General features: G+C 48.5%; 3 protein-coding genes across 3 annotated transcripts in view; all 3 read right to left on the minus strand.

The window, feature by feature from the left end:
- Window positions 1-11,602: 11,602 nt before the first annotated feature.
- On the minus strand, window positions 11,603-26,221 carry cd82b (CD82 molecule b). The gene is given in 10 exon segments (XM_084672601.1): window positions 11,603-11,762; window positions 12,053-12,136; window positions 13,463-13,493; window positions 13,495-13,634; window positions 14,632-14,730; window positions 16,393-16,467; window positions 17,287-17,411; window positions 21,231-21,303; window positions 22,469-22,541; window positions 26,012-26,221. Coding segments are annotated over 9 exon segments (768 nt in total). The 5' UTR covers window positions 22,532-22,541; window positions 26,012-26,221; the 3' UTR covers window positions 11,603-11,684.
- Window positions 26,222-28,269: 2,048 nt separating this feature from the next.
- LOC146259075 (tumor protein p53-inducible protein 11-like) lies at window positions 28,270-55,073 on the minus strand. The gene is made up of 7 exons (XM_084672602.1): window positions 54,923-55,073; window positions 38,693-38,832; window positions 33,255-33,313; window positions 32,993-33,041; window positions 32,411-32,507; window positions 31,131-31,232; window positions 28,270-30,716 (listed from the first exon to the last, which is right to left on the minus strand). Exons 2-7 carry the CDS (start codon window positions 38,819-38,821, stop codon window positions 30,583-30,585), a joined length of 570 nt encoding a protein of 189 aa, XP_084528728.1. The 5' UTR covers window positions 38,822-38,832; window positions 54,923-55,073; the 3' UTR covers window positions 28,270-30,582.
- Window positions 55,074-67,568: 12,495 nt separating this feature from the next.
- Window positions 67,569-71,779, minus strand: part of LOC146259076 (tripartite motif-containing protein 14) — a 4,549-nt gene continuing 338 nt past the window's right edge. Inside the window, exons 1-7 of the mRNA XM_084672585.1 lie at window positions 71,730-71,779; window positions 70,675-71,543; window positions 70,283-70,378; window positions 69,823-70,071; window positions 69,571-69,593; window positions 68,854-69,002; window positions 67,569-68,599 (exon numbers count right to left, since the gene is read on the minus strand). The exon at window positions 71,730-71,779 is cut by the window's right edge and continues 338 nt beyond it. Of these exons, the coding sequence (XP_084528711.1) occupies window positions 68,043-68,599; window positions 68,854-69,002; window positions 69,571-69,593; window positions 69,823-70,071; window positions 70,283-70,378; window positions 70,675-71,543; window positions 71,730-71,779 (1,993 nt within the window). The 3' untranslated portion in view covers window positions 67,569-68,042. The remainder of the gene's footprint in view (window positions 68,600-68,853; window positions 69,003-69,570; window positions 69,594-69,822; window positions 70,072-70,282; window positions 70,379-70,674; window positions 71,544-71,729) is intronic.

Below are 71,779 nucleotides of genomic sequence, written 5' to 3' on the forward strand. Positions count from 1 at the left end.
GACTCCATGCCTGTGGACTCCATGCCTGTAGACTCCATGCCTGTGGACTCCATGCCTGTAGACTCCATGCCTGTGGACTCCATGCCTGTGGACTCCATGCCTGTGGACTCCATGCCTGTAGACTCCATGCCTGTGGACTCCATGCCTGTAGACTCCATGCCTGTAGACTCCATGCCTGTGGACTCCATGCCTGTAGACTCCATGCCTGTGGACTCCATGCCTGTGGACTCCATGCCTGTAGACTCCATGCCTGTAGACTCCATGCCTGTAGACTCCATGCCTGTAGACTCCATGCCTGTAGACTCCATGCCTGTGGACTCCATGCCTGTAGACTCCATGCCTGTGGACTCCATGCCTGTAGACTCCATGCCTGTGGACTCCATGCCTGTAGACTCCATGCCTGTGGACTCCATGCCTGTAGACTCCATGCCTGTAGACTCCATGCCTGTGGACTCCATGCCTGTAGACTCCATGCCTGTGGACTCCATGCCTGTAGACTCCATGCCTGTGGACTCCATGCCTGTAGACTCCATGCCTGTAGACTCCATGCCTGTGGACTCCATGCCTGTGGACTCCATGCCTGTAGACTCCATGCCTGTGGACTCCATGCCTGTAGACTCCATGCCTGTAGACTCCATGCCTGTGGACTCCATGCCTGTAGACTCCATGCCTGTGGACTCCATGCCTGTGGACTCCATGCCTGTAGACTCCATGCCTGTGGACTCCATGCCTGTAGACTCCATGCCTGTAGACTCCATGCCTGTAGACTCCATGCCTGTAGACTCCATGCCTGTGGACTCCATGCCTGTAGACTCCATGCCTGTAGACTCCATGCCTGTAGACTCCATGCCTGTGGACTCCATGCCTGTGGACTCCATGCCTGTAGACTCCATGCCTGTGGACTCCATGCCTGTGGACTCCATGCCTGTGGACTCCATGCCTGTGGACTCCATGCCTGTAGACTCCATGCCTGTAGACTCCATGCCTGTGGACTCCATGCCTGTAGACTCCATGCCTGTGGACTCCATGCCTGTGGACTCCATGCCTGTGGACTCCATGCCTGTGGACTCCATGCCTGTAGACTCCATGCCTGTGGACTCCATGCCTGTAGACTCCATGCCTGTGGACTCCATGCCTGTAGACTCCATGCCTGTGGACTCCATGCCTGTAGACTCCATGCCTGTGGACTCCATGCCTGTGGACTCCATGCCTGTAGACTCCATGCCTGTGGACTCCATGCCTGTGGACTCCATGCCTGTAGACTCCATGCCTGTGGACTCCATGCCTGTGGACTCCATGCCTGTGGACTCCATGCCTGTGGACTCCATGCCTGTGGACTCCATGCCTGTAGACTCCATGCCTGTAGACTCCATGCCTGTGGACTCCATGCCTGTGGACTCCATGCCTGTGGACTCCATGCCTGTAGACTCCATGCCTGTAGACTCCATGCCTGTAGACTCCATGCCTGTAGACTCCATGCCTGTAGACTCCATGCCTGTGGACTCCATGCCTGTAGACTCCATGCCTGTAGACTCCATGCCTGTGGACTCCATGCCTGTGGACTCCATGCCTGTAGACTCCATGCCTGTGGACTCCATGCCTGTGGACTCCATGCCTGTAGACTCCATGCCTGTGGACTCCATGCCTGTAGACTCCATGCCTGTTATTCCCCACTGTCCACTGTCCGGGGAGGAAACGGACAGAAGAAAGACAGATTAGGGGGCAGAGGGTGGAAGGGGTTAAAGGTTCCTCCCCAGCCAGACAGCCCAGGTGCAGCGAGGCCCAGGCCAGGCCCACAGGGGGGCTTCAGAGGGAGGGGGGCTTTAACAAGGCTGGGATGGAACGTTGCTATCAGCAGCACAGATCCATAAAAGGTGGTCTGCCAGGCCCTGTCCTCCCTGCATCCCTCCCCCCCCCCCCCTCCCTCTCCCTCTCTCTCTCCCCCCAGCCTCATAAAAAAAGACTTAACAGGTCTCACGTGATCTCCTGTGCCCCTCCCCCCCCACCCCCCCCCACCCCCCCCCACCCCAAACTTTGATTGGACGGTTTGGGACGACACCCGCGTGTGACTGGCTGGTCCCCGATGGCCCCGGTGGACTGTGGAGGACGGGGTTAGAGGCGGCGAGTGTTTGATGATCTCAGAGATGAGCTCATCGGTCCTGTCCAGTCCATCAGTGGAGGCCCTTCGCTCCTCCTAACTCACATCAGCTGGCCCCCGGAGCCACCTGAGTCCTGGGCCGCGCTGTGTCATCTGTAAAGTACTGTCCGGCACGGAATGTACGCAGTATCCTTTGAGGGATGTGCTACAGAGTGTAAGCTCCAGTACTGCATAAGCGATATGGTGGTGTTATGTGGTACAGGACATGGTGCGTGGCCCTTAGCGTAGGGTCGGAAGTCGGAAGGCTCTGGTTGCAAGGTTTGGACCTGTCCTAAGCACTCTGTGGGGAGTAGTATGTCTTGACGGCTCCCTGGATGTTTTGTCTGTGGTTGGGCGGTTTTGTTTTTCTTTCCCGGGGGGGGGGGGGGGGGGGTTGAGCCTTCTGCTCTGTGAAAACACAGCCCACCCTTACCCACCACCATCCTCCCCCTCCCAGGGCCCCCCTCCTCTGACCTCTCCTGACCTCCCCCCCTCAGCTTCCACTTCATTTCTGTGGCTGGAGTCTCTGAACTAACAACACCGGGGGAGAGCGGCCCGGAGGAACCCATTAGCACTGGAGGTCTCTCTCCCTTTTCGGAAACAGGATCGCCTCCGCACACACACGCAAACAAATGCACATCCACTCAATGAGAAAGCCCACTTAGGAGAGTCAGGATATACCTCGTTCCCTCTGCAAAAATCCCTTTCCTGTTCTCTCTTCATAAACCTCCACCTCCCTTTTTCAATTGTTCTGACTTTCATTCCTTTTTGTGACAGTCTCCATGCCAAGTCAAATTAATTAGCTCATTCTTCCCTCATTAAACTGTTGCTATCACTTTCTAGGAATTGTTTTTCCAGGAGAAAGTCTTCTTCTATGAAGAGACAGTACATCAGTGTGTGTTTGAACTAGCAGGATTAAGAGGGTTCTTTCTGGGCTCAATAAAGCTGAAAGCTTGAGATGTTCTCCCAGTGAACTCATAGTTAAGCTTGATGAGCTGAAACATCTGGGTGCCTCTCTCTCTTTGTCTCTCTCTGCCTCTCTCTCTCTGTCTCTGTCTCTCTCTCTCTCTTTCTCCCTCTGCCTCTCTCTCTCTCTCTCTCTCTCTCCTGCTCTCATTTTCTCTCTCTTCTAAAAGCTCTTTGCTCACGCTAGATAGGGAGCCTGCAGGATCCTACCCAGAGTTCCACACTGCAGACCTCAGAGGATACTGCACCACTTTGACTGACAGAACACAAGTGCCCCCAAAATGCACTGCAGCGGCAGAAAAACCAAACTCCAGTGACAGGTTAGTCATCATTCCACTTAATGTAGCCCAGCTGCCCGCCTGTCACATGGCACCGCTCCCAGTCCCAGGGTGCCGAGCGAGGGCCTGTTCAGCCCGCTGTGAGGGTAGCAGCAAGGAGACGGGGGGCAGCGTGTACGCGTGTGATGCTAAAGGTAACAACGCCACTGCTGTGATCTTCTGAGAGCGCTGTGACGAGGGGCAGATCTCCCCTGGTGCCTGCTCTACTGTAAACACGACTGCTGTGAGGGACTAGAGGGAGAGAGAGAGGGGGAGAGAGAGATAAGGGAGATAGAGGAAGGGGAGGAAAGAGGAAGGGGGGCGAGAGAAGGGGGGAGGAGAGAGGGGGGGAGGTAAGAGGAAAAGGGGGGAGAGAAAGAGGGAGGAGGAGAGAAAGGGGAGAGAGAAAGAAAGAGGGAGGAAAAGAGAGAGAGAAAAACAGAAAGACAGTGAGAACACTGTCCACAGGGGATTAAGAGAAAGAATATGGGGAGAGAAGAGAGGAGGGGGTGGAACAGACAGACCCAGCAGGGGGGCATTCTGTTCTCCACATTAGATTGTGCCAATGAATCTCATTAACATGACTTCTCTAATCAGTCTCCAGGAATATTCCGCTGTGCTGTCCCATCCCCAGATCCCTTCTCCTTCCTCTCATTTCCATTTAGATGACACTAAAGTAGTAAAAATGTGAGGATAATTTTTCCTTTTTATTAAGAAGCTTGATTAAACCTCCCCTGGAAAGCCGTGTGAATGACATTTGTTGCCTGCGGTGTATACATTGTGTACAATAACCTGTCCTTTTCTTAAACAAACAGAGTCGAACACCAGGGCTCTGATGTCACCATGGAAGACATACCAGTCCCATTAGGAGGAGAGGGCGCTGTTTTCCTAGCATTTCAGCGCTTCCAAAATGAACATTTGAAATAATTGGGCACTCAGAGCAGTTCTTCCCAGATGACAGCTACTCAGATAAACACATCTCTGTGTGTCTGTACTCCAAACACGACTCACTGACACTTACATTCAGGGTTGTGGAAATAGCTGCTTATCGAGGATGGGCTGTTAAGCTCTTTGACATCAAAATATTTGTAATCCGTGTTCTCTTGCAAAGACCCATATTAGGCCACAGACACAATATCCAGAGCAAAGGCCTTGGACAGACACTCAGGACTGTCAGCAGTTGTGCATGATAGGCCCTCACCGACAGGAAGGTGGAGTGGATGCAGGAAGACCTGAGGAGGAAGGGAGGCCTTCCTCCTCTTCAGACTTCCTGTGTTCCTTTATGAGCTCTGCACAACCCCATGCAAACACAAAACAAAGCTCAATTCACCGTCCACAGGCTTGAGAGAGATAGCATGGTGTTTCTCACTAGTCTCAGACACAGTGTTGAGGTATGAGGCGATGCCTGAGCCGAGAACATGTGCCAAGATGTCCAACATTGCATTCTCTTTCAGGCCTCGCCAAAGGGGAAACTTAAGGGGTTGATTTCTGCGGCTCCCTCAACTTCAATCTCAGTGGAAACTAACCTGTCTGTCACAGTCCATGTCAGGTCTTCATTGAGTCCAGATGAGAGACAGTAGGTAAGCGGAGGTAGACTCCCACTACATCCCTTTCACCATCTTTCTCTCTCCCTCTATGTCTCTCTCCCTCCCTCTCTATGTCTCTCCCTCTATTTCTCTCTGTCTCCCTCTATGTCTCTCTCCCTCTCTCTCTATCTCTCTCTGTCTCCCTCTATGTCTCTCTGTCTCCTTCTGGTTGGTTCTGACACACGGCTTTGTCCTTCTCTGATGTAGAGGCTCTCTGAAGGCCTCTCTCCACTCCCCGGCGCGGCGGGCAGCATTCCCATGGTCCCCTCCTGCTCTCAGGGTGTGGTCCTGGCACCGCGCGTCCGGACGGGATTAATAAATCACACAGGCCCTCTGGAGACCAGGGGATCAGGCGGGAGAAACCGGGGGGAAATAGAAGACATCTGGTGGTGAGGCAGGAGCTTCCTCTCAGCGTGGGGAAATGGGCCGATGATCAGACGCTTATTGGTAAGGATGCTGAGAACCCTAATGCAGTCTGGGAAAAGGAGTCCATTAAAACACAAGACATCAGGCAACAACGTTGCTAAGTTGCGAAGAAAACGCAAGTCTGCTCATGTGAGATAACATAGCTAAAACGATGCATACTTTCCTCTCTGAACACACACACACACATTCACACATACACACTTCTGGGAAACCACTGTACTGTAGCAGTGTGATGGCACGCAAGCCAGCTTGTTAGGACCCTTCTGTTGCAGTAGTTCATATTCAAACAGGGCCATGTGGACAGCAACAGGAACCAGTTGGTCTGGCATCTCATTGGGTTACTGAACAAATATATTAGAATCTGTAGCTGCTACTGCCCTGAGGAGAACAGGGTACTCACACACACACTCTCTCTCTCTCTTACACACACACACACACACACACACTAACTCTCTCTCTTACACACACACACACACACTCACTCTCTCTCTTACACACACACACACACACACTCTCTCTTACACACACACATCTGTTACAGTCAGGTTTGGCAGAGAGTCACTGAGCTTCTTTTATTTGTGTGGGACAGACAGAAGCAAAAGAAGACAGAGAGAGACAGAGAGAGAGAGTTTAGCTAGAGCACAGTAAGAACTCAAGCGTAGCTAGCCAGATGAGGATAGCCATCCGCAACAAATGGGCTGGAAGACTCAACACATCAGTGTGACAGGTGCATTATCGTAGGTTAATGAGAATCCTGGAGCTGCCATCAGGGAATAGCTCTCGTCACTCCCACATTGATCAGATCAGACAGAGGGTGCTCAGGAACAAAGGCCTCAGGTTCTACCCCAACACAAAGCTCATCACAGCTTCAACTGCTATGTATAAGCCTTCTTTGCATAAAGACAATAACGTTTTAGCTAATACATGTCATCACACCATGTTGCATTTGGGCAAACGGGCAGATGATTGAGTATTACTGACATAGAAGAGCTTCTTCTATCTCAATAAGTCAATAAGTCTTTTTCTACCGCATTAGCACAGCTTCTTATGCTGCAGTGGTTGAGGCCTGCAGTGCCATGTGGTCAGTCCGCTCTTTGTGTGGCTTTATGGAATCCACAGTATGCGACTCTCTCTCTTTCCTTGCTTGGCGCCGCTTGTCTCTCGCCCCCCCCCCCCCCCTCCCTCCCCGCCTCCCAGGACCGGAAGCAGCGTGTTTTCCTAGACTCGTATTCCTGATGCTACCTGATCTCTGGCAGCTCTGCAGAGCCCAGCCAGAGTGATGTCAGCAGGGCTGTGCTCTGGTGCATGACAACGGAGGAGGAGAGAGCTCCTATCAACCCTGAGGAAGAGGAGGAGAGAGGGAGAGGGGGGGAGGGAGCTCCTATCAACCCTGAGGAAGAGGAGGAGAGAGGGAGAGGGGGGAGAGAGCTCCTATCAACCCTGAGGAAGAGGAGGAGAGAGGGAGAGGGGGAGAGAGCTCCTATCAACCCTGAGGAAGAGGAGGAGAGAGGGAGAGGGGGGAGAGAGCTCCTATCAACCCTGAGGAAGAGGAGGAGAGAGGGAGAGGGGGGGAGAGAGCTCCTATCAACCCTGAGGAAGAGGAGGAGAGAGGGAGAGGGGGGAGAGAGCTCCTATCAACCCTGAGGAAGAGGACGAGAGAGGGTTAGGGGGGGAGAGAGAGAAGGAGAGAGAGAGAGTGAGAGAGCAGAGTGAGAGAGAAAGAGAGAGTGAGAGTGCAGAGGGAGACAGAAAAAGAGAGAGTGCAGAGGGAGAGAGAAAGAGAGAGTGCGAGTGCAGAGGGAGAGAGAAAGAAAGAGTGAGAGAGCAGAGGGAGACAGAAGAAGAGAGAGAGAGAGTAGAGGGAGGTGTGATGTCTTCTCTTGGCTCGGCGGGCCACTGGGCAGGAAATGAGGCGCTGGGTGCCCGCTGACCTTAGTCGCTGGCTGCCTATCAGAGAAACAATTTAAACAGCTAATGGAACGAGACTGATCTTCCATACAGGAACGCAGCGACGCACACTTCACCCCGTTCTCTTATCAAGTCCTCAGGCTCAGGGCGATCTACAGCAGGCGGGAGACACTCTCCCACAGGCTGACTCACAGATGAATGTGGGTGAGTGTATGCAAACTGCACTGACCTCATCCTGGCAAGGTGTGTGTGTGTGTGTGTCAGTGTTTGTAAGGGGGAGGGGGCACCTACTCCACCAGCCCCCAATAAACACAGGATGCACAAGGAAAGGGGGTGCAGGAGCGAGGGGGGGTGGGGGTGGATGGGGGGGTGGGGGTAAGGTCAGCAGGTGGAGGTGGGTTCCATTGTGCCGTGAGTGAGGGTCGGAGGGGGGAGGTGCCTGTAAGAGGATGCCTGAGTAGTGAGAACAGGAAGCTGCTATGAGAAGAGGAAGAGGGCGCTGGGCACGCTGGCCTGCCCTGGGAAGCCCAGTCCAGCCTCCGGCTTGGATCTGCACCGACGGTCCTGGAAGCTCAGAGGGAAATAACACACACCGTGATCCGCAGCCAATCGGTCGCTGAACCACATCCTGTAGAGCAGAAACAACACACACCTACACTCCTTCCTCTGTTAGTAATGCCGAACTACCAACAGAGGAAGCTGTGTGACATCTGACCGGTACAGATGTCATACAACTCTATAATTTCGACCAAAAGGCTGTAGAAATTGAAAAAAGAGCTACTGGGGATGTTCTAATGGGTTGGTTTTCTCACTGCTTCCTCGTGGAGCCCTGGCCTTCACCCTTCCAAACAAGCCCAGCCTCTCTGATGACCCTTCGGACCACTTCCTGGTCTTCAAAGACAGCGGTGTGGAAACACACTAGGCCTTCCTTCCTTCCTCACTACCTCAGGTCTGTGTGTGTGTGTGTGTGTGTTGAACTTATATTCTGAAAGGAACTCTGAATGGATCCAACAGCACTGCCCTGGCCATGAGCCCACTCTCTCTCCACGACACACACACACCGTTTCCTCCCAGTGGATCCACGCTAGAGGAACAGAGAGCGGGTGAAACCAGAGGTCCAATCTTCCACCAGAACGTTCTTGAACTCGGAACAGATAGAAAACACAACAGTCAAAGGGACATTCCCCCTAATCCTGTTTTCTCCCTTATAAGGCTCTTGATCTCTAAACCCCCCAGCTCCACAGGGGTCTCCTGTTGGAGATGATATGCAGATTGAATTCTGGGAGATTTCCAGCTTGGTTGGATTTAGCAGGTAGAGGCCCCCTGCTGGCCCATGTCCTATTTGAAATAGTCAACACAGTCCCCTGAGATAGAGCTAAGCACCTCTCATTATAGCTAGCCGTGTGTTAAGGTTCGTTGTCATGGAAAATAGAGCATCAGCAGATTAGAAGAAGGTTGTTATACACACTTTGTTTGGCTACAGCTTTCTGCCACTGACTGAGGCTGTCACCGGCTCTACAGATGGTCATGGCCTCAAAACCTTGCTCGTTCTGTATTATTTGTCTGGCCCATCGAATCATTTTTCAATGTAGGTGTAAACATTGTGATTGTTTGAAGTTATCCCTCTGGATGGAGGTTAGAGTTATGTCAACAGTGAAATGTCAAAACAATTGTTAGAAAACATCTTACATTCATAACAGAATACACTTCTCCAATGTATAGCTCTATTATTTGGTGGCAACCTATTGGACTTAATATCATGTCACACCAATTTTTCAATCAACTCGTTAACATCCAGGGCTCTCAAGTCTCACGCATTCGCCGTGAGACGCCTTTCAAACATTTCTCACGCAACACTTGTGTTTCTCACGCTGTAAAGGGATAACTTGTCCAGCTATAAACAATTAATAGTCGCAGGCACACGGAGGTAAGATTCTGCCGAGTTGAGCGCTGTCTCGACTTGTACAGCGTTAAATGCCACCTACCAGCCAATCCGAATAACCAGTAGTGTCCCGTTATCCAGGATTTTAGTACCCAAACATTGACAGTCATGGTAATATCACGCCAAACTTTTGATACCATTTGAGAGCCCTGCATGAATCAATAGACATAACACATTACTCTTCTTCTCACCTTTTCTTATTTTATTGACGCGTTGAATAGCAAGATTTAAGTGTACATACACCGCCATCTGGTGGCCATCTTCAGTATTGTGCAGATTGATGTGAAGTGGAGTAATTTGGGGAACTTAATGACGAACAAAATATACACTTAGAGGAGGTGGGTTTAGTTTAATAACTATTCTTGATACTGAATATTTTGAACATGGTGTCTCCAGGTTCGGGTAGTGTTTAATATTTATTATCCTGCACAACAAAATACATCGGATTTTTTATTTATATAAGTAAAACATTCTTACAATACAATAAAACGCCTTAATCTACACTTAAATATAACAACATAAATTTGGCAGATGTTCAACGATTGTCTAAATGATCCAACTTCACAGATTAAAATCGGACTCATTAAGGGAGTCAACTTCGCAAGACATTGCCAGCTTTGCTAACTCATATTTAAACTACAAATCAAAATTTCAAATAAACAAAACTACTGTAAAATACATTAAGAATAAACAAAAAAACATAACCTTTTTTTTTCCTTCCCCCAGATTTTCAGTCCCTCAGGTTTGCTACGGTATAGTGTGTTTGGAAGGGGGGGTGTAGAGCTGAAACCACCAGACCAGAACAGAGGGGGACCGAACCAACACAAACGTCATCTCCAAACTATCAAGTATCGACAGTCACATTCTGCCCAAAACAGTGCTGACACGGCGCTCCACTGGGCCAAAGCCTGAACCTCATTAACTATAGAGTGGAAACAAAGAACAATAACATGCTCCAAACAAGAGCAAACAGGCGGCCGCGTTCCTCTGCCGGGTACTGGATAAAACGCTGCCCAAGGGAGCTCAGACTACTATTAATCCCTCTAAGACTAAAGTTATATATTTATATGTATATACAGATGTAAAAAATGTTTTTATTTATATTTGGATTGAAGAAAATGAAACACACACATTTATGCAGGGCTATTCTAGTTCAGCTCCTAGTGCACAGAGACTAGTCAAACCCGCCCAGGGTAGGGGGAGGGGGGTGAGGGGTGGGGTTGAGTTGGGGTTGGTGGAGGTGGAGGAAGGTTATTATTAGGGCTAGGGCGGTGGAGGAGAGAACCAACCTGGGCCTCTCCACCCTCCACCCCCCTTCCAGGACCAAAAATACCAGCTGTGGGGATTAGAGGGTGGCCTTAATTCACGATAGCATCCACCACCCACACCGCCCTCCAGCTCCACCCTCCCCCCTCTCCCTTCTCCACATCCGGCCTCTACAGGCCTAAAATCTCTGCCACACCGATCAACAGTTTACAAGATGTTTCTAAAGTGCTCTCACAACAGAGTCTACCCACTATCACCAGAAGCTCTTAGGAGAGGAGAGAAACAGGACACGGGGAGGACAGAGACACAGGGGGAGGACAGTGACACAGGGGGGAGGACAGTGACACAGGGGGAGGACAGTGACACAGGGGGGAGGACAGTGACACAGGGTGAGGACAGTGACACAGGGTGAGGACAGTGACACAGGGGGGAGGACAGTGACACAGGGGGAGGACAGTGACACAGGGGGGAGGACAGTGACACAGGGGGGAGGACAGAGACACAGGGTGAGGACAGTGACACAGGGGGAGGACAGTGACACAGGGGGGAGGACAGAGACACAGGGGGAGGACAGTGACACAGGGGGAGGACAGTGACACAGGGGGGAGGACAGAGACACAGGGTGAGGACAGTGACACAGGGGGAGGACAGTGACACAGGGGGGAGGACAGTGACACAGGGGTGAGGACAGTGACACAGGGGGGAGGACAGTGACACAGGGGTGAGGACAGAGACACAGGGGGGAGGACAGTGACACAGGGGGGAGGACAGGGACACAGTTCATTCGTTCGCGCCAACGACAAGGACGTCATTATGCCTGAACTTCTGGCTTCATTCAAAACAGAATCCAAAACTGGTGCTAAATAAATGCAGTTTTGTCTGATAAAAATATGAAATATTGGCGAACCATTGTAAAACAGCAAGTGCATGTCCAAAAGGAACAAGGTCCTTTGTTCATATTGAATGAGATGTGTGCGTGTGTAAGAATGGGACTGAGAAGAGACAAGAGTTCAAGACCTACACAGTTGTCTTGACATAGGATGGTTAATGGCTTGAGACAGCTGCCTCTCCTTGTGTGTGTGTGTGTGTGTGTGTCCAGGCATGTGTGGGCTGCATGGCTCCAGTGGTCATCCGTCTCAGTACTTGGGAACCTTGGTGTAATCTTCCTGGACAACACTCTTGCAGAGGCACATGGACAGGATCATGCCCAAAAGCTAGGAGGAAGATAACACTGGGTTAGACACACAACATCAGGGCTTACACACACACACACGCACACACACACTTCCAGAACTGGCACAGGAGCAAAGAAATGTGTTTGAGTGTGTGTGTGTGAATGATTGGACTGAACCAGTGCACCCCACCCCCCTGAAACACACCCAACACACACACAGGGCAAAAGGGGAGCTCCTATAATTAGGCTTCCAGGGGCATCCACCCACTTGCTACACCCCTGCTACCACACATGAAAGCTTGTGTGTGGGAAGGAGAGAGAGAGAGATACCTCCACAACTGCCACTCCGACGCAGATTCCAAGAATAACTCCACAGTTCTCCAGGAGCCAGCCTTCCACATTGTGTATGCAGCCCTGGAACGGGGGATGAGAGTGAAGAAAGGAGAGAAAGAAAATGAGGGATAGACAGTGAGGGAGAGGAGAGTAGGAGGGAGGGAGGGAGGGAGGGAGGGAGGGAGGGAGGGAGGGAGGGAGGGAGGGAGGGAGGGAGGGAGGGAGGGAGGGAGGGAGGGAGGGAGGGAGGGGGGGAGAGAGGGAGGGAGGGAGGGAAGGAAGGAAGGAAGGAGAGAGGGATGGAGGGAGGGAGAGAGGGAGGGAGAGAAGTGGAGAGAGGGAGATTAATGGGGGAGCAATTCCAGCCGGACAGAGCAGTGTCTTCTCTAAACACCAACTGTTGTCTTTGGACAGGGCTGCACAGAGGAAGAATAATACAGCCTCGGCCAGGGGGATCCTGAGAGGGGCTCGCCTGAAAACAAACCGAGCAGCGAGCAGGGAGCCATCCGAATATAGGCCTTTGCTCAACACAAACAAGGACTCTGAAGTCTGAAGACAGCAGCTGTCAACAGACACTCGCAGCACATGAGGTGCCCGTCTTTTCACATCCTTACACTGTAGGTGTACCTGGGCCAAATCCCAATGTCTTACCCCTACCTCTTACCCCTAGCCCTTACCCCTAGCCCTTACCCCTAGCCCTTACCCCTAGCCTTTACCCCTAGCCTTTACCCCTACCCTACCTCTTACCCCTAGCCCTTACCCCTAGCCTTTACCCCTAGCCCTTACCCCTAGCCCTTACCCCTAGCCTTTACCCCTAGCCCTTACCCCTAGCCCTTACCCCTAGCCCTTACCCCTAGCCCTTACCCCTAGCCCTTACCCCTAGCCTTTACCCCTAGCCTTTACCCCTAGCCTACCTCTTACCCCTAGCCCTTACCCCTACCCTACCTCTTACCCCTAACCTTTACCCCTACCTCTTAGTCCTACCCTTTACCCCTACCTCTTACCTCTTACACAAATTTAAAACAAATGTAGTTTAATATCAGTACTTGCTTTGGAGAGGGCTAGGGGTAGGGGTAAGGGCTATGGGTAAGGGGTAAGGGGTAGGGGTAAGGGCTAGGGTAAGGGCTGAGGGTAAGGGCTAGGGGTAAGGGCTAGGGGTAAGGGCTAGGGGTAGGGGGTAAGGGCTAGGGGTAAGGGCTAGGGGTAAGGGCTCGATCAGACCCTAACCCTGACAGTACCGTTTGGTAGGTTTGGGGGATGGCGGGGTCTACGATCTAGGTTCTATGTGCGTCTAGGTGTGGTACTGTGAGGTTCTGTACTGCACGTTCTACATTTTGGTGTGAGGTCTAGGGATTGTACTACATGGTCATGGTTTTGTAGGGTCTAGGTTTTGTGGCGCAGGGATACCGTTTGGTAGATGGGCATGTCCTGGGACATGCTCGCACAGCCCTGACTCCTTGATGTCGGTGCCGGGCATGGAGGCGTTCCGGCAGGAGCAAGGGTACAGGATCTGAGAGCTGTTCTTGATCCACACGTTCTCCAACCAGTTAGAAGACTGTGTCCATCCACAGCACTTCATCTGGAGAGGGAAAGAGAGAGAGAGAGGTGGGAGATAGAGAGACAGGAGGGGGAGAGACAGAGAGATGATGAGAGAGAGACAGAAAAAGAGAGAAGGGGTGAGACGGAGAAAGACACAGCGTGAGAAAGAGAAAAGGGGTGTGGAAAATCGTGAAAAAATAGGAAGACAGAGCAAAGGCAATTTTCGACTGTTCAGTTAAATTACAATCATCATTCCTTCGATGCTCTCTGCTGAAAATTGACCATTTTCAAATAGCAAGAATTAATTGCATGGGACAAGGGCTCTTTGGCTGGTGGCTTGCCAGGTCTCTGGATGGAGGGGGCAGGGGCGGGGGAGGGGGCGGGGGCAGGGGAGGGGGCAGGGGCAGGGGAGGGGGCGGGGGAGGGGGCAGGGGAGGGGGCGGGGGCGGGGGCAGGGGCAGGGGAGGGGGCGGGGGCGGGGGCAGGGGCAGGGGAGGGGGCGGGGGCGGGGGCAGGGGCGGGGGCGGGGGCAGGGGCAGGGGAGGGGGCGGGGGAGGGGGCAGGGGAGGGGGCGGGGGCAGGGGAGGGGGCAGGGGCAGGGGAGGGGGCGGGGGAGGGGGCAGGGGAGGGGGCGGGGGCGGGGGCGGGGGCAGGGGCAGGGGAGGGGGCGGGGGCGGGGGCAGGGGCAGGGGAGGGGGCGGGGGACTTGGCTCGAGAGCCTGTCTGAGGCAGGAGAGGAGGGAGAGAAAAGTCAGCACTTCCCTCAGCAGTGTTCCTATCTCGTTATGATCAGTGACCTATGCACTTTTGTAAAGCTCTCTCTTGGAAGTCACTTTGGATAAAAGCATCTGCTAAATGCATACATGTAACGTCAATGTAAATGTTCCAGTACCGCTCCAGTCTTAACAGAGAAATGGAGGCAAAGTCACCCGCGTCAAAGTGTATTTTACCCGGGGACCTCGTAATGAGCAATCCTTTTGAGTGACGCTGTCACCGAACGCCTTGATAAATCAAACCCTTTGGTGTTGTAGACCCACCGTCCTCTGGATGTAGTCCCAGGTCAGCTCCGAGGTCTTGTTCTGGCCCGTGTAGTTGGCCAGCATCCCCTTCATGATGTTGGACATCTCGTTCTTCAGCTGGGGGGACAACAGACAGGAGAGCGACTGAAACCCCACACAGAGCGGCCAAGAGCACGCGGGGCATGATCCTGGGCCAGTGTGTGTGGTTTTACACTGGTGTGTGTGTGCCGTGGAAGTGCCAAGAGGTGGAGTCTCTGCAGGGCACCTCTTAGAGGAGAGGAGAGGAGGAGAGAGGAGAGAAGGGGTCGAGGAGAGGAGGGGAGGGGAGAAGAGGAGAGAGGAGAGGTTGAGGAGGGGAGGGGAGAGGAGGGGTCGAGGAGAGGAGGGGAGAGGAGGAGAGAGGAGGAGAGAGGAGAGGTTGAGGAGGGGAGGGGAGGGGAGAGGAGGGGTCAAGGAGAGGAGGGGAGAGGAGGAGAGGTCGAGGATGGGAGACGAGAGGTCAAGGAGAGGTGGGGAGAGGAGGGGTCAAGGAGAGGAGGAGATAGGAGGGGTCGAGGAGGGGAGAGGAGGGGTCAAGGAGAGGAGGGGTCAAAGAGAGGAGGGGAGAGGTTGAGGAGGGGAGGGGAGAGGAGGGGTCAAAGAGAGGAGGGGAGGAGAGAGGAGGGGAGAGGAGGGGTCAAGGAGAGGAGGGGAGGAGAGAGGAGGGGAGAGGAGGGGTCAAGGAGAAGAGAGGAAAGCAGAGGGGGAGCGAAGCAGAGCAGGGAAGGAGAAGAGAGCAGGAGAGAACCTAACCCTTTTGTAGAAAAAAAAGGTTGTACTCTGCCCTGCCCTGTGGTAAGCCCTAAACACAGGGAACATGTCTGAGCCAAGGACCACGATCATGAACACACCTACACCCGCCAACTATACACACTCCTTCTAAAGGTTAATACAATCCCACACTGCTGTAGTTGCAGTGCTACAGGGACTAGCTGTGTTTGCTAAACTGGAGCCGGACAGAGGGGTGGAGGTGCTCAAACAAAACACTCCTCTTCTCTTTCACAAACACACACGCACACACACACACACCAAAGTCAAAGTCAAAACCAGTTTGCATTTATTAAGCGTGAGTGGATGTGAACGTCAGACTGTTCGGTCTAACCGGAGTCTGAGATCTGCCTGCTCTGTGCTCCTGCCACCTGGAGAGGGCGCTGTGGGCACGTCAGGACCACAGTCCTCCTCCCCCTCCTCTTCAGCAAAATCTTGCCATACCTTTGACGCATATCCGGAATAGTCTCTCTCCCCCCACACCAACACCGGTTGTGGTTGGAAGGGGAAACAGAGAGAGGGGTGTGGGGAGGGGTACAGTACCGTTCCCCTGCTTCCTCCACGCAAGAAACCTCTACCCCCGAGAGCACCTGTTCTCCCACGCATTCAGTTGGCCCCTGTTCTGAGTCACGGCCCACGTTAAACTAGGCTGCTCTGCTGTCAGATCACACCCACACTGCTCCAGGGTGGGGGGGGGGGTCCTCAGAGGCTGCTGTTTGGGAGAGGCAGGCACAGCTGTAGGGGAGGGGGGCATGACCAGCACATCCCAGCTGTGCAGAGAAAGGGGAAATGGGCGATGGGGGTGGCTGAGAACAAGGATTAAATGGGGGGTTGGAGGGTCAAGGGAGAGGTGAGACTGGAGAGGAGCTAGAGGGAGGTTGTGTGCGTTTGTGTGTGGTGTGTGTGTCCGGTGTGTTTGCGCGCGAGCGTAGGGCGTGTATGTGCGGTGTGTGTGCGCGGAGGTCAACTCACCAGGTCTCTCTGGAAATAGATGAGCACGCCTGCTGTCACCTGGGCAACAAGGATGAGCAGGAGGCAGGTGAAGTACTGTGGAGAGCATGAGGAGAACATTATGGGATGGTCACCACGCTGTTGCCGCTCGGCTCAGGCCGCGGCCCACGGTTTGGACATGCACGGTCACCACGGCAACACAGGGTCATCCTACCGCCACACTCTAGAGAAAGTACACCAGAACAGGGCATCTCTCTCCATTTCAGTGAAAATCTTCCTTAATCGTAATCTCCAAAGGGAGGGGGGGGGGGCGGCAACTGTGAGTCGTGTTGACCTTCTCTACCCAGTGTCTGTACATGTCCTTAGTTCCCATGCATAAAGGCGGGGAAGTGGGGGGGGGGGAATCCCCAGACAGAGGGCCTGACAGCTGGTCATTGTCATCAGGGTAATTGGGTCAGCAGAGCTTACAAACACAGCCCCTCTGCAGGTCCCCCGCCCAACGCCCCCCCCCCAGCCCCCCGCCCCAGTCAAGGCACCCCCACGCCATACCCCCAAATCCCCCTGGCTTATCCCTGTAACCCCCTCTTAGTGAATCCACACATGCTAACCTAGGGGACACACACAGAAGGCCGAGGTCAGTGGAGCCCGTGACAATCGGCAGTGAGGCTTAATCCTGACTGTACAGTAATGCAGAACATTGTTCCAGAAAAACAACATTTCGTATCGCCATCTTACAACCATGCCTCGAAGGGGTTTGGTGTTTTTTTGTTGTGAAGGCAGTTGGTTGAGTCACATGCCTGGTTGTAACCACACTGAAAATGTTGCTGGTTGGGGCGCTGGAGGGGGGGGGGGGTTGTTTAGGTGTGTTTTCCGTGTGAGTCGCAGTGGCAAGCTGGGGCGTGCAGGGTGACTCACCAGACCAAGCAGACAACGGATCTCATAGATAGCTCCTATACAGCCCAGGAAGCCCATGACCATGGAGAGAGAGCCCACACCTATCAGGATGTAGGAAGCCACTTTCAGGGTGTTGGAAGACTCCTCTGTAGGAAACACACACACACACACACACACACACAGGAAGAGGTTAACACTCTACTCGCTAATCCAACCACGCATCTCCAGTTGACGTGGTGGTGATGCACATACACAATCCCACACAGCTTGCGCACAGCAGCCTGGCTTCGCAAAGCAGCCTGGTGTGTGGAAACCGATTTAGTCAAAATGGCAGTGTGTATGTTTGATACATACATCAAGGGAGGGGAGGTGAGGGGTTGGGGGGTGGGAAGGTGGGAAGGGGGTGGGAGGGTGGGAGGGTCGGGGGTGGGGGGTTTGGGGCAGTGAGGAGGAAAAAGGAACCAGGGAGAAGAGAATTCAGCCATTTTGCGGCTTTGTGTGTTATCTTTCTTGAAGGAGCTCCAATCAGAGGCTGAGTCTGCTGGGGATGAAGCCAGCCTTCAGGCTCTGTGATCAGGGTCCAGCTCGCCGAGCGCCTGGCCAAGGAGAACCAGAACACCATTCTCACAGTACAGTGGGACAAACCCTGGATACCAGAGTCCCATCTATGCTGCCAACATGGAGATAAATCACCATGTTCCCCTCAAAGGATTGGCTGAGGAAGGAAGCTGGATTCCTTTCATATTCCCATGTCTTCTTCTGCACTGAGTCACTTTGTGACTAATTATTTGCTTGCGGATATATTTTGTGTGTGTACGTTAAAACATTCATAACACCTGTAGTATATAACCTTGAGAGAAAAGCTCTCTCACACACACACACACTTTAGCATTTGTGCCCCTGTTTCGCTTCCTTATATAGCCGTGCTCTACTTTGTCGTACATCCACATGCCCTCGGTCGGAGCGTAATTAAAAGCTGAAGGTCTCTCTGCGGGGCCTCCTCCTCTGGTAAGTACAGAGCTCAGCCCATCCAGAGAGGCTGCATGTGGCTACTGGGGTAGCATTTATAGAGGAGGAACACACGGATCCAGGCTATATCCAGCCCCGTCTCCATCCTAGATTACTGGTACCGGCGGCCACAGGGCCAGGTCTGCAGGCAGGGCTGAGAACCAGCCGAGCCTGGGGAAGATGTCACACGGCTGGACGAGGACGCTCGCTTGGGGCGCCAGGCGCCAGGAGCCTCTCACCGCAAACACAGCTGTCCTCCCAGACAGGTCAGCTGTTTCTGTGACGAGGAACATAACCTCACTGCTCTGCGGAAGTGCAACACACTGATGGTGTTTTGGTGCTTCTGACAACACTTCCCCAAAAAGGTCCAGGTGTCAGACTGCGTGAGCCGGGGCGCTGCAGCGCTGCAGCCGCACAGACACACTTCGGTTTGGGGCAGGCAGCAGCTGTTCGTATCTCCAGCGGTAAATGTTACGACATAGCTTTCTGCTAAAGTCAACATCTGTGGACCTGGTTACTGCACTTACTGCAAGCTTCGCTTTCTTGTACTGTGGCAAGTTTCCAATGTGTGTCTCCACTGTAAATGTTCAAATAGTTCCTCTGGTGGTTTCCACCAGAAATTTCCATTTAAAGAGACAAGAGTGGTGGCCTGTACAACTGTGTCTCAGGGGGGGTGAGCTATGGTTTAAGCCTTGCAAGGCTCACTGTATAAACACACCCAGGGCTGCACATTCAGCCTTTGCAGCGGGACCAAATGAATGCCCATAATGAGATACAGATTCAGACTGTAAACATAGGGCTAAGTGTCAGCAGCGTGAAAGCTGAAATTAAAGCTATGACACGGTTATGACTCGATGGATATATTATTTGCAGTGTTGCTTAGGGTTCAACGCAAGCCAACGTCTAAAATAGTGGAGCGAGAAACAGAAAGGCCCCACAGCGCTTTGGAGCGCACCAATCTCCTTCCCCAAGGCCGTCTCTTGTTTAAACTAAGGGTAAGCTGTGTTTTGGTCAGTGCCGGTGTGATAAACTCGACGTGCGAGGTTGCAATGGTAAACGATCTTACAGTACGACACCGATGGAGAGAACATTTGGTCGAAAGTCGATCCTTTAAACGGACGAGACACTGAAACTATAACATTCTCAAGACCCCCACCCCAGAATAGTCTGGCAGGCAGCTGAAGAGGGCTCTATTAATATAGCCCGTTTAGAATGGAACATGAAAAACACAAAGAGATCCTGTTTTCAGAGAGGCTGTAGAGTAACTTCTGAGGACCTGTAGAGTCAATAAACACACCCGGCTTGCAGCTGTGGTTCTCTGTACTGACCCAGTATGGGGGTAGGCATCCTGGGGCCATAGTGAAGCACTGTCCACCCCCACCCACACACACCCAGGGTGGAGAGGGCTGGAGAAGGAGGGCCGGGGTGACCACAGAGGGGATATCCTCAGGCTAGCAGGCCTGTGGGATCTTAGCTATCTCTGCAGGAGCAGCTGGGTGACGTAAAAACAAAGGTCCAGCCTCCCTCAGGTGATAAAAAGGCGCCATGCTTCGTTCATTGTGTTACGGAACACCATATCAACGCTATGCAGCCTTGGCTTCGTAATGACCTTGGCGTGGGTCCAGTGCAGATAGGGGTGAGGACATCGTACTATGAAATATGGTCTTCGAAGTCCGGGAAACTCGACCAGCTCTGGTCGGTCTTTGTCAAACTCCAGCTCATTATTCAAGCCTGAATGGACATCCCGTCTAAATATAGACTTTGGCTCCGAAGGCAGCCCTCAAGAGAGGGATCTCGCTTTCTGCTACAGTCATTAGATTTGTTGATGGATTACCTACAGGCTAACTAATAATTCCCAAACTGTAAACTTTTTCTCTCCATGAGCCTTGACTCTTTAGCAGTACTATAGAAACTTCCTTTTTGCAACCAGCACTGAGTGAATAACTAAACTTCTGCTTTCGGCAATGCTCCATCTGTGCTGAACACATTGAAATCATTTTGAGGCGAATCAGAAAGATTTATAGTGTTTTCCGTCCAAGACTCCCTGTTCTTCGCATCAGAGTTGGACTGCACTTCCTAATGGAGCGAGGACCACATTTCTTACGTTGCAGAGGGTCAGAACACAGCCATCCTAAGGAAGCTGTTAAAGGCCACTGGGTGGGGTGCGGCAGGAATCAGCGTGTCTGTAATATCATTATCCTCTTATACGTTTCTGCAATGGATCCCCGACAACACACTTGTGTGTGTCAACAACACGTGGGTGTCTGTCATCAGGCAAGTTGGCACATAAGACCACCCTTGCTGTGAGCGACAGTAGAAAGTAGGAAGTGGACTGCTGTGAGGTAAGCTGCTATTCTGTAACACAGGATGAGACGACTTGAGGTGTTGTGATAACTAGGCCGCCGTCTACACAGTTAGTCACCTCCTCCTATGACAGACACTGCCCTCTCTCTCTCTCTCTCTCTCTCTCTCTCCCTCTCCCTCCCTCCCTCCCTCCCTCCCTCCCTCTCTCTCTCTCTCTCTCTCTCTCTCTCTCTCTCTCTCCCTCTCCCTCTCTCTCTCTCTCTCTCTCTCTCTCTCTCTCTCTCTCTCTCTCCCTCTCTCTCTCTCTCTCTCTCTCTTAGAGTGTGTGTGAGTGTTTGACCACAGAGCAGCATTCAAGCGGTTGCAAACCCCGTGGGCTTGCAGTGGGGGTCACAGTTTTGGTTTACTGCTGACATCCCTCTGGTTTTACTGCGCTCTTCCCTTGTGTCTGTGGGAACGAGGCCAGAGAGCTGATACCCACATGAGCTGCAAAGACCGGGGTGTAGGGTTTAGAATTTGACTGTCTCTCCACTGCTGCTGATAGTAACTGGTGCATGGTAGAGGATTCAACATCTGGTTACCACCACAGGATATGGCAGCATAGCATGCTTGTGTGTCTGTGGGTGTGTGTGTGTGTGTGTGCATGTACTTACGTAGCACTGCAATAAAGCTCTGGTTGTCAAGGAGAACCCAGAGCCCGAATCCCATGATCAACGCTCCGAAGATCTACAGAGGAGAGAAACTCTTTAGACCAGTGGAACCCGCTGGAAGTTTCTGTAGGAAACAGTCAGATCAAACGTGCAGCTATTTGGGAGATGTGTGCAGAGGAGAGGAGAGACAAGGCAAGGAAGAAGCCTTCCTCACTCTCCCTCTCTTCCATCTGGAAAACATCAGTTCGTCGTCCCACCCTCCCCTCTCTCTTTCAGTCTTTCTGAGGAGACTGAGAGACGATAGACGATGTGGACCAGGATCAAGAAGCCAACCCTGGTTTGGATGGAAGGGGAGATCTTCCATTCCACTCAGTCTGACCCCCATAACACTGAACAGCTCTGGACGGGGAAACCGGGGCTGTGGGTGGGGGGGTTCTCAGGACCAAGACCGTGGGATCTGGATCTGATCAGGAAGTTCCGGAAAACACTCTGGGCCTTCTCTCAGCGCTGGCCATTTGTAGGAGGGAGTAGTCGTGGGCATGAGAGGGTTTAATGGCTCCGCTGCAGTTCCACTGGGAAGCAAAGCCCAGGACTGGTGTGTAATTTACGGGGGTCTTGTTTGAAGGGTGTTGGTTTGTGAAGGGGGTGGTTGGGTTGTCCAGAGCATGTCAGCAGTCAGTCCTTCCCCCCCCTTAAGGGGTGCTTGTTAGCGCCACGGGAGCCGCGTGGCCCCGCCCCTTCCTCCCCTCTTACGGTCAGCCTCTTCGCGCCACAGACGTTAGCCATTAAAGCCCAGACGAGGAGTGTTCACATCAAACGACTCGCTCGGTTTTACTAGGACTGTCACTGGAAGCGTCTGGACATAATCAGGGAGGGTTGAGGAGGACAGGAAGGCTGTCGAGCCGATTCAAAAAAGCACGTTGGGGTGGGGTTTGATGGGAACTTGGGACACATCTGTGATGCTGTGGTGGATGTGGTAGGTCTGACATGGAACAGGTAGAACCCATCTCCTCTCAAGTGGGGCCCAGCCCTGGCACACTCTAGAAGGCTTCCCTTGATCGTTCCTAACGTGCAGTACCTACTACAAGTCTCAAAAGCTGTTTTGGTTCTACTCCTTTAAATAGCCACTTACTAGTTACTACATGCCAAACAAGAGCATTCACATTGCAAGGGGAAAAAGCATTGGAATTCAGAGGGATATACAGAGGATGCGCCCAGGGATTGGATGTCTGATCACTTACAAAGAAGAGGAGGTTGAAGAGGAACAGGAAGTACTTGGTGGCTGTTATGCACCCGGTCGCCATGGTAACGATTCTAGAAAAGAGAGGGAAACAAAAAATGTTTACTTTGACTTCACGGCAGCTGAAAACTAAATATCATAGAGACAGAAATGGAGAGAGACAAAGATGAAGAGAGACAGACAGAGAAAGAAGCTGTAAGATTGCAGCAATCTTGTTTCCTAGTCAAGCATAACCACCACGTGTGATACATCTAGTCTTGTTCCATGTAGCCTACACATGGAGCCATCAGTCTCCAAAGCTTCCCAGAAAGAGCATTCTGGACCATTCTGGACTCAACCAACCCTCTGGAGGGGGCGGGGGGTGCTCAAAGAGCCAGACTGAGCCATGATCACTGTGGTGGGACCGTGGGGTGGTCATGGTGACTGTGTCTGTGTCTGTGGTGAAGCAAGCAACTGCCGTCACATCACAAATGAACTGGGTTGCACTACGGTGTTTACAGACACAGCAGTGAACCCAGTGAACATGTTAACTTCCATGTTTATGGACTTTCCTAGGCAAATGAAAGGAGCAAAACTGGAACATATGACCCAGTTCATTAAAAAGCTGATGTCATGGCAACATATTGTCAACCCAAAGTTTTTTTTCAGATACAACAAGACAACAAGTTTAGCTTTAATTGGGTTCAGACATTGACACAGAAACAGCAACAGATGTCATAGTGAAACTCACACACACACACACACACACCTATAAACAGCCAAGATCATGAAAAAAGTGTTTCAGAGAGACACCTGCTGCACACTGTCATTAACGGCACCAGAGATTGGTACGTTTGGAAACTCCCTGGCGGGTCTCTTATCCACCAAACCAAAGCAAACACTGGCCGGTTTGTTTTCCAGAAATCTCTGAACCACAAGCAGCCATTTTGGTTATTTGCAGAGTCTGAAAATATTGCATGAGGACAACTCCTCATATGTAGGCTATCGTATGCTAAGCCTCTGCCACAGGGTCCTCTCTGCCAGGCCTCGTTCTCCAGCACACCCCATCCCACCTACTACGATCAAGCTCAAAAAAACATGAGGTTAGTGTCGCCAGCAAGTTGTTAAGTATCTTCAGTGTCAAATGCTACTGTTTTATGTGTGTGTGTGTGTGTGTTTGCGTACATCCTTCACAGCTAAGCCTACTTTCCCCTTGAGAGCCATTACAGGCTCCATTTCCTCCCAGTCTTTCCCCTGTGAGGGCACGGAGCTGAATAAAGCACAGACAGTCATTAATGACTCGTCGGCAAAAGAGAAAGTGATGTGACTTATGGGGCAGGTTCCTCCTACGCTCCTGGAAAGACTGGACTGGAGACTGTGCTGGTACGCACGCGAGCTCAGTGGTTGACTGGTCGTTGCTCTCTACACGACAGAGTGTCTGAGGAGACACACTCAACCCCCGACACTTCAATGTGTTTCCATGGTGATCGTCCATAAAGCATTCATTAAGGCTTGGTTCTAAAGGGCTCATGTGAGGTAGGCCTATGCAATCGCACGCCATGCTGGTTTCAGTTCAAACACCGCATACACTGACCACATACAGTAAGACCTCCCACATATTCTCCTCTTTAACCCCCTTTAACCACTTCAAACACACACGTACTTCAAAAGGCGAAGATAGTACTACAGGCTATGCTCTGTCTTAATATGAGCAGTAAAACCTTCTGCTGTATCAACTGACCTAACAGGTCCTGATATGAAAACATTAGTCCACACAAACACACACACACACACACACACACACAAACACACACACACACACACAGGCATGACCAATAATTATTCAAATGGTCATAGTTATTTATTACCCAGTTATTGAACTGTTCAGACGGGATTGAACTGAATCACAATCCGGAACACAAAGCAGTATCCTCGCCTCTAGTGTTTACAACAGCAGCCCTCGGAGAAAACCCAAACCACGTAGAGTAGCAGTCAGATACACACACAGATCTCATAATCCCCTAAAGCAGATTGTATGAGTGGTCTAGAACTGGGGATTTAACACAGGCTTAGGTAGTTATGAGTTCCACCTACAGTCTGTTTGTTGACTGAAGCCACTTCCTGCCACCAGTTATGAATTGACTGAAGTGTCCTTACTGTAAGTGCTTCTCTGTCAAGGTTTCAATCTGAGAGAAAACAGCGACCATATAGCGTAAGCTACAGTAACAACCAGGCCAGGCTAGGAAGACCACAGGGTAACTATTATTATAAATATAACCCTCGTTATTCAGAAAAACAAAGTGAAAGAAGCCTACAATAGGAGCCGTGGGCTTGATGTTCCCTCCTACAGTATCACACCTCTCATAACAATGGTAAGGGGGCAGTGATTGTGAGTCACATTACTGATACCACAGACCAAGAGTGAATGACTCAATCATTCTGTTGGGAAACTTGAGAAAGGGAAATTAGTTGCCTATGGAAATCTAGTGTTCTTATCTTTACAGGGAACTCCCCCATGCTTCCCAAACCCAGAGTTTGACCGTGACAGACATTTTAGTTGCAGTAAGATTGAAACAGAAAGTGCCTTTATGCCTTTTGGGGGGATGACCATTGGCATGGTGTTGTCAACTGTGGGCACAGGAAAAACAAGCACAAAGTTCTTCAGACAAAGAGGGCCTCACTTGACACACACACACATACACACACACACACATACAAACACACACACACACACGTACATAATGGTGAATGGCAAAAAGAAAACAAGAGTCTTGTCAAAGTCTTGCCAAAACTGACCACTCAGAAACCAATACTTTAAATTTACAGCAAAGCTTGCTTTTCATAGCCCCTAGTCTATGAGCCTTCTCATAAAAAAAGGAGGTATTGCCATGGGGGCTAATTTAACACTCTTTAAGCTAATCCTGTATTGGAAATATTTGTGTTTGGTAAGCACAGACTCTTGCTTGTACTATTCCGTCCATTACATCCTAATGACGTGACCTCTGCCAAATCCTTGGCCCAAAACAGACACCTTTCAGTTAAATATGACCAGACAACACATCTGTGTCCATTACCATGGCACGCAATGAACTCTGTTTAAACAAGGCATCTAACTGCCATTGATATCAACAGCAACACTTTCATGTAAGCAATGAATGCCTCTTGAGATTTTTTCGTCACAAAAACATTTCTTCCTACTTAGGCTACATAGCTAGTAGCAAGTTGTTAAGTGGTCACTCGGCCGGTGTGGTAGTGACAGCTGGTTGTGCTGGCAAGCACAGGAAGCCAATAACGAATTAAGTACACATACATATCTCAATTCTACAACGAGTATGACAGCTGAAGTGAAATCTCACTGAGACACTGATTCCATGAAAAATGTGTTCCAGACACCAAGAAGAACAGTAAGACATGCGTTTACTCGAGGATTTGCCTAGCATAAAGTCGATGTAAAAGTTCTGATATGCCTCATTGAAAGCGTTTCGAAACGAAACCTGGCGTTAACTTCTTCACATATAAACTTTACAACCATGACACATTGGCGGCCCCGATACATTATACTTACATTTATGTAAAAAACGGAGAACCGTTAGAAGATGGACTGCTGCCTGCCTACCCGTCCCGTTGGCGTTGTGCGTGTGTGAAACTGTGAAGGCTGTACATGTAAATGATTTGGGCAGAGGTTCGTCCCAGAACCCCACCATGCGGTAGACATGAGTTAGTTCATTAACTCTTTCGTGTCTAGACGGTCCCTATAACCTCCATTATAAGTGCACACTCATTTAGGGAACGGTTTTGTTTGGGGAATGCTTTCGAATCAATTTGTTAAAAACAGGCAACCTCTAAGAAGAGTTGTTTCATTCAAGACATTTGGAGTTGGTCGACGAAGTAAATTATTTTCTGGGAACTTGATATTGTAGGCTACGCTTTCCATGCTTAGACATAATGGCCTAAGGATCCCAGCATTAACATGCTCGATAAATTTTAGGCCAAAAGCATGGGAAGAATGCAAACAGAAACATTAGAGCTTTTTGCTACATTGCCACAGAATCCCTTAATCCTCAATCTACACATTTGTATAAATGTCAGACAGTCGACCTTGTCACATTAAATTTCACAATTTCGTCACACACACACATGGTCAAACACATACACAAAAATGAGGTGTATAGTCGGCTAATCGTGCTGGGAAAGGTTCTAAATTAAAGGCAGAGATGGTAAAAGTACACACATCCTTCACTCAAGTAGAATTATTATACTCATGTTTAAAAAGACCTTTTAAAAGTTGAAGTAGCCTACTTTTCACTCAAGTTAAAGTAAAAGTGTGGGCTCTGACATATACTAAAAGTCACCGTAACTACTACCTGTTTTAGTGTGTTGCATGTAACTGGACCTCACATCATATTAATCCATGAATACAAGACACTACAGACGCATTTGCCAGGAGTTCTTTTTGACACTGAACATTTCTAACATCTCCCTCATATATGGCCATGGGTGATCAGGAATGTCTCTATTCTCAGTCATATCAACATCGCTAACTACCTCTGTGTCATCCATAAGGTACCTTTTTTTCCACACACACAGTGAAAGTAGGAGAGGTGAATGCAGAGATCCCTAAAACAGTAGATTAAAGCATAGTACAATAGAGTACAGTAGAGTAAAGTCGAGTCCTCGCAATGCCTCGCAATGCAATATTTCAACCTTTCAAAACTAGGGTTTGAGGGTCCTCTCTTGTCTGTGTGGAAAATAAAGTTTCACCAAAAAAGTTTTGTGTGAAAGTAAAAAGTTAAGTAAAGTACTGATACCAGAAAAATCTACTCAAGTAGGCTAAATTAACAAAGTATTTGTTACTTCCCATCTCTGATTAGAGGTCATGTGACATTTGGGGTAAGGATTCCAACTCTAACAGGTAATCCTTTAATTCATAGCTGCAATTCATCATGGGCTGTTCATGTTAAGTCATGTTCACAGGAAAAAAAAGAACACATATAAACAAAAGGAAAAAAAATAGCACAATAGCTCTACTGTTACAATCTGCCCAAACTTGTAAAGGTTTGTTTTTTTTTTAAGCAAGAAAAAAAAAAAAAAACGTACGTTATTTCATACCAGTTTGCAATTTGCTTATTACTTAACCAACACATTTTTATTGAGGTTATTTCCTAAGTAACTTAATTGACTATAGTTTGACACACTCGGTTATTAGTGAGCAGCTGTCAGAAGAGTGCTGGTGTATCTGTACCAGCGTCGACCCCTACCCTGGCCTCAGGGCATCCCTGATACGTACACCCAGAGAGTCGTTAAACGGGGCACAATCTGACACCGAGCAGGGTGTGGGTGGGTACAGTTTGCAGTAACGAGTCTACTCATTGAGTATTCTGGGTGGTGATATGTTCATTTGTTCAAGACATTCTGTTACTGTTTTAATTTAAAGTATATCTGATATCAAATTATTAAGATCACCTTGTCACAGTTTTGTATGTAAGCATCTAAAATAATGTATTAATCCGGTTCTTTACAATGAATTAGCTATGTTTTATATAGACTAATGTGACATCTTTACCACAGAGAATAAAGGGGAATTTGCTGCGCTTATTTGTACACAATTCTGCGGTTACTGTGTGTAATTATCCTTTAATGCCACGGTCTCAGATTCCCATGAGGGGTCTGTTGGGCACAGCAGCCAGCATGATTTCAAACATGTGTCCCAGTTTCTGGAATGAGGCTCAAGGCAGGAAGAAAACATTGTAGGACATACAACTGTCCTCATTAGTGTTACAGCCAAACAAAAACTGTAAGGAGATGAAGAGGAAATACACCCAGTTCCAAAACAACAATATATTCTTTATTTCAAGCTAAACACTAAAGGTCCAGAACAATATAGTAACTTGTATACAAATATACTAACTTTTTGTAGTAACAGCTTGAAATGCATTGGCCTTGATGAAACTGAGCTCTCGTGCATATAGATTATAAGAGGATGGGTACAACAGGGTGGGTTTCTCATCGCTGTGAATTACAGCAATGAAAGTTCTTTATTATCAATGATTTCAGTGAACATTCAAGGGCCATCATTACATTTTAATTCTTAGGATCCAAACCGCGGTCTAATACTTATAGGTTGCATATATTTAGTCAGTGTTTTGTATTTATTTATCCATTTCATACATTTGCCAGATAGAGTCTATAGTTTTCTGGGCCAAACCTTAGACAGTAGACCACAAGACCATCATACGAGTGAGCTCCAACCCTCCTCTCCTAAAATAAAACTCCTCAATCATCTTGAACGTTTCATGAGGCAGATTTTTTTTTTTTTTTTTTTCCAACTCCATAATTACAATCCCTGTTAGGGCAGAGTAGTAGACCGGGACACAGCCAATCAGGAGAGCTGAGGCTAATTAAACACTGCAAAAGGATAATCACTACTTTACGCGTGCATCAGAGACCTCACCCATGTTTCATATCCCCTCTATCTGTACTGAACACACACCGTGAGGAAGGACAACATCTGCCTCCAGTACTGGACTTGTGGAACCACAAAACCACAGCCGGGCAGGACCTGGGACCACTCCCTACTAACAGAGGCATGAACATGGTCATTTACAACAATATGTAGCTCACTAGGAGCTTGTGTTTCTCTGTCAAGCTCCTCTGATGTGATGCCACAAGCTCGGCTGTACAAGTTCCTTGCTATAGCTCTGCTTTTACTCCATAATGAGAACACATACTCGGTTCTGTGAGAAAACTGCTACAAAATAATGCTACGATAAATGTTTGTGCAAAAAGGAACCCTCATGCATTCCATTTCCAAATATGTCGATTTAAAATGTCAAATCAATTCAAAAGAATATATTTGAGATAGAACTGTTCAATAAAAACTGACATTAACCTTTGAAAACCATTGACATTGATGGATGTGTCACGTTCCCTCTGTTCAAAAGAACATCAAATAGCTTTAAATACACTTAATTACATACAATATGTATCAAGATGGTGCTGCTCCTTGTTGGCTGTCCTTTATATATGTTTTAAGGGAAGACTACAGATGTGTTGACGGTTTGCTACATGACTGTTGACAACTCGGCTACACAGACATCCTCTGCTCTAAACTCTCGTCCTCCGTGTCACAAAATAAGTTTACATATCAAGAGCATAAATTATTGACGAGATTAGGGCCTTGTTGGCAAAAACATGCCTCACAAAAAGGTCAGGTGTGCTTTTAGAAAGTAGGACAGAACTTATGCTCTATTGGCAGTGTTAAATAGACACACGTTCCCCAAATTACATACGATCACATCTGCGTATATGAACAAAAATGACATGTCACCTTGACCCACGACTTTGGTGAAAACCCCATAAAGAATACAAACGTTTGTAATCCCTGACTAAGGTTTCCTTCTGTGCTTCATAGTGTGAGCTCGCTATCAGTAATGTTTTCTTTGGGAGTCAACACATTTCCCTACAAGGCATTGCTGAAGCCTTTCTCATGGCTATCGAGTCTGTAACCTCAAATTCTGCTATTACCTGGAGAACTGAGAGAGTTATATGCGTGACAGCGCAGATATTCAGGCTTCACTTTAGTGCACAAGAAAAAAAACATCACCAACACCAAAACATTGAGCAAAACGAAAAATGTTGATCATGGTCCACATACATGACAAGTCGATCCTATTTAAATGCAATTTTACAAAACAGATCACACTGAATACTGAATAAGAAAGAAAACAACTCAAATTACTGTACATAACACAACATAGTGTTTCAAATTACTCTGTACATATCAAGTCATGTGACTAGGAGCTACAGGGACAACCTTACTACACATCCTATCAACACTAACCCTCCAACGGCCATCAAGAGCGAGCGACCCAATTTCTGTCCATAAAAATTCAGTTCACTTCCACAACAAAAGGCATTTCTCATCTCCGTAGAGCCTAGGATGTGAGACTTGGGCTCCGTCTTGTTGTTTGACGTAAGGGGGACTAACGGCTAGGTCCGGTGGGGGTTAGGGCCGGGTGCATACACAGACACGTACATGCACCAAGCCCTGCAACAGTGACATCCAACTCTGACCCACTCCCTCCCCACATCTGTGAGCAGCTGGCCCCTCCCTGGCCCCGGCTTGGGGGCAGGGGTTCAGATCTTCTTGTTCCGGCGGCCCAGGTGGTAGTAGTAGGCCAGGGTGACCACCAGGAAGAGCAGGCGACTGAGGAGGAGGAGGATGGCAGCGTTGGGCAAAGAGCCTATCTCCACCAGGGTGATGGATGTCACTGTAACCACAGAAAAAAAAACATCGGAAAAAATTTGAAAAAAGAAAAAAGACAAATGATCTCACCTTTGATCCACTGCAGGGTGGTACATGCATACGTTTGTAGCTAATTGTGGTTCCATTCATAATTAAGGCATTGATGTTTAACTGTTTAACTGCAAAAAAAAAAACTGCTCACTACCAGAATTGAATGAAATGTGAGCTTTTAGACATTGACCACTAGAGGGCAGTGTTGGTGCATGCACTACCTGTAAGTGGAGAAGACTTTGTTATTCTCCTTAAACAACAGAGTGGCTAAAATCATCATAAAAACCAGGGGGTTTCCATTCAACGTTTTCCAAAGCGGCACTGCAATTTTGAAAGGCAGTCTTGACAGCCTTGAAGTCTCACCCCGTCTGAAACAACGTCAACTCACCTAGAAACTGGATGGCAAAGTAGCAGGCCTCGCTCAGTAGAGTCCACTGCATGATGACCTTCTCTGCAGTGTAGAGCCCGTTCCACAAGATGAGGGACAGACCTGGTGGAGCAGAGGTCAGAGGTCAGAGGGACATGTGACAGGCAGACAGGTGAAGGTCTTCTATTTATAGTCGCATTTTCAATCTTTCTCCGACACACAAAGCCGGCTCTCTGTAGAAATAACCGAGTTTGTAAACATCGTCATCTGGAATTGGAGACCAGTATCAGAACAGCCATCTAGTGTTGATCTGCAGTGACATTAGGGTTGTTTGGTTAAAGTAGCACAATGATAACAGAGAGGAATGGGCCCATTCTCCATATCCAGGGAGGATCCCCCCCCACACCCCCCAGTACACCAACACCCCCCCCCCCCACACACACACACACACCCCTAGTACCCCACACCCCTCAGTATCCTGATCTTTTCCACCCACACATCCGCACACTGACAGGAGAGGGGAATAGCAAACGGGAGAGAGGGAGGGGAGGAGGGTGGGGAAATCCTCCCAGGCTCACTTGTCACCCTGTCAACTCCTCCAACAGCATCATCCATGTCTCTCCACTCATCACTATTATACCCCAGTGCAAGTTTGTCCCGACTCTGGCATCCCCATTATTCTGCCCTTGCATGAACAATGTCGTGGTTTCAACCCGAAACGGATGACACGAAGCAAGACGGCACAGCCCTCTTCCCTCTCATCTCAAACTCAGAGAAGCAGGCTCGGTTTTTGTTGCATTGGCCAATGGCCATATCAAATAATAGCTCCCTTTGGGCATTTTGTGGCAGGAATAAGTAGGATGGAGAGGCAATAATCGCAAGCGGCTCTTGCGAGTATCTATTGTCTGACACTGATGGCAGAAAAATATCAATGGAATGTGTAATTAAATTAGAGTGGAGCATAGAGCATTATCATCAATAGAGATTGTCCTTTTCTCCCACTTGCAAGCCCTCATAAGCATGAGTGCGCACACATGCACGCACACGCACACGCACACACACACACACACACACACACACACACACACACACACACACACACACACACACACACACACACACACACACACACACACACACACACACACACACACACACACACACACACGGTTACCATGTGTGTTTGCTTTTCCACTGTCCTTCCTCCTATTCCTATCCTTGATTAAAATGTTTACAGCAAGTCAAGTGTAGTGTGTGTGTGTGTGTGTGTGTGTGTGTGTGTGTGTGTGTGTGCGACTCACTGAGCAGTGCGCCCCCATACAGGCGGATGGAGATGTTGGTAGTGGACAACTCCTCCTCAAACGTCACCTCGTACAGTTGGTTAGGGAAGACCAGAGCCTGTGAAGGGGGAGCAGCACCATGTTCACACAACAACAAACCTCTCTGTCCATCGCAATGTCTCCGCTGCTTCAAAACACACAGAGTGGACGCTGTCAGCACTGAGCACTAGAAGACAACCTCGTCCTGTCAGCCAGGCCTGCGATCTGGAAGCTCCCCACATGGACACGCACAGCAGACAATCCCTCAACTGTTCCTCCTCTGTGTTCTACAGAGACTTCAGGAGAGGATAGACGCTACTGTATTACACAGTCGGGAGGAACCTTTCTTAGAGGAACACTGCCTCCCTCACATCTTGAATGAGGCTTTTCTCTCTCTTTTATAGACGTTGTACAGTCCGACTCTGGGAGAGCTCCCAGAAACGTGGCGATGTGGTGGTGACATTGTGATTCTGTTGTACAGTCATGGCTAAAAATAGAAGAAAATGGCTGGACTGTCTTTACTCCACAGGATATCATGCATGCAGGCACCTCTGTAGTGCTTACCATCAGGGCCATGACTGTAAAGAGCACCGCAGAGAGGAGGATCCACACCCTGCAGCGAGAGAGAGAGAGAGAGAGAGAGAGAGAGAGAGAGAGAGAGAGAGAGAGAGAGAGAGAGACGGAGGGTTTGACAGAAAGGGAAGGAGGAAGAAAGAAAGAGAAGGATGTGGGGGATGGATAACGATGACAAATGATTCCTTCATCCGTATTCTATGGGAAAATCCTTGCTCCAGTTACAGTTTACAGAATAGACCAGTCTTCTCACCTCAGACCCAAAGGCTCTCGCAATGCAAACTTGATTTCATTCCCCAGCATCTGACTTATCTGAGAGAGAGAGAGAGAGAGAGAGAGAGAGAGAGAGAGAGAGAGAGAGAGAGAGAGAGAGAGAGAGAGAGAGAGAGAGAATGAGAGAATGAGAGAAAAGGAGACAGAAAGAGTAGGACAGTTAGTTCTCCAAGGCAAAATGAGATAGAGTTACAAGGTTTAGATTACAACAGTGTCATAAAAACAGACAGACAGTCTCAATCATTCATGACACCTTATGATCAGTCCATATTAACAGACACGGCCCATGGCCTTTCTCTCTCTCGCTTGCGCTTTCTCTCGCTCTGGTGGCCAAAGAGGAATGATTAAGACGCTTTCTAATTAGGAGCCTTTCATGTGCTCGTCTTAATCACCCCGCACAGATGGAGAAAAAGCAGACCCCCCCATCTGCCACCCCACCACACCAGTACCACCAGTGACGGAAAGATTAATAAAGTATATTTAGCAGAACATTTCACTTAGGCTAAATGAGCTTTAATCACAGCACCCCACAACACACACTGATCAGTGCTACAGAGAAAGAACAGGCCTTTAGGGGTTAAGTGGGAGAGAGCACTCCTGGATACCTCTGCCCGATCTGACAGTGAAAGCAATGACTGTTGAGCTGTTTATATTCAGTTTTATTTATCCAACTTATATCAACATTATTTATTTATTAGCTTGGTCTTGGAGACACATTTAGTGCATGTGGTCTTTATCGTCAAGTGGTGCATGACCTGTACAAGACCTGGTCTAGAGGAATGCTATATGCCTGGCAATTTCCTGTGCCTTCTCCACGGTACACTGACATATTCACATGACCTTCTCTGTGTGCGTGTGTGTGCGTGTCAACATCCCCATACGAGCTCTCCTCTCCTCCCTCAGAGACTGAAACGATCTGGCCAAATGGATCTGCAAGGGCAGCGTCACCAAGCCCAGGAGTGGTGATGAGAGTCAAACACCATCTCCAAGCTGGTGAAGGACAAACTGAAATAGCGCTCGACCCCGGGGCATCGGGGCAAGTTCAACACATTTGAACGTAGCTCCCCTGTTATTCTCCTTTCACTGTGAAAATGAAGAGAAGACTTCTGTGCTCCCCACGCTCTGATTTGATCACATGACTGAGATAGTTGAATGATGTCATTGTAGATGACAGGCTCCCTCGGGCTTCCTCCAAAGCAGTGGCAGTTGAGGCAGCAAAGCAACCAATGACAAAGCTCAATTCACGTTGCGATCAAATCATCGATGAATTGAGAAAGCCTTCTCGTCATTGGTGAAATCTAACTGTATTGTTAGATAGTGAGAAGATTACTGGGAGTCTGCATGCTGTCGGCCAGCTAGGGTACATGGGATAGATCTGGGCTTCTGTTCTCGGAGCTTCAGCTATGCGCCATTTGATTTGGGCTGCTGGACAAAGCAGATTTATTGTCGCCAAGACAGCAGGAAGACATCAAACAAACGTACAAGCACAGACCCACAAATAGGAATTATGGAAAAACGGAACATGTTTGTTTCGGAGTAGAGAACACAAAAAGGAAAGAGAACGTGGGAGCTCAGTTTGGTGGATTTGATTTGTATGCTGCTCTCTCCATTAGATATCTCAGCATCCAATATCTATGTTATTGGCCCTGCCAACCATGCAGCACAATCATATGAATATAGGCCCTCTAAAAAGAAATGCATCTCCCTCAGAGATATCAAAGCCTTTGGAGCAAAAATAATACATTGGCAGATTCCTTTCTTTGCCCCTGGCAGAGGAGCAAAGTCACAGTTGTTTAGAAAGTGTTTTTTCTGCTGGAGAAGCCTGTGAAATGTCATGGTGAATGTAGAGTGGAAATGATTCCATATCGATGTCAGGATTCCCCCAACGTCCAACACCACTGCCATTAAGCAATTTGTAAATAATTGATCCTTTATAGTATAAAGTTATACTATATGGAATTCATTCATCTGATTCCATTCCAATGAAAGGAATGAGCTCAGAATGAGAGAGAAAAAACAAGGGATTGACATCATCCTCCTCTGTCCTCAGTCGACCTCTACACCAACAAGTTCATTCTAATCTCATCTCCAGCCCTCTCTGAAAGACATTCTCCTAGGGGCTTCTCATCTAGACTTCTCATCGAGATTGAAATATCAATCTCAGGCAGACAGAACGCAAACCTGATTCCCCCATGAGCCACTGCTCGTGTGGTGAGCATGGTGGAGGGATAAGGTCAAGATGGAGCCTCTGTTTGCAGAAAGTAATGACATTAACCTTTAGCTTGAGCGACCTGGGTTGGCTAGAGGCTTGAGCCATCAGAGAAGTGGTCTTCCAGACGGCCTCCGCCCGCCCTCCAGCTCTCTGTCGTCATGGCGGCGCCGGGTGCAACACCTAACAGGTGCTCGCACAACTCACAGCTGCCTGATGACTCACTGTGAGTCATGGGGCCTCACACACACACGCGCCAATGTGCGCGCACACACACGCAAAGGAATAAGCATGAAGGGAGGGTCTGTGGGGTCTGTGTTTTCACTGTTCAAATTTGATTAGAACCTGCTTGCAAAGTCCATTTTAACTCCCTAACACCCTAGTCTGCAGTCAGATAGCAGGCCTCATACGAGCCAGTGTAGTCACACGAGGCTACTGCAGGGACTTTTGCTTCCTTGAATTCTCTTCTGCATCAATCACCATCTAGCCACTACCAGCTGTGATCATGTGACCTGGTGAATAATGCTCAGCAATGTGTCTGAGGTGGGGGTTCTTTTTTCTTCTTCACAGGAACAGTTCAGTGTCTGAGTAAAGGGGGGGGGGGGGGGCTCGATGAGAGGTGTTCAACAGGAAGCATGAGAAATGTTCAACAGGAAGCAGGGCTCTACCGTGAGACCAGGCTGGCAGGGAGGGAAGTGAGGGAGGGAGGGATGGAAGAGAGGGAGGGAAGAATGGAAGAGAGGGAGGGGAGAAACAGGAAAGAGCGAGAAACACACAATGGGGTCGTGAGGAGCGACGTTACCGGAGCCTCCTCGTCGTCATTCAGCCGCTCGTGCCCGCAGACAAAGGGAAGCATCCAGGGAAGTGTGGTGTTGTCAGAAATATTAATCTATCAAGCATTGCACAGTCAGTCGGTGAACAACGCAGATAAGGCCAGACATCTTTTATGGCCTCTCCAGTAAGAGAGAGTGGTCAGCCCAGGTCACCTTGTTGAACAGGTGTAAAGAATGATCCCTCTGTAAGCACAGAGCACCTCCTCCCAGCTCTGGTTTCTGTCAGCCTGTGATAATACGAGATCTACTGACTGGCACGATCATCAGCCTTAATGATGTGTTCATTGAGCGGACTTGACTCAAAGTGAGCCAAGTCCAAATTAACATATGGTTGGAAGTATTTGGGAGATGGGTTTGAACACACCACCTCTCCAGTCAAAACCACAGAGCTACACTCCCATCTAAATCATTCCGACAGATGCCTGAAAGATCCATCGTTGGTGCATCTCTGCACCTGAATGCTAATGCAGTGTTAGACTCAAGCAAAGTGGTGGGGCAAGCTAATGGCCGTATTAAGACACGCTCTGCTTCTCGTCCAATGGCTGGAGCCCGCGTGACTCCACTCTCAGTGATGGGTTGGTTGATGAGCAAGCCACATGGGGTGGAAGGGCTCCAGGGAGCCAGGGCACGCGTCTGGCCACATGTGGCCTGTGTCGTGGGGAGGGATGGGGGACCACAGGAAGGTCTGCCTTCCCCGCCCCTCCCCTCCCGAGGGAACATCAGGATGTTGTTCCTTTTCTCTGACTGTGGACAGGCAGGAAGGAGGCAGGAAGTGGACAGGCGGACAACTTCCCTACTTTGTTGACATGGAAGATTGGGATCCCGTAAAAGTTTCCCTTTCCGAACAACTCCTGTTCCCTCTCTCTCTCCTCTCTTTATATCTCCTCATCACACACGTGTGGGGAAACAACAAAAACACTTTTATGGAACGCAACAAAAACACTAGGTTACGAAAATACTAAGTTATTCTATTCCAGAACATGTTTTTTTCTGAAAAGATAATGCTGCCAGAGAAACATGTTTGTTGCATAATGCATCCCTGGAAATAGAATTAAACTCAGAAACTGGGTCAAAACCACTGAACTGGTATACTACAAACAATGAGAAATACCATGCATTTCACATACATTAGCACAAAGTACGACTGAGTGAGTGAATACATGCATTATTTCACCACTTTGGACAAAAGGACTCATCCCAAGGGTCTTACATCTGCCAAGTGACTGTTTGTACATTTTACATTTAGTCATTTAGCAGACGCTCTTATCCAGAGCGACTTACAGTAAGTACAGGGACATTCCCCCCTCGATGCAAGTAGGGTGAAGTGCCTTGCCCAAGGATACGTCATTTTGCATCGCCGGGAATCGATCCAACAACCTTCTAATTAATAGCCCGACTCCCTAACCGCTCAGCCATCTGACCTCATACAGACTGTATCTGTATCTGAATCTCCAAGCTGTGCCTCCGAGAGCTTAGCCTCCGAGTCAGAGAGCAAACTGTTGGATCAAGCTGACAGATGTCTGGAGCTGCTGCCTTCCTGTTACAACATTAAGAGAGAAAATAAACTGTGGGGAAGGCTGAGGGAATGATGGAGGAAATCCATCCCTCCCTCCCTAATATCTTAGATAAGATGACTCCACTCTTCAAGTGCGGTCTACTTCATTGTGACGCACGATAAAGGCTGTTCCGTTTCTAATGAACGTGCGATGAGCTGGAGATAAAACAAAATGTGTGTCACTGTCCGAACACATACATGCAGGTGTGGGTCTGCTGAACGTCCAAGGAGTCCATGTCAGACTCAAGTATGCCTGTGTGCAGAGTAGGAGTGTGTAGGGTGCTGTGTGCGGCAGGTTGGCGGAGCAGGAGAGACGCAGGGAGCAGGAGAGACGCAGGGAGCAGGAGAGACGCGGGGAGCAGGAGAGACGCAGGGAGCATGGCCTCCTAGGAGCAGTTTCACAGCGGAGCTGCTCTTTGTGATAAGGAGATTCATGGTTGAGGGTGTCAGCACCAGAGCTCGCTGAGAATAATAGGGCAATTAACAGCCAATACTGATTGTCAGGGGAATCAGCCTGCTAATTAATGATGCCATTGTAGAGCTCAGGTCTAGTTATCACAGCATGGTGTCCATCGGAAGGTTTGACACATTACAGATACTGTAGTGCCAGAGTGAAAACTTTGGATGGATCGTTTAATCAGGATACATCAACAAAAAGAAAGAAGGAGGAAAGGAAAGGAGGGAGGGAGAGCGAGGAAGGGAGAGAGAGGGAGGGAGAGAGGGAAGGAGGAGAGTTAGGGTAGACAGTTAGGGAAGGAGAGAGGGAGGAGAGAGAGGGAGGACAGAGAGCGAGGGGAAAGAGGAAAGAGAGAGCTGCTGACCTTTGATCTGTGCACCTCTCCGTCATCATCCTCTCCGCCCACGCCCAGGATCTTGCGGGTCTTGAGCCGGCTCACCAGGTCCGTCTGACTGTGCTTCTTCATCAGAGGAGGGTGGGGTTTACAAGACATGGTCTGAAATCCTGGAAGAAGGAAGGGGGGTTGTCAGAGAGCTACCATGGAAACCTTTGATCAGTGCAAACCGCAGTGAAGTGGAGCTGACAAATATTTCCTTCTGCACAGCGAACAGACACGCAAGATAGTAATTATTTTCGGCCCTGTAAAATACTTCAAATTTAAAAAGGCCAATGTTGGTCAAGTGCATTATGCGTCCTGTGTTTAAAGAGATTTAGGGTGCTGATCCAGGTCAAGCTGACTAATGAGATGGCCCTCTCCTGTCCTGGAGACAGAGAACCTAGACTGCTGACTGGCTAACAGTGACAGATGCCTACTCATATCTCCTACGTATGATGTGCGCACACAGAAACACACACACGCACACACACCTAGATACACACACTGCAACACACATACACACCCTGGGCAGACTGGTGTAAGGAGAGCTGTCCTCTCCCGCTGGAGACAGTGGGGCTAACAAATCGATCAGGTTCCACCATCAGCAGATTTGGTTACAGTGCCCTAAATGCAGTCTCCAGGTGTGAGAGCTCAACAAGCCACGAGGGGTGCCCACAGTCTGTCCGGCGTCCGCATTTCAGACACTGACACCTGCACCACTCCTTTCAGCTGACACTGCCCACTCCATTAGATTGAATCAGCGTTGTGCTTCTCCATATAGCTGTATTGACACCGGACTGTACCGTGTTGGACACAAAGTGTCCGTTCATGGTTTGTGTTTTATTCATAGGCTGTAAAAAGGAAACCTGGACTCCTCGCTGCTTCTAAGGTGACAGCACAGATGTGAGGCAGGTGGGAACAGACGTCCGAGGGTTGGATTGACATCAGATACACAACACAGGTCACTGGGTCTGAAGGGAAAGTGACTCAGATCACCACTCAACCCTGAATGGCCTAGAACACAGCACCTACACACAATTTCACTAGTTCCGGCACTTGGACAACGTCTTGTGGACTATGAATGCCAGGGATCGTGATTGTTGCAAATGGTAATGAGTCCTGCATAGAGTCCTAACCCTAACCAAAAACGGATAACATTTGAAGGTCAAAAAACTAAACGATGAACAATTTCACAACAAGATTCAAAATGAATGGTTCTCAGTGATATGAGGGAAAAAAAAAAAATCACAAGCAATTTTAAGAGATGCAGGACAAAAAGGCAACAGGCAAGGCATTGTGGGTAAGAACAAGGTGCCTCATGTCTTCTTGAAGAGAGAGTATCAACCCAGTGAGAAGAACAAAGTCACCATTAATGAAGGTCAACAGAGAAAAAGAAACATGTTAGACCGGAAAAAACATGCTTATTATTGTCTCATATACCAAAAGGCTAGGCTGGGCTCTATAAAAAGAGAGAGAGTGTGTGTGTGTGTGTGTGTGTGTGTGTGAGAGAGAGAGTCTGTGAGAGAGGAGAAAGAGATAATTGAAAAGGTTGTTATCTACCTGTGTTGGGCTAACTTATGTGCGCCGATTTAGTGAGACAAGATCTGGGTGTTTCCTGGTGCTGGTCTTGACACAGTCAAACGATAAAAACACAAAAGACAGGAGCTGGTGAAACTAGTTTAAAAACTAGGCAGGAACTACCTCACTGAACCAGTCACATTCCAGCCTATATGTGTACATGAAACACAGGCTCCTACACATTCCTCAGTAAATAGGCTAGGGCCGGCATACATTGCGTCGGCATAGGTCACATACCATGTGACTTCATCTCTCAAAAAGCCCTTGACCAATGAGGTTTACCTACACGGGTGATGGCACCAGCAGACGAGCAAAAAGCACCACAGAAGAAGAACAGAGCGTCCAGAGAAAGAGCGCTGGGATTTCCAGCCGCTGATCGGATTCCTTACTTCAGAAGAATCCAATCTGTTGCACTGCATTATTGAAGATCCTCCTCAAACATCCTGCCTCATCCACAGATACACAATGTCCTCCTGCTGTCTGCACAAGGGATGTTTACGGCCAGACCTACAGTAATAAATTAGTCTCAGGAACAGCCCTCATACCCAGAACAAAAAGTACAGGAAGCCAATCATCTATGGCCCCTTTCATCTGAAGGACTATTAGGCTTGTATCAGAGGAGCAGGAGTATCTGCACATTGACCGAAGGCACTAAAAGCTCATATGTCTGAAGCCACACTCCAGTAATGGCATTCTGAGCCATTATCCGAGTCCCACAGAATGCCAGGTTGGATTTGGTCTGCACAGGTGACTGGTGCCAACCCCATGACCTCCAGTGAAAGAGCACCAAAAGACGCCTGCCTCCTCGCTCGTGTCAAACATCTATACGTTCTGGCCCCACTGGCCTTACTTTGCACCCCTTCGATAATTTCCCTGCATCTCAAGTCAGCCCTCCTGACTCGCCTGTGTAATGCTGATGCAGTTACCTAGCAACGGCCAATGGTGTGCCTCCTCTCTATCATTGAAACCAGCTTTAACGAAGAGGTATTTTTTCAGGGGGGCCTTGCTGTACTCCTTGCCATCAGAAGTGCAACAACGGCCGTCCGAACATGTCGATCTCTGACGACGCAGAGGGGTTTGAGACTGCACAACTCTCCTCACAGCTGATGGGGGATTCTAGATTGAACTCTGCGGGTGGGTCTAAGAGGGAGTTGAGGAGCAGAGTTAGAATGAAGAACTAAAACATGGCATTATAACAGCGACATTCTCTTAAGGCACTGAGTTCCCTTTTCCTTCAGCAGAGAGGGGGAATGTTTGTTCCAGCAGCTGAACTTGCATAACACCCGCCAGGCCCAACAGATCCAGTTAGGCTGAGCAGGACGAGGGCCGACTGTTTCTTATTGAACGATGAATTCATTATTTTTAATGATTTCAAATGACGCAAGAGTATCAACATAGAAGTTGGGTGAGCGAAAAAAAAAGCAATTGGACCCCAAGTGCCACAAAGCACAAGTTTGATGTTAATTATCCCTGTGGAAGCACACAAGACTGCTACTAGAGCTGTTGCCGTAAGAGAGCGAATTACAGATGCTCTCCTATTCACCTCTCTCCTTACGTGACTGAACGGAGACAGTCTCCCCTATTTCACTCCTGCAGAAGACATTCCATCAGTCTGAGCACGGGTCTGTTCTTAGAATAAATGGACTGCAATCCTATAATCTAATGATGGCACCATTATCATATTTCCATTTAAACTAAAGCATAGAGAAGTCATAAAACAAAATCTCCCGGTCTATCTCCAATAAAACCTAACCACATCAATCGATCTGAGACCCAATCCAAGGCATATCTTATCTCCACTGGCTCTAAGTAATGTTGAAAACCTTTTCGAGATTCCACCCGGTTGCTGAAATACAGCCTTTTCACAGTGATTGAGGGAGGACTGCTTTCTCTCTGGTTCTAGGGCTTGCATGCTGATGACAACAACAGAGTCATCGGGCTAAAGCTGAAATTCATCTATGGATTTGGACGAGAGACAATGTCCCCCCCCCCCCACCCCCGCACATCCTAGATCATTAAATGTGTCTTGGTGGAGAGTCGATGCATTTCCGTCCCAGAGGTCCAGATAAACAATCAGAATATGAATATGAATTAAGGAACTGGGGAGAAGGGGGAGACCTCACCTCGAGAAGGAGGATGAAGCTCAATGATTGAACGGCAACACTGATAACGCTGGTGTCAATATGAAGAAGAACTCAAAGGAAACAACAGCCTTTCTTCTAATCCCTGTGTCAGGTGAAATTAAGCTCTGGCTTTGTTACCGGGTAAACAAAGGAAGATGGAAGACTTGGATGAAACTGCAACAAGACAGACTGGATGTTCGAGGGGGTCTTAAAACATCGTCGTCCTCAGGAGGCGTCAGTACCCACAATTCCCTGACGACGGCCTACTTCTTTCACCAGCAAAGTTCTAGTTCTGCGGCGGGATTAAAGAACAAGTGCAGCACTCGCACTGAGCATGTGTGGAGGTGTACATCAGACCACCGTGTCTGCGGCCGGCTCTCCAGGAGCCTTTTATGCATTGCCACAGGCATCAGGCCTCTCACAGTGACAGAGCTGTTCACCAGCCTGATGTTCAAGGTCAAACAGGTACTGGCTGACACGATCCGCAGGTGCCTAGAGGAGGTGTGCTGGTTTCTTTGAGGGAGGAGGTGCTGACAACAAGAAGCCTCCACTCCTGTGCTCTGCTGGAATAACAGAAGGCAGAAGGGGATGCCAGACGTCTTAACGACATTAACGACATGGGCAGCGTGGTGCGCCAGCCGCCAGAGTGAGCCAGCCTGCCCAAAAGGCTTGGCTGAGAGGAGAAAAAAAAATGGCGTTGGAAAGTTGTACAAATCTCAGCAGTGGGGAGTGTCGGCAGTAGCGGCGCCCCTGATTCCAATCAGAGGTGATAAATTGATACTCCGTGGTGAGCCACAGGAAGCACAGTAGATCCCTTTTCATTTACGGCCTGTTTGTGTGAATGAACCTTTAATCACCATCCACGTCCCTGGATCTCTCCCTCTGTTCCTGTCTCTCCATCCTTCTTGCCCTCTCTTCCCCCCCCCCGTGTCTCTTTCCACTGACGCAGTGGAAACAGGCTGGCGTTGGGGAAAGGGCAGAGAAAACAGAGGTGCGAGGCTGCACATGGGACAAGCTGCTTTTGACAGACTCCAGTAAACAAGAGTTTGGAGTGCTCTGGCGAGTGTTGCGGGCTTCCACATCCAGTCATTTACCAACATAATTTCAAGGGCTGTCAGATGGGCTTAGGGAGAGTGACGGGTGTGTGTGTGTGTGCGTTTGTGTGTGTGTGTGGAGAACACAGCTGGGTCTCCTTGATCCCCTGAGAGACAGGAACCTCCCCTCCCTTCTTCCTTCCCTCCTTCTCTCCAGCTTCCCATCTTGTACCTGCTCTCCCCTCCATCTCTCTCTTCCCCCCCATCCCATCTCCCCCACCCCCTCCATCCCACCTCCCCCCCATCCCCCATTTCAGCTAGGTTATATAGATTATACCCAGCTGTCACTGTCTCTATCACACTAGTTGTGATGGGGTCTGCCCCTGCTCTGAAGGGGGGCAGCTAAGGAGCTAAGTCACCGCTGTGTGGCTGTTATGCCCCTTGGGCATGCTAGCAGTGGTGTGCCATTAGTGGCATGCTATCAGTGCCCTGCTTTTAGTAGCCTTCTTTAGATATGAAGCATGCTAGCAGTGGCATGCAAGCAGTGGCGTGTGATTAGCAGCGTGCTAGCAGTGATGTGCTGTTGATAGTGGTGTGTTATTAAAGTAGCGTGCTAGCATTTGCACACTCTTAGCAGCATGCTAGCAGTGGGGTGCTAATAGTGGCATCCTGCTGTTGGTAGCGTGCTAGGATTGGGAGTAGAGTTGTGTGCGCAGGAGCTGCAGGGGCAGACTTGAGGTAAAGCAGAGCTGACACTCACTGCTGGGAGGTGAATCATCTCACCAGAGGAAAACACCGGCAGCTCCTGGGGCTGAACCAGCACTCAACCGCTAAGAGCAGACGAGAGGCCACCTTTTACAGATACCTAAACAATAGCAACGGCTTGAGGCGGCATTGAGCTTCTACAGAGCACAACATCTCCCTCTCTACGGGGGAACTAATGCCAGACTCAGAGCAAGTTTTAAACAGGCGCAAATGGACTGTGCTTATTTTAAGTGCTGCTTGGACCATTTGTCAATGTGGCTCACGGTAAATACACCATCTAATCGAATAACCCTCATGTAGTTCAGTGAATTTATGAGACTAGGAGGGCGATACCGGAAGGAAAAGAAAAATAACATGTTTCCAGTTACGAAGATTCAGCATGGCCACAAATTGTACGCCCCTCATGTACAACTATCTCTCTTCATCTCGCTCACCTTCAGCTTCCTCCTATTCCTAAATGAATGCTGAGAAGAAGCAAACATGGCGACGTCCAACAGCTTCCAGAACACACACACACACAGTGCCGCTGCATAGCAACTCATCGTGGTGAATGAAGTGGAGTCACAGGTTGCTGGAAATGCCAGATGTTAACTGCTTGTTGCCAAGGAACACAGTTGGCAGAGGCTAATTCATGGACCTTCTAATGCTGGCTTAATGAGTTTTCAGATAACAGACTCACTTTCTAAACCTTGTTTGCTCCCAATCCACAACGTGCTGTGGTGCAAGTCTCGCTGTATAGTATGCTACAGGTCTATTGAGTGGATCCTGAGTGGATCCTATATGTGCTAAAGTACTGCAAGTAACCCTATATCTATGTTGAAGCACCATTCATGCACCACTGGCTGTAACTCTAAACAGTGACTGAGCCCTTTGGACCACTGAGGAGCTCTCTACAGCGTTCCCTGAGTGCTCCCCTCCACTCCACTCCTAATCAAACCAGGCAGTATTTCACTCATTATACTGCTAGCAATATGTGCCACATTGTAAACACTAGCACACGGGAAGGCAAACACATGCAGTCTGTTTTCCAGATATGATGCTGTCTTCTTGCACGGGGCAACAAAGAAAAAACCCAGAGAAAAATCCATCCCAATACACCCACACACAAATCAATTATACTCACACACGCAATACAAGACACTGCAAGCCCCTAATGGTTGTTTAAAAATGATTATCCAGAGACCGCGAGCGACAGAGGGAGAGAGGGGGTGAGGTCACACTGCTGTAACTTAATGCATTTCTCAGAAGAAGCTCGGGGAAATCATAGGCTTGCGTAGGGTAAATAACATGCTGTATCAAAGCACTTATTAACAGTAATAAAAATGTGGCAGGCTCCCAAGCAGGAGCCAGCAGAGAACAGCACCTTAAAAATCAACTCTTATGTTCCCGTACTTCCATATTTAAAGGCTTCTTCTTGTTTTGATGATAGGCAGGTAGACAAGTTGGAGCCACTGTGGAGACTCTGCCAGTCCGTTTCTTCCATGTGAGTGAGTGACTGGGCAGGTCAGGCAAGGTAACCTGTACTCTACCAGGTAAGGGTAGAGTACAGGTTAGGAGCTACAGCTTCTTGAGGAAACCACAGCACATGGTCTGGAGAACCCCAGGTTCTTCTGAGGTCCCAGAAGCGTGAACGGCATCAAAAGCATCTTGTTTCTACACCGCAACTTGCTAATCCTGTTAAGATGTTTCATGCTCAATTGGCAAAAAAAAAAAGTGTGCAAGAAATCGTAACCATGTTACACAACCATTGAATGAATCCAGGTCCTAGTATTTCAAGTCCTTGTCAATAAAGTTTTGGCCTTTTAGATAATGTGTGTACTGTGTGTATGTGTCTACAGTATATGCATGTATGTGTATATGTCAATCAGTGTTACAACGACCCCATCGACAACCTGGGCCCTCCTACACAACATCCCTACTGTTCACTCATGTTCTACCTGGTTGCTAGGCAACCTGGCCGATGACGGACATCGTTCGATTGAGGGCTTGTGTCATGGAGTGCATCTTCATGAACAGGATAAATTGTCTTATAAAAGTCAGGCACAGAAACTAAACAATGATGTCTGCCTTCCCTGTTTGCTTCTCTGTTATGCTCAAATCCCAAATGATCTGCCTCTACAATCCAAACAATTGAGATATACATGTCTACGGGACCTGCTTGCTATTACCTGTAGTCATTGCACCAAGGACTGGACCATCTCTCCTTAATCTGGTCATGAAACAAGGATGTAAGTCTCTATGGTAATTTAATAATTCCTAACATCAGCTGAACTCACACTGCTGGCGTGGCCCCAGGGGTGAAGAGAACATTCCAGGCTTAAATCTTTTTTCGATCCTCTATTTTTTTTCTCAAGAATGCAAATCAACATGGAGAAAGGGGCAGGGTATGTAATTAGCATAGCATGTAGGCCTTACGCTCAATAGCACAGCCCCCCTCGGAGTATAATACCAAATGCTGAATACATGATACGCACACACACCACAGAGCTCAGCCAAGCTGCCGCTAATGTGAGCAACACAAAACTTGTGTGGTGAGAAACCCATTACGAGAGCAATAAAATCAGTATTTTATTGCCCACTGCTGTTCTTACAGCTATTTACGGTTTGGCATGTGAGCAGTCTCTCACTCTTCCCAGTTCAATTATTTTACTTTTTTTTATTTATTTTTTTACCATTCTTTTACCTCAGATACCTTCCAACTGACTGCATCTCTCTTTAGACTCTTTTCTTTCTTGGTTTGGAGTGGTTGCCGTGGGGACACCTTCGACTGTCGTTGCTCCTTCCGCACCAAAGCAGTGGTTGAGCCGTTGATTAGGCTAAATGGTTTCCTTTCCATTATCAGGCAGAGCGTGTATAGTCTACCACACACACAGGGGCAGTTCTACACGGGGGCCTACAGGGGCCAGTGCCCCTGTAAAAATATCCCTGTTCTCCCCTGTGGCATGTATAAAAAAAAATGTTACACGTTGGATTATCTTCTTTTTCTAGTAGTCATCATGAAACGAGGAAGGGACATTGCGGCCTTTTTTGCCCCAGTAAATAAACAAGTGAGAGAAACATATCAAGGTATTGAGAGAGCTGAGGAGCTGGAAGAGGGAGAGCCAGAGCCGTTTGTATGATTTTAATGTAAAGCAAAATTAAAGTATTTAATGTTTAAATATCATTTGTTTCCCTTTTTTAATGTGCCCCTCTGATTAAACACTGCCCCCCCTCCCCTTGGCCCCCCCCTGTAAAATGTGTTTGCTGCCACTGCACACACAAAAAGCACACGTGTCACACAAGCGCTTCTTTGTAGTTTTATATCGCTCTGGAAATCGGCTTGTTCGTCACTATGCGTTTTTCTGGTGAGGACAGCAAATGACAATAGTGAGAAGAGGACAGAGAAGCAATAGCAAGCACACTATGGGTAATGACGGAGATTACAGAACCTTGTTCTTTTGCGTGAATAAAGACTACATTAGACAATTACACCCGACACTCGCACAATGAAATAAATACCATTGTTGAGCATGTGTGTGGTTCGTTTTGTGCTTTCTGTTAATCATTCGACCGCTTGCGAATCCTTGCTAGACTACCAGAATAGCCGTGCTACTGAGATCAACTCTGTTAAAAGGATTTTACTTTGCTTTTCACATAAACTACAAACTTTTTCCTCAGTGTGTATGAATGTGTGTTGATCAGAGTGTGAGTCTGAATCAGCCCTTTGATCTGAGGGACCCGCTCCGCTTCACAGAGGCTCCGCTGCCTGACTAGGAAGCCTAAGACAACCGAGATAGCCTGGTGCCATGGTAGCAAAATCTCTTTCAATAGGCCACCAGCACAGTAGGAATAACAGGAAAAATACATATGTCGCCTAATTATCCCCCTCTCTTTCAGTGGGGAAAATAATGACTTGTTTGTCTTTGAGGCTAGGATTGATGGCTGTGGAGGTGGCTAAGAGTCCATTTGTCTGTGTATGCGTGTGTGTGTACTGTATGTTAGTGAGAAATAAAATCTGTGAGGCAAATTGTTCCAGTTTTCAAAGATCTGAGACCCCTAAACATCAAACATGGGAGAGTCCATTTGTTTGGGTATACGGGGGTAGTCTACTTGGACTAGGAACTCACATGGACATTTACCGTGGTATGTCTGTGAGCAAGGTGTCCTGCCATACTACCGTGAGTCTGGGGCATTGCCCTCCACAGGGGATTCCTGCTATTCAGGTTCTCACTGAACAATACTGCCTGCAGGGGACATGAGAGTTTACACAGAAACAAATGACAATCAACACACACACACACCTAGGTACAGACCCAATCATGAAGACATTGTCTGTCTTGCCATGAAGTGTCCCTGGAGTGGACATTGGATGCTCTCAGACAGATGAGACAGACCCACAAAAACACACAGATGAATCCACATTCTGATGGCTGCAATCACCCCTCAAAAAGCCATAACTCAAATCACATTCTAACTTAAGTACAGCACACAGAAGCCACACCTAACCATCTAGGGATTTGAATCTGCCATGAACATCCAAACAATTAAGACATAAAAGCAGTTCATGTCCGCTATCGACGGAAATGGACAAAGCATGGGAGTAATTGAGCAGCATTAACAGGCTTGTGGCAGGTGTTTTTATTAGGATATTTTCCTAAGCAGAAAACATGAGTCAATAACCAAGCTCTGAAACTTAGAGTAGCTTTTGGCAGCCAAGCATAATATTAACAAAGAGACATTTGTGAAGCATACCCAATATAAAAACGGCTCCATAGTTTTGGATTATTGAGAGGCGAATATCTACTGCTGATTCCTACAGAACTACCGCCAAGACTAGCAGGCAGTAAAACCAGCACAAGACGAAGAGAGATTTTCTCTGACAGTGCTGAGACCATCCACGCTGAATCCCAAGCAATTTGTACAGTTGTACAAACACCTGACATGCACAGAGTTAAACCAGAAGGTACATGTACACGCAAACACACTTGACACTGACAGATCTGGGTGGCAGGGTTGTCCTTGTCTGATTTAAGTGTCACCATGCAATCATTTAGGCTCAGCAGGTGGCCAGGTCATTTGGTGACATTTGCATACATTTGCATTCATCCCCACATATTTTCACAGCTGTCACTATTGGTTACTTTAAAGTGCTCGCATTGAACAACATTAATAACTTACTACTCTGAGATGCAAATCAAAACACGTCAATGAGGTCTGCCGATGTGCGTCAGCAACATGCATGTGCATTTACATAATGTCTACATTTAGTCATTTAGCAGACGCTCTTATCCAGAGCGACTTACAGTACATGTACAGGGACAAGTGCCTTGCCCAAGGACACAACATTATTTGGCACGGCCGGGAATCGAACCAACAACCTTCCGATTAAAAACCCGACTCCTTAACCGCTCAGCCAACTGACCTTCTTCTGTCTACATTCACAGGTGGCAAAATATGTTCCCTTAAGCATAAAAAATTTGACTTGTTAAAACCCAATGATGAATAGCGTCCTGTCTGTTGTTCGTCAAGATTTCAGCTCAGTGGGCAGGTTATGCCACATGCCAGGGCAAGGTAGCAATAGGTCAATCGTGAGTAGAACTTACACTGCACTGTGCCCAGGCGCCAGGAAATAAAGGGTGGTTTTGTGGACCAGGGGTCCCCAGTTCCTCCACTCACAGGAACAGGGCCATTGCTTTTAAAGCATCACATCCACATAATTACTCACCATGTAGATTACAGGAAGTGATTAAATTCTGCATTTTGGGACAGAACATGCCCAAATCTGGTCAAACCATTGAATGTGTCAGTGAATGTACAGTGTCGTGTTTATGTACTCATGTGTCTATGTACGCCACAGCATAGCCTTACCTCGTATCCAGGCATGAAAGGAGCAAAGCATGACAGACTTTGGCACAGAAAAAGTGCCATGGGTGAACATGGGGAAGATTTGGTATTCAGATTGCCATCTTTGCAAAAAAAATATCAACTAAACAGATTGCAAGGAGGGAGAATCTGCGTATTCTGCTTCAGTTAACACACCCCATACACACACACACACACACACAAAATGGAGCGAAAGAAAATGTATACATTTGAGTGATAAAACATGTTTTGTTTGTCTTTTTTTCAGACTTGAACCTCGAATATTAAAAGTACAAGTGCGCTTGTTTCAGTTTTTCTTTTATACCACCTCTACCTTTTAGGAAGTAATTAGAGCACCTCCATTTCAACAAATAATAAATAACCCCACAAGAGAGCCCTTTAACCAAAAACCATTAATAATAATACCCAACATCTAAGAAGAAGCTGTCCTTATGAACGATGATTGCTCTATGGTCGGCTCTGCGTCGACAGAGCAAAACTGAGGTCATCCAGGGGGATTTCCTTTGCTGTGTTAATGAAATTAGTGAGTGAGCAAATTAGAGAAAGTGACAGTGTGCCGGAACTGTGGTTGTGTACTACCGTGACAGCCACCACGGTGATATCTCTATGGTGACTGAAAGTTGACAGAGAGATAGAGTTGTCGTCTTGTGATCATCAGCAGACAAATAGTGCGGCAATACTATACTGGATTTATTCGTTTAACAAACTTCTAAGTCAAATTGTTAGGAGGCTATACAACACCACAACACTTTCAACTTTGAAATGTGCTTCAGACCCAACCCTACAGTCGGGGGACTGTCTAGCGTAGATTCATGTGTGAGCACCAAGACGTGAAAGGGTGCTTTGTCTAAAAGGCCAGAGGGAAATGTGACACCACGTCATAAAACACACACACACACACACACAGTCCAAAGGCACAGACTGATTCCAAGCAACTGCTCCTTTCACACTGTCAGGAAACAGTGAGTGGCCTGAAGGCCACACCAACACTGCCCCTCCCTGATTTCAGAGTCTGTAAATAAAAGATTCAATGACTGTGCCCTTTTACCATACATAGACGTGCCTTGTGTAGTGTTGTACCCTTTTGAAGGGACAGAAAAGGAGAAAGAGAGACCTTACAGAAGCCTGAAATGACATTGGGGTATATTGCATGCTTGGATTATGTTGTGGGATCCACGCCGAGCACCGAGTTCACGTTGTCTCACTTGTGAAACAATTACTCCAAATATGATCTGTGGATGACGTGTGTCAAAACATGTAATTAAGAGTTTGCCTTAAAGACGACACGTTAAAAGAAAAACAGCAAGGCTTTCTGAAGATCGAATAATAAATTTTGGTGATGGGCACCTGGATGGAGCGTCTAATGCCTCGTTTACACCAAACACGAAGCCAATTATTGGCGTGGTGAGATTTAATGTAAAGTCAATGCAAACACGCTCATTCGCATGAATAATTCGCTTTGCGTTTGGTATGAACACAGCATAAGAAGGATTGGGGGTTGGGGGGCTGCAGGGGGGGCACACTCGCTGTAAACTTCAGACTCTCGCAATCTTTCACAGCTATTGCTGTACTCCCGGGACAAATGTTTTTCCGTGTTCACTAGCGATCACAGTTGGGGGTAGCTGGTCCATCAGCACCATGGTACAAAAGCAATATCAGAGAATCACCGAGCGGCTTGCTTCCTCTAAATCTTGTTCATGCGATGTCCACAGACAGAGGCACATCTGCTGTAAGCATTCAGTATAGTCAGCGTCTCTATCAAGGCCCATGGCTACTCCAGCTAATACAACAGACAGGATATTAAGGACATTTGAGAGGAAGCCAAGAATAATGTCTTCCCCCCTTGATCCTGTCAATCCGGTTCTTGACCAAGAGAGTCAAGGTCTGTTCCCACTGTTAATAGGACAGTAACTTCAAGATAGGCCTGATATTATGGGTAAACTAGCATCAACTAGACTGATGTACGATATGAAACTTTTTTTGAAAGGATTCTCCTACAACAGCAAGCATTCAAATTTGTTTTATGTCATTCTCTAGCAGAGGAGATGGTTGGAAAATTCCAAGATTTGAATTAGCCTTAACCTGCAGGCTCGTTTGCCAGAGCCTAGCGTCAGCGAGGATGAAAAATGAATGACCTCCTTCCACATCCTCCACAGAGAGAATGCGGAATGTCAGAAAACAATGCCTGAAGAGAGAGAGGCTTATTGTGCTCACAGGAAACCAACCTCGCTCTACCACGGTTGTTTCAGACTCAAAGCCGCAGGCTAAGACAGGTCTTGAAGCAAGACGAGAAGTTGGCTTTTGTCCAGTCTTCATGCATCCCTAGACCATAGTACATGAATCCAAACCCAATGCTGTTATGTAATTCTACAATTACACCGCTCAAATCTTAGTGAAAATACAAATTAACATAACCGCAAAAGCAGGACATTTTACTTTGTTTTCAGTGTACTTTTCAGAAACAGGAGACTTTCTGCAGTGCCCGGTGAAAGTGAGTGAGCGAGTCGCAAAGGGGTTAAATCCAGAGAAGGGGGTCACCATCTGGTTGTCCCACGCAGCTTGCAGTGAGAGTGGTGGGGAGGGGAGGGGGTTGGAAATCACTAGCTTCACCAAGAGGAGCCAGCTTCTGGACCTCGACTAACTCTGCCACCTTTTCAGATTCCTGTCTCTATGTCGAGAAACGTCGAGCAGGTAGAGAACGCAATCAACGTTGGTCTTGTTAATCTTGCTCAACGAGGTGAGAGAGGAGCAGGAGAAGTACTGCCCTAACACGGACCCTGACGCTTCACGGACCCTGACGCTTCACGGACCCTGCGGCCCTGCTGTGACAAGAGCCAAGACCGCCACCCCTCTTCGTCCACCCCACGCACATCATCTCCATGGAAGCACAGAAAGAAGAACATATCATTTCTCTACCTCTCCTCCATCTCACCTCGATACTTCCTCTTCGTTCGCTAATTAGAGGCCCCTCCCCCCTCCCACAGTGCCCATGGTTCATGCTGACTCCTGATCAGTGCATGATTAGAGAAAAGTGTTGCTGTAATTATTATGTTTTAATTATAGAAAACACAAACGAAGAGGGCAAAACCATTTGCAGGGTTGCTTGCAGGAAAATTCAACACGTCGTCCCAAAGCTCTGTCTTCGACATAACATTTGTTTCAGACAAAAAGCAGCTAGAATGTTTTCAGCTGCCAAGTTGACCATTTAGCAAGTACCTTCTTCTGCCTTTGTTTACATGATGAAATACGGTCAAATATGGTCTTAGCTGAGAAAAATCCCTTTTGGCCCTTAATTCCTGGCAAACACACAGTACATGGACTATGGGCTGAAACTATCTGTGGAGAAAAGATTAAGGTGAGGGAATACACATATGTGCAATACAGACAGGCAAGATTCTTCAACAATCTCCTATGCCAAAAGTAGGCTACACTGAGTCCCCCAGAGGGATGAAGCCATGTTCACTGAAATGTCAACCGCACCGCATTAACACGCTTCTACAGACTGGGACAATGCATGGTCATGAGGTGACTCCCCCTACCCTTCAGGTGGGTTTTCTATGGTCTTCAAATGGACTGATGTCCCACTTGCATAAACAAACAAGCATTCAATTTAAAAACAATATACATTTCCACCACTGCTACACTTGGCCCACTACATGGCAGTTAAAACACAAAAAAATTGTTAGGACTCCTGAATACAGAAGTATTCAGGACGAACCACACATACCCTGTCACTGCCCTTCTCTCCATCTGCAGGAGGGATGATAACATGTCTAACTGGCACTGGACTATTTCCCCTGAAAAGGGCTCACTGCCCTGAGGCAGTGCAATGGAAAGTACTATAATTTATGTCCTCCGGCTACTTTTGCATAACAGTTGAGTTAGTGTTGGGAAAATAAAATATTAAATCCATATTTAATGTAGGCTATATATATATATATATATATATAGCCTACATACATACATACATAAAAAGAAGCAACGACAGTGTTATGTTCTTAATTCTACTTTGGTTAAATTAAGTTTTACATAAAAAAAATCAGCCAGTAGGAGGATGAAAAGAGGAAAAGGAAGGCGTAATTTTTACATCAAATGAATTACGGATTTAATCAGGCTTTAAGGACTGACATAAGCATTGTTTTGAAAGCGGTTTGACTGCTAGTGGAGTTCAAATCGAAGATTGACTTGAAAGAATACACAGCAGACCTAAAAAGAACTTTCTCCATGGCTGCATTGCAAAATGAAGACAACGTTTGCATGGCATGGCAATCTTCAAATGTTGTTGATACCAGTGCATCAATAAAAAAATATATTCATTGTCACGTTTCTACTTGTTTATGGTTCATGTTACGCATGAAGTGAATGTCTGATCAAAATAGTGGGTGAGCACATGTTGATTTTCTTATGAAACCACAAATAACTGTAGTAAAACGAACTGACCATTATTAATGACATGATTGAGAAATGTAAAAAAGATTTCACAAGAAATTGACCGCTTAAGCAACATGTCATTCTGAGTCTTGCTACAGTCAGACTTTATAGGCAGTATTTGATTCTTAACACATCAATTATAGCCTTGTTTGTTGTTGAAGTTATTTTGTTGATAATGTTTAATTATTCCACTGTTCGCCATAAATTCCGACACAGTAGGCTGGCTGTAGCAGCTGTTCAAAACATTTTTAAAGAGTAGGCAGTTGAACGCTAATTGTTGTTCTGAATATTCTGACATTTATAAGAAACAGAACGGAATCGTCTGCCTTAAGAGGCAGGGACATATTTATTTAGAGAAATACAATGAAACGCAAAGAACGATTGAACAGAATAAAATCCCACTAAAAAAGTATGTGGATACTTACAATATGCTACGGGAATGCGACAATCCAGATAGTTTTCTTTCACTCGTAGACAGTAACAAACGAGTGGGTAGACGCGAACATGCAATTCACAACGACACTCTCTTTAGGTTCTCAAACAGTCTTGAAATCGAGAGAATCCGACAGTTGTACGCACTTACCGTAATGTAAAGTGTGCACATGACAGCGAAGGTAAAACGAACTTCTACCGTAATATATCGAATGGTCGTAACCATCAAAACAATGCAAGGTTGGTTGTATTTTTTATTTATTTCTTGTCCTCATGAATGTCCAACAGGCTGTTGTTGATCAAAGATGAGTTAAATTAGAGAAACGCCTAAAATGCCTCCTTATCCCTCATCAATAAATGATCTGGGCCCAGTTTGTCAGACATGGATTAAGACTAGTAGACTACAAACTTTTTCAGTGGAGATCTTCGTTTTATTTTCTCATAAGAAATGTTATCTCTTGGCACAGCAGAGTATACTGTGGAAAATGTGCTTTACCGTCACACAGAATCACCATCCAGCCTCCTGCACGCGCCCTAATCCAATTAAACAATACAATTCTACATTACAAAAAACATTGCACTGCTCACTTCATTATGGACCAACCAACTGTTCCTTTTAGAATTCAAAGTAACCTGCCCCTTGCCTTCTTCCCACAAAAAAACACATAATTTATGCAGTGAGAAAGTGAGTGAGATGAAAGGGCTTAGGGAGACCAAGACAGTCCTAAAATGTGTCAGTGCTCATTTGTGAAGACGGCTGAGATATATACAGGCAAAGAGAAGCCTGGGATGACAGAGGCTTGTTACAGAACTGCATCCAACCACGTCCAACCTTACTGACTAATCCTGTGAGATGTCTTCCCACACACGCCTCATCCACTCCACAGCTGCGCCAACATCTCCCTATGGAGACCATCTAGTGATGAGCGGCACAGGACCCGGTTGGAAGAGTGAGAGGTGGCTTTGCTACCCTTAATCCTCACATCCGCTGGCATTGAATGGATTTTCTCTCTGTGCTTGCGCAGAGGTAATACACAAACATCTTGGGAGAGATTCAGTTTGGGGGAAACCTCAATCCCTGTGCGGCTCCCTCAGACTAGCGTTGAAAGGAGGGACTGGATTTGTGGTGTTAGAACCAAATTGTAAACGCTTTTGTGTTGACTCGAAGGGCTGACGTTTTGTCGCGAGGGACAGGGAAAAGGTTAGTCGATTATTGCAACGAGACTGATGGGAGATGGTAGTCTTCCTTAGGGAGCGAGTTTGAGTGTCAGGCAAAAAGGAACAGTGGGCCAATAATCCCATCTGACTAGGCATTGATGCAGAGCCGGTGAAAAACAGCAGGAAGGGAGAACAGTGGGGGGGGGGGGGGGGCAGATCCCCCCCCGCCACATACACAGGTGGAGTCACCTATCCTTATCCGATCCTTATCCAATATACACCCTGCAAAGCTCTCCAAGCTCCCTCCCCAAGCTGCTCATCCTATTTGGAAAGCAGACTCCATTATGACTTCATTGGACTTTGTCAGTGACATATCTTCAGGTGGTGTGGATTTGCATATATCACATCTGTGTGTTTCTTCAATGTGTGGGTGAGTGTTTGTGTGAGGGGAACGGAGCATGCTATACTGCGATGAGCTTCGACAGGGTTGAAAATGACAGAGGCTCAATCACTAGAATCATTTCACTGCCAATCTAGTGGTATTCACTCGCATTCTATCTTTGGTTGGCTCTGAAGTTGGAGGTATTTAAGGTGAAGTGTAGCTTTCAGACGTCAGTTCTGCCTGTGGTTGGTGTTTGTACTGTCAACCCAGGACCTGCCCCCTTGGGTTCCATCAGACCAGAAAAAAAGCCAGTTAATCATTCTACAGCCTCATCCTTTACTTTTGGATTAATAATTATTTTCCTTTCAACCTGGAGATAAAAAATGCATAATGATTTAATTGTCATCGCAGTTCGCACAAAATGAATAGGGCGACTAATCTCCTTTGCTGAGACTGATTAGAGAGGAGAAGTTTAGAGCACAATATTGACAGGAATACTTTCTTTGTATCACACATTCTTTGTTTCTTTGTCATTTGAACTTCTAAGCATGTGAAGCTACTGCAGGTTTCACCTGTACATTAGAGGCCCACATATGCCCACAACGTGAATCATGGTGGGTCACCTTATAATTAATACAAAACATTCTGTATGAATGCCTTTTATTGTCATTGCACATAACAACAAAATTAAAGTCATTGTATATATCCAAGAGGGAATGTCTCCCTCAGGAGATTCTCATGACTTGGCATGATTGAATTGTTGGATCAAAACAAACAGTTCTCACTCGAAGTGTAAAGGCACATTTGGCATGTGTATAAGTACATTTCAGCTTTTCAACCTGCTAAGTGCAAATGAGGCTATTTTCAGACAATGCTAACGTTCTTGGATTTGAGTTTAAGACGGAGTGTTATGAAAACGAGCGGCCTCATGACATGTATGTGTGAAACATCATTCATTTTTTATGATCTGATTATTGCCCCCATGTGAGTTGCAAATCTGATAGAGAGAAGATCAAAGACAAACACGTAGGGGCAAATCGGAGCAGTTGTGAAGTATGTTAATATGTCTCTGCTATCAGACAACAATAAAACATTTAGCAAACAGCTGGCTTATTAATTCTCCTCGTGGGCCAAGCTGGTTATCAACAATTGATGGTTAGCAGGAAGTGCTGCTACTTCTATTGTCTTTTTAGCCGTGTTAGATATCTGTAATAACCTTAAGTAACAAATGCATAGCAGATAGTAAACTGTATTGTGCACAAAGTACATTTGAGTACAGCGACATTCTTACTTATAAAAAATGAGAAGGAAAGTCAACTTTTGCTATCTAGTCCTATGGGCATTATAGCGTGGTAGTCTATGAAATATTGGCTCTCATTTACACATTGACAATAGGATCATCGGTCAACAACACTGTTTGCACCTAGCATGTATACTGCATTTACAGTGTGACCACATCCTTGGATTTGTTATAACCCGGTCATGTTTATGGAACCCTGGAGGAAATGGCTGATTACAGAGGTAAATCATTTGCCAGCTGAGATATTGTTTCCAGGTCATCTCCACTAGAGCTTCACTGTAATAGATGATCACCTACAGTAAAGATTCATTGTCTTGGTTACTAGCAGCGACTAGCATGAAGAACATTGCATCACTGAGGGAAAGTCAACCATAAATAACCAGGGTGGGAGTGTGCTATGCCCCATGCAGTGAATCCACAGAGCTAACACTTTGATACAGCCAACTTGGGGAACACTGTTACAGTCTTTCTGTTAATCAGGAGATAAGGTTGTGAAGTTCCATAAGAAATCTTCAATCAGTGCCTGGTGCACCTCAAGTGTACTTCCCGGGTTGGGGATTGGGGAGATGGGGGAGGGAGGTGGGGGGGGTTCCTCTTGGATGGAAAATACATTCGAATAGATAGAGAGTTAAATTAGAGTGGAGACTGACCTTGTTGCTGATGATGAAAGGGAAGGACTGAGCAGGACTTTGCCTGGTCTAGGACCGGGAAAGAGATTAGCTGGTCGACACGCTTCGGCGACCCCAGCCAGACTCCTCTCAGTTAGGGTTCACACCGGATGATTCATCAGCTCCCATCCCAACACCTTCCACCTCTTGGAAAAATGAGAGGAGGATGAAATTGATCGTGGGTCACATTTATTCAGCATCAGTGCTGATTTGATGTGCACTCACCGCTTCTAAAGCGTAGCAAAGGGCCATGCTTTGCAGTTCTGAGACGTCAGACTCCTCTAAAGATAGGAAACACAGATGTTTTGGACTGAATGTTTCAAAAGGGTTCAAATGGGGACACCTGACCAGCCACACCGAGACAATGTTTGGATCTCAGCTTTGAACCGTATACATATTTTGTGTTAGACTCCCCTAAAAAAGGTAGAGATCAACTTCACTGTGGCTGTTAAATATAACCCGCCCGGTTCTGTGAGACTCGTGTCATTAAGATGTTCTCATGTAAAGGATGCCATCGATTTGTACAGGGCCCTACTGACAAGGCCCTACTGATCGGTCGTTAAATTGACAAGAAGCAAAGGGACAGATAGTTACCCTGTGTCGCTCAACAGGAGGTGAGTGGATCCCAGACTGCTTTTCTCATCACCGTGAAAACATGACCTTTCTTCAGGGAAATCAAAATTGTCTAAAAAAATTATGCCAACTTCCTTTAACACTTGGCCCTGTCAGAGGCTGTCTCAGGATGTGTTCATCTGGAACAAACTGTTACTGCGGGCGTCACAAAGCCAATCTCATCCCCTGCCTCCCCTGAGAGCGGTGCACAGCGCCGGTCGAGCACACACCGTCCTGGTGATTAGACGTACTGTGGTGCCACAACGCCCACTCACTACCTTGCTGGCAAAATCTCCCTGCATCTTAGTTCCAGTTTGTGTTGTCTGTTGACAGTTGCTAGTTTATTATCTTTGGTAATCCTCAGTGTTTGGAGCCTGCAAATAATAGGAGAGGAAGGAAGGAAGGAAGGAAGGAAGGAAAGGAGGGAGGGAGGGAGGGAGGGAGGGAGGGAGGGAGGGAGGGAGGGAGGGAGGGAGGGAGGGAGGGAGGGAGGGAGGGAGGGAGGGAGGGAGGGAGGGAGGGAGGGAGGGAGGGAGGGAGGGAGGGAGGGAGGGAGGGAGGGAGGGATGCAAATCCTGAGTGCGTTCAGGTGTGAACCGTCTGTTGCCTCAGGGAGGAAGTGGCATATTCATTGGGAAACACAATCGGATATCTGAATGACTCAGTTGAAAAACAGCTCAAGGACCACTTGGAAAAGAGAGAGACAGCTAGAAACAGATAGACAGAGAGAGAGACTTTGACTTTTAAAGATACCTTTATTGGGCAGTGGGCAGGGTGAGTTAGAACTGCCAGCCAACCAAGCAGTTTTACCACATCAACCATTTCTTATCAGGACAAAACCATTTAACTTGCAAATTTCACAAAATGTTACTTCCCAATCAAACCAAACCAAAAATGATCATTAAAAACCCCTCCTATTCACAACTTCAGCTCTAAATCCCCTTCCCATCCACTGTGCACAAGGCACCCCCCACACATCAACAAACTCCTCCATCTTTCCCACCAGCTTATAATACAAGAACTGAATTCGCAACCTTGCCGTGACCAGCCCCAGCAACACTGCTCTTGCATCGAGCGACCCCATTCCCAAACGCCTACTCTTTCTCGTCTTCCACATTGCAAGCTTGGCCTGCCCAAAGAAGAAAGATGCCCGGCCTGCTCTCCTCTTCTCTGGAGCTGTGTACCTGGGTCTGGAGCTGTGTACCTGGGTCTGGAGCTGTGTACCTGGGTCTGGAGCTGTGTACCTGGGTCCCCACATTGGCACTGAAAACTCCCACCCAAGCCTCCTACACCAGTCCTGCAGCACCTGAAACAGGCTATGTAACTTGGAACACTAGCTGAAAAGATACCTAACATCCTCCTCCTGATCACAAAAAAGACATTCCCTCCCCACTGTAGGATCCAGGTGTGCCACGTGTCTGTTTGAAGCAATGGCCCCGTGGATAATCCTCCACTGCAGATCAGCTGTGCGCTTCTCTGTGGGAGGCTTATACAGGGTGCGCCAGCATCCTATCAGGGGTGAGTCGGTTCCTGAGACCACTGTCCACTCACAGGGCCTAACCTCCAACAGTGCTCTCTGATGCCACACTTTGACAAAGACTATGTAGAATGCCTTCCTGTTTACTTGCTCCAGGGCCACACAACCGGCCACCCCAAAAGACAGGATCGATTTCCCCAGTTCCCTCAGCACCGCCACAGTAATGGATGGAAAACCCCCCTCGTCCTCCACCCTCCCTGATCCAGCTGCGTTGAATCCTGTAGCAACTGTGTGTACGATCTGGGTAGGGCCCGCCAAACTCTTTCCAGAACTTTCTGCAACAGCCAAACGAGACCTGACACCTGTGGCCGCCACTATATCCTCCACTGATCTCCACCCGGCCACCGAGACAAGGTCGCCCAGCTTTGTAATGCCCACAGCTATGCAGCCTACTCGTAGACTCAGGGACTGAAACAGTCCTATCTTCAAGAGCGGGTTGTGAAAAAGTGGCTCCTGCCACACCCACGACCCCGGTGAGGAAAGGTCCCTTGTTATTGTCAGATTATTTTGCCACGCCAGCATCATAGACCGGTAAAGTGGAGTTAGCTCCGCCAAATCTGCTTCCCCAGGGCGGGTGAGCAACAACTGTCTCTCATAGTTGAACCCCCCCACCCTCCTTAAAAGGGCCCACACAACACCCCTCCACCTCACTTCTGGATTCATCAGTAATCTCTGTGCAGCATGTAACCGGAAAGCATCGACTTGGCTTCTCAAATCCACCATGCCCTGACCCCCCCTCCTGCACTGGCAGGTAGAGCACTGGGGCCCGGATCCAATGCTGACCCGACCAAAAGAAATCCACCAAAGTCTTCTGCAGCTCCTGAAGCAAGCCGTCCGGAGGCTCCAGTGCACCCAAACGATGCCAGAGGGTGGAGGCGGCCAGATTGTCTCTCCCCCTGAAGGACATTAGTGGCAACAACCATCTCCAGCTAGACAACTTGGCAACCACCTTGTCCACCACCCCTTCCCAGTTCAACCCCTGATGAGCATTGGACCGCAAGCACACCCCTAAAACCTTCAAACCTGCTCTGCCCCACTGCAGCCAGCCCCCCCCCCCCCCCCCCGGCAGCCTGAGCTTCTCTGATGCCCCCCATCTACCCATGGGATAAGCCTCTCTCTTCCCCCCAGTTGACCTTTGCTGAGGAGGCCCTCTCATACTGCTCCAACTCCTCCTTCACAGCGTCAGCATCCCCCTGGCTCCTAAGGAGCACACACACATCGTACGCGTATGCAGACAGTGCTATCACTCCCTCCCCTCCTACCTCCGGGTAAACCACACCCTGCAATCTGCTCCTCAACCTACATAGCAATGGCTGAGAGACAGTGATAGATAGACAGAAAGACAGAGAGAGAGAGAGAGAGAGAGAGAGAGAGAGAGAGAGAGACAGAGAGACAGACAGAGAGAGAGATGGAAGGGGGGCGTGAAACAGAGTAAAGTGAGACAAAGGGGACAAGGTCATTCGGAGGTCCACACTCCAATAAACCAGACGGCTGAGTGGTGAGGGAATCGGGCTAGTAATCAGAAGATCGCTGGTTCGATTCCCGGTGCAAAAATGACGTTGTGTCCTTGGGCAAGGCACTTCACCCTACTTGCCTCGGGGGGGAATGTCCCTGTACTTACTGTAAGTCGCTCTGGATAAAAGCGTCTGCTAAATGTAAATGTAAACCCTACAGGATCTTAGCAGCAGGCACAGCAAGACAAGTAACAAGTTCAGATGTTTTCGCACTCACATCTTTCCTATGAATTCACTGCTGCTCACACCAATTACAGCCACTGAAATACACCTAGAGGCCTGTGATGCTTAAGCATTAATACCAGGTGTGAAATAGCTAAATCACGTGGGAAACATTGAAATGCTGACCGGCATTTCATACACCACACTGTTTAGAAAAGCGCGCCTGTGATGCTCTGCAGTTCTATTCTTGGATGTGCCAAACTGACGGACCTATTTTATTATCTATTGTCCATTTCAAATTACTGTCAAAATGTGCAAAAAAGCTTACTGCTGTGCACCTGAAAATACAGTCCCTAACATCAGATAGCATTCATCCCTTCAATACACCATCTTCCCTGTCCAGCATTCCTCTTTCGTTACCTTGCCAATCCTGAATCTTCCCTTTCAGCGTAAACATAAAAGGCTCCAAATGGCTCAGTCTGTGTGCGTGTGTGTGCCAGTGTGTGCGAGTGTGGGTGGGTGGGTGTGGGGGGTGGCAGCAACATGAAACAGCCAGGGAGATTACAGTAGGAATGAGAATAATCTCTTGAAAAGGACCCTGAATCTCACTCATTCTACTGTACCTGAAAGGAGCATGTTGGACTGATGTGTTCACAAGCACTACGGACTTAAGAGGCCCCTTCCCTGGCCTCCCTTCACCTCTACCCGGTCCTACTAAGGAGCTGGAAATGCCAAGTGCTCCTTTCTGGGGTGAAAGGCATCCCTAAATGTTAGTCCCAGACTATTTTGATGGGAGACCTTTCTGGGTGTCATTGTGACTGTGTGTGCAGTGGGTAGGCAGGCAGATCAAACTCAGAAATGTCAGCAGTTATGACCCCCAAGTCTGTGGTGAAAATGTTTCTGGTGAAAGGTTTCTGTGTGAACTAGTGCAATAACCAACCATAAAAATAAAAATAAAACACACACAATGCAAACACGTTGACTCACAGAACACACATCAGCATCAGCAAATTAAAGTCCATTCACTCACACCATGGGCAAATATTCGCTTTGGAATGACACAAGCACACTTCAATTCAATCTGGAACTTTTAAATAACTAGACATGAAAAACAGACAGAAAAGGATGAAGGACATTCCCCATCTTTCACAGATCCATTAAACGACTGCTGCAAGCGTGTGTTTCTTTGGAGATTTAATCTGCCGGCGGTGTCACCCTTAAATCCAAAACATGAGGACGAGAATCTGTGCTGGGTAGCTGTCTGTGGAGCAGATCAGATGACTGACAGAGGTTTATTGAACAAGGACTTAGATCTCTACTTGCATGCACCATTAAACCAACAGGGTGAACCGAAATGTAGATGAACAGAATACCATACAGATTACAGCTTCATCACAGACAGTCCCAAGAACATTGAACCCTGATTTTCCCTCCCAATCAACAATCACACCAGCCAGCAACGGGATTAGAGCTCGAAGGACTTTATCAGCAACTATTTTAGACATCAGAGCGATACTTGATGTCAGCCGCAAGAGAAGAGGAAGAACAGGTCAAATGGGAGAACAGACACCCACATTAGAGGGAGACCAGCCTGCACAGAGCTGCTGTCAATCTGAGAGTGAAGGAGTTCGGAAGGGATAGAGTGAAAGAGTGAAGAGTTAGGGAAGGATTAAGTGAGAGTGAGTTAGAAGGGAGGAAGACAGTTGGAAATGGATGCCCTGCCTCTCCGCAGCTTCTTCCTAATCTCAATGAGCAGATGTATTGATGGTTGACTTGACCGATAAAGCTGCTGGGAAAGGTCAGATCCATGAAAATAGAGAATGCAGTGACCCAGCATTCCAGAGTTTTCATTTGACTGAATTTACTCAACTTTCCACCACACTCAATTCAAACACTCAACAGAACCTATGGTAAATAAGATCATGAAATTCAAAAGGGCCGTCTCTGGGGGGGAAGCCACACTGCAAATTCATTATTTTACGTAAAAAGCGGGGGGGTGAGAAGAGACCGAGGATCATGTGACGCTCCAGATGCTCACCTGATCCCGCTGTCGTGTTGCCATGACAGCAGCTGGAAGAGGCCCACGTACAGCACGGACGGGCACCGTTCAGGGTCAGTCCAGGGTCACAGACTGACGGCTAGACAATGTCCCTATCTGCAGCCGCTGGGTCCCTGGGAGCGATCGGCTACATCATCATGCTGGGAGAGAGCCCTCTGTGTGGGTGACACACGCCTCCCAGAACATTTAAGCCTTCAAATAGAGGGACAGCAAGACAAGAATGGAATGAACAAACCCTAATCCCACTAGTGTTGTGTGGTAACCAGACCACTAGCATCCTTCTGGACTGGTACGTGTATTTGTCAGTGTCAGAAGAACTGACAGAACGTCTGGAAAGGTTCTTTAAATATAGGTATACAGAAGGAACTAGGGAACGACAGTGTACAGTCAAAGCCCTGGATACAACATCTTAGAATATGTGCTTATTAAGATTCACTGGCAGCGTGACACAATGTGGAGTGAATGAGGTCCTGCCCCCAGTCCAACAGCCACATTCCCTTTAATGAGGAACACATCAAATCACCACCAAGCTCATTAACACCTGGCTCAACCTTTGGGTTGAACGTCATCTCCCAGCGTGCTGCAGGGGAAGTGTAGGAACTGAATGGTGTTCTTTTGACGTGCTGGCTTTGGAGTGGGGACACAGGAAGTGAACAATCTGTATGAAAAGTAACAGTTTCTTGGATTTGTTGATGGCATTGTGCCACAACGAGATTAACAAGAGTAGCAAACAACCTGTTTGTCTTGTAGACAACACAGACAAATTAGTTCTTTCTCAGCGGTTCCTGTTCTTGAAAAAGAACATGAAATGAAAGAGCAGATGTTCTTTCTGGCACAACAGGATGCATGCACACCCAGAAGGCTCTTGAAGTGGTAAATTAAAAAGTAATTACCCTTTTGTGGAAATAATTCACAGTTCAGATCCAACGCTTGTCCCTGGCTTACAGTCACTAGGTTAGACTACCTTACTGACATACTTGTCGATTTCCCCTTCCCCTCAAACGGTTCCTTCCAACATCTGCCATCTTACAAGGCTGACAGGCCGACAGTAATGATGGCCGTGCTGTTTGACAGATCCCAGCGAGCTTCCCCAACCCCGAGGAGCTGGGAGAGGGCAGGGGAACAGTCAGAGCTGTGGCTCAACAGTCCCACTGACCAGGAGACTGACAGAGAGAGTGGGATTTAATTATCCTCTCACTTAAAGCTCTCCCTGTGAGACATTTCTGGCATCTCTGCCTCGTATGGCTGAGTCTGAGCGGCTGGAGGGTGAAGAGAGAGAGGGGACAGCGAGAGGGAGAAAGTGAGAGAAGGAGAGAGGGAGCCAGAGAGAGAGATCAAGAGAGAGAGAGAGAAACATGAGAAAGTGGGAGAGGGAAAGACTTCCACTACACTTGGACAGAGACTCAAATGCTGTGGCCGTGAAATTGTTGTCATGGCAGCCCGGCGCACCTGCTAGGAATTACATTAAGTTTAATTACATTTTTAAACTTTGAAAACATGTCCACTTGAAGTCTTGGCAGAGGAAATGCACTTGCAAGGGCAAGTGTTGTAGAGCCAAGGGACAAGCTCTTGGTGTGTGTACACCAACCTCCAAGATCTTACAAAGACAAGTGCAAAGTTGGCACCTGTTGCCTGATCCCTTGGTAACAGAAAAAGACAGCAGCCTTCACAGAGGTAATTAACCCAGTTGGGATACAGCTCTGGTTCCAAGCTGCTGCTCCAGCAGCTGCTATGGCCCTCCACCCTGTCCAGCCCCACTCTCTGTCCAGCCCCACTCTCTGTCCAGCCCCACCCTGTCCAGCCCCACTCTCTGTCCAGCCCCACTCTCTGTCCAGCCCCACCCTGTCCAGCCCAAATCTCTGTCCAGCCCCACCCTGTCCAGCCCCACCCTGTCCAGCCCCACTCTCTGTCCAGCCCCACCCTGTCCAGCCCCACTCTCTGTCCAGCCCCACCCTGTCCAGCCCCACCCTGTCCAGCCCCACCCTGTCCAGCCCCACTTTCTGTCCAGCCCCACCCTGTCCAGCCCCACTCTCTGTCCAGCCCCACTCTCTGTCCAGCCCCACCCTGTCCAGCCCCACTCTCTGTCCAGCCCCACCCTGTCCAGCCCCACCCTGTCCAGCCCCACTCTCTGTCCAGCCCCACTCTCTGTCCAGCCCCACCCTGTCCAGCCCCACTCTCTGTCCAGCCCCACCCTGTCCAGCCCCACCCTGTCCAGCCCCATCCTGTCCAGCCCCACTCTCTGTCCAGCCCCACTCTCTGTCCAGCCCCCCACCCTGTCCAGCCCCACCCTGTCCAGCCCCACCCTGTCCAGCCCCACTCTCTGTCCAGCCCCACCCTGTCCAGCCCCACCCTGTCCAGCCCCACCCTGTCCAGCCCCACTCTCTGTCCAGCCCCACCCTGTCCAGCCCCACCCTGTCCAGCCCCACTCTCTGTCCAGCCCCACCCTGTCCAGCCCCACCCTGTCCAGCCCCACTCTCTGTCCAGCCCCACCCTGTCCAGCCCCACCCTGTCCAGCCCCACCCTGTCCAGCCCCACTCTCTGTCCAGCCCCACCCTGTCCAGCCCCACTCTCTGTCCAGCCCCACCCTGTCCAGCCCCACTCTCTGTCCAGCCCCACCCTGTCCAGCCCCACCCTGTCCAGCCCTACTCTCTGTCCAGCCCCACTCTCTGTCCAGCCCCACCCTGTCCAGCCCCACTCTCTGTCCAGCCCCACCCTGTCCAGCCCCACTCTCTGTCCAGCCCCACCCTGTCCAGCCCCACTCTGTCCAGCCCCACCCTGTCCAGCCCCACCCTGTCCAGCCCCACCCTGTCCAGCCCCACTCTCTGTCCAGCCCCACCCTGTCCAGCCCCACCCTGTCCAGCCCTACTCTCTGTCCAGCCCCACTCCCTGTCCAGCCCAACTCTCTGTCCAGCCCCACCCTGTCCAGCCCCACTCTCTGTCCAGCCCCACTCTCTGTCCAGCCCCACCCTGTCCAGCCCCACCCTGTCCAGCCCCACCCTGTCCAGCCCCACCCTGTCCAGCCCCACTCTCTGTCCAGCCCCAGCCACCATAAACAGGTTGTCAAATGGGGAGTTTTACCTCTTCAAGGGGTGCAAGGTGACTTGGCAACAATAACGGTATGTGAGATCCAACCCCAGAGTGAGTCCCCTGGTTGATTGGTGATTTAATCGGAGCATGCTGACACACCACCAGTTGAAAGGAACTGGTGTGTGTGTGTGTGTGTGTCCACACAATACACAAACACCTGTTTCTAAAGAAGCCTCCAAAAATAAGATTTATAACATTGTAAAATAACATTTTACACATATTTTTTGTCTTGGATGCATCAGGTAAAAAGACTGGTTTATTACACATTGCATTGAGATTCATGTTCAACGTGACACTCTTTAGACAGAGAGTAAATGATGACTACAAGGGAAATTAAATATTTTCCTAACACTGCCCCCTATTGTTACGTGTGGGTACAGTTCTATGGCATCTTCTCCATTTGGATGAGACAAACAAATACAGAATTGTTGTCTTAAAAATATAAAGTCGGGTCACTTAAAATTCTGGTCTTAAAAAAAGCTTTTGTATGATTAAAAAAAACAATTTTGTATGCATGTTGGCAAGCTCAGTCATTATCAAATAGAACAGTATACAATTATAAAATGGATTATAAATTGTTTTAAAAAGTCGCACCAAATACATACATTTTGTTGTCTATTGCTAATTCCAACCGCTAACGAGATGGAGGTGTATGGAACAGATCTGAGATGGTTAGGCGGGTCTTGGACACCGCCAAGGCAGGGTAAAGTGGTTCTGTGAACCTTTGCTGGAATCGATGCAGTAGGGTCATTGCGCCCCCTTCTGCCACTCCGTAAAACGACAGGCTTCCGTCCTCATAGTCCAGAAACACTCCCAGTCTCTTGAGCTCCCCTGTGTCGACAGAAACGTTCACCTTGTCGTGCAGGGCCTCAATCTTCCCCTTCTCGCTCACCAGGCACCAGGAATAGGGGTTGAAGCCCATGCGGCAACTGTCCTTCTGGCCCTTTCGCTCGATACGCCCCTCGCTGACTCCCACCTTCCACCGGCCCAGCTGCCCTGGCACATCCACCTCCCAGTACCAGCGGCCCTCTTCCAGGGCCCGGGAGGCCAGAACCTGGGGGAACGTGCTAAATCGAGCCTCCTGCTCCGGGCAGGCCTGCGGAGCCTCTGTGTAGACCACCTTCCTGTTCTCCTCAGACAACAGCAGCTTAGGGTGGGCTGTGTCAGGGTCCAGAGAAGGACTGATTCCATCTGCACGCACACGCGCACACACACACACACACACACACGCGCGCACACACACACACAGAAAAAGAAACTAGTATAAACCGGAAGCTGCTGAGAGTGAGTAGGTGATTCAACTGCAGATTCATTATCAAGTACAACCACACCATCCACACCGAGGAACTCAACACAAGAGACTCTCTCTCCTCTTCAGCTCCATTGATGTGAATGGGGGTGTGAGTGAGCGAGTGACTATAAGGGGAAGTCTCTGGACTACTTACAGAGGAGTCTGAAGGGCTCTCGGTTTGGTAAGGAGATGACCACAGAGTCCAGCCTCGTCTCAGTCCACTGCTGCAGGCCGGCCAGGCGGGCTCTGTTCACCTCCTCCGGAGGCCGGAACTCATCCACAGTCACCTGGCCCTCACCCATGCTGGGAGAGCAGGAGGAGAGGAGGAGTTAGTGGAGGGGCGGGAGAGAGGAGAGGAAGATGTGAGGGATTGAGGGGGGAGGAGGAGAGATAAAAATGGGGATGGTAAGGAGAGAGGGTTTAAAGTCCATATGGAAAGCAGTTATACATTAACTTGTGTTGCATGTGGATCTGCAACAGTGTGATGTGTTTCTTGTGCTTGTATTAGTATTGTGAACAGTCCACTGTATTGCAAGTATTAGGTCAATTTCACCTTTTGCTATGCTTTCCTAACACCACAACAAATCTTAGCAGTAAAGCATCTGGGTGTTGAACAAGCTTGTGAGGCCTGTTTATCCCCGTCTCATCTGAATGATGAAGAGATTAGAGAGTCGTTCTCGAGTGAAGCTGGTGGACATTACATAAGAGATTAAATGAGGGTTTCCTGTCCACGCTATCCTGCTACGAAGGTTTGCTTTATCACGACTTAACATGCTCAATTTACTACCCTTCTGATTGCGTCACACTTCTCCCATATTCTTAATTCCCATTTCAAGTGATAAAAGAGTTGATATTCATAAAAATGTCTTACCTTTTGGTTACCTTGCTGTATTCCTGTTGGAAACAACAAACAAGCTTTAAAAGACACACGTACAGTAAGGTGTTCATTTAGCAGACATTTTTACCCAAAGCGTCGTACAGGGGGGACCTCTTGATCTGCAGTCACATGCTCTCCTACTACACCCACACCCTATCATAGCCATATCCTAGTAAGTTGATCTACACACACACACAATGCCTCACAGTCATGATGCTGTAACGTTGTTAGAGAGTGCGGCCTCACCAGGATGAAGGCTTGCTCCTGCAGGCGTGCCGCCCCTTTGGCGTCAGCCAAGCGCTCCAGGGAATGCAGGCCCCGCTGGACGGAGGTCAGGCTGTCCTGGAGCAGGGTCAGCTGGCCCTCCAGGCCCCCCACGGCCCTGCTCTCCTCCTGGGACACGCAGAGCAGTGCCTGCTGTTCCTCCTGCTCCAGAGCCTCCCGCATGGTGCCATACTGCTGCTGCACGGCCGCACGCGCCCCCCTCAGCACCGCCTGGGAAAACACACACGCACGCACGCAGATGTGAGAGCACACACACACACACCATACACACTCAGACGCGAGATCATAAACACAGACATGTGAACACGCACACCATACACACGGAGACATGTAAACACGCGCAACCACAACCATATTTGATTTGTGGGTGTGAATGGTGTGTGCCCCCCCCCCGCCTTTCTTCGGTGATCAGGTCTCTTACCTGGAAAGACAGTTTCTTCTCAGTCAGCTCAGTCACTCTGCTCTGTAAAGCCCGTTCTGCTACCTGCAGTTTCACCATCTCTTCTTTCAGTTTTTCCTACAAGAAAAAAAAAAACATTGATACTTTGTGTAACGGGTGTGAACCTGTGAAACTCACTCCTCAGCTATGTAATGGGCTACCCGCGTCAACAAATAGCTAGCTTTTCTTTGGCGTAGCTGGTAGTGGTCGCGCTTGGCAAGTCAGAGGTCGTGCGTTCGAGCCCAGCGAGTGGCAAACGACGCCTTGTAGTGACGGAGCGTGGCCACGTCCGTTACATACCGTCTCACCTGCACAAGCAATGAAATATATGTGTTAATGACATCGCGAAATGACAGCGTCACTCATGTTCTCACCCTCAGCTCCGTCTCAGCCTCTCTGATGCTGATGCAGGAGTGTTGACGGTGCGCCCCGATGACCGTGCACACGGTGCAGACGCACACGGAACATTGCTGGCAGTAGATACGGGTCATCTCCTGGTGCTCGGGACACTTCCAGGAGGAGATGTCCTCTACGGGGGGCACCAGGGTGTGGCTGTGGAACACCTGAGACTCCAGGTGGGGCCGCAGGTGTTCTGCACACATGGAGGCCCCACACATCAGACAGGTCTTCACTGCAGGCTGCTGGTGCCTGGGGCTGGGGCAGTAGTGGCAAGGCACAGGGCCCACTCCGGAAGGCAGACTGGGGCGGACTGGGGAGCTGGTGGCGGTCGCAGGTGAAGGGGTTTTGTTGATCTCTCTGGGGGCGTCCGCTACAGATTTCGAGACCCGTGGCCCTGCAGAGAGGATGGTCGATTCCTTCACAGGACGGATGTTTTTCCTCAGGTTTGCGGTGGCGTCTTCAGGGTTATCCAGTACGAGGTGCTCTGCTGGGAGGGACGTAGCTTTTGGGGGCTCGTCTGTTGGTGTCAAGGCTCTGGAGACAGTTTGTGAGATTGTGGACATGGAGGAACTGCCACCTGATAGCCCAGAGGATGGTCTACATGGCCCAGAGCCAGGTGCTCCGCCGGGAATGACCGAGGATGAGGTGGTGGGTCTCTCTCCGTCACCCGCTGGTCCCTGGGAGCCCATGGACAGTCTCTTGCTATCACTGGGTTGTCCTGGAGCAGGCGAACTGGCTGCTCGCTTGCCCAGGAGACGCTTGGAGAGGGAGGACCGGGTGGAATCCTTGACAGGTTCCCCGCTGACTACGTCAAGAACAATTACTTCCTCATTGTTGATAAGGTCTTGTGTGAGGACATGTTATGAAGATAGAATGTTTATGTGTTATCTCGAGATCAAAAATGTACATCAACCAATCAATAAAAAGCTTTGTTGAAATACTAAACTAACTTAAGACTTCATAAGCGACCACTAGTTTCAATAGATGTAATAGGAACTGGAATACATGTCTTTACATTCGCCGTTCTTACCTGAAGATTTGCTGTCTTTATACCTCCGCCAAACAGGTTTGAGCGGCTTC

The sequence above is a fragment of the Hypomesus nipponensis genome, chromosome 14, assembly GCF_054491055.1.
Source record: "Hypomesus nipponensis isolate SF chromosome 14, ASM5449105v1, whole genome shotgun sequence".
NCBI lineage: Eukaryota > Metazoa > Chordata > Actinopteri > Osmeriformes > Osmeridae > Hypomesus > Hypomesus nipponensis.

Excerpts from the sequence above, each read along its gene's own strand:
- LOC146259075 (XM_084672602.1), bottom strand. The coding sequence starts at position 38,821 with ATGTCTTGTAAACCCCACCCTCCTCTGATGAAGAAGCACAGTCAGACG. Across the intron at positions 32,508-32,992 it reads TTACAGTCATGGCCCTGATG|GCTCTGGTCTTCCCTAACCA; the intron begins GTAAGCACTACA and ends CCCCCTTCACAG. Across the intron at positions 30,717-31,130 it reads CTTTGCCATCCAGTTTCTAG|TGACATCCATCACCCTGGTG; the intron begins GTGAGTTGACGT and ends CTGTGGTTACAG.